Raw genomic sequence first — 51,266 nt, 5'->3', positions numbered from 1 at the left:
CTTCACTGACACCTTCACTGCCACCTTCACTGACACCCTTGCTGCCGCCTTCCCTGCCACCCTGGTTGCTCCCTTCACTGCCACCCGAGCTGTCACCGTCCTGCAGAAGGCCTGACTCCTCAGGAGATGATGGGTGCGAACACTCAGTAGATGAGGCTACAGCGGAGGAAGAGATTGATATTAGAAGTCGATGTTCAGCAATTGAATTTAATGAAGGAAAGGGAAGTAATCAGAAATATTTGCTGAGGAAAGGGACGCTGTGGTGAGAACAAAGGGAAAGTGAAGGAGGAGCATTGTGGTGACTTTGGTGCTCAGACTACTGCTGTCTTCCAGAGACACAGTTTGAGGATGTGTGCATTGTCCTCCCACTGCTCCCACACTGCTGCTGGCTGAGACCACACATACCAGACAAGTACTGGCCAGTAGTGCTCAACCATGTTCACAAACATGGCCCTGAGCTAATGAGACCTAACTGTAGAAATGCTGAGGGTTACTAAGCAGAGGTGACCAAAGTTCTCAGCATGGAGCCATCCAAGGTCTCATCAGGCTGCTGTTCAGCCACGCTAGTTGCTCCATGCTCCAGGCCTGGAACAGGAAACACCAGATGCCGAGACATGCAAACCAGATTTAGGAATGGTTTGATGATGTTCGGGCAGCGCTGCCTCTCTTCTAATGAACCTCTAGATAGTCTGTGCAGTCTGGCATATTCATCCAGAGACTCCCTCCACGGATTGTGGAGCCCCTGAACCTGCACGTGGTTATTGAGAAGACAATAAGCATCTAGAAGCTCTGTATTCATGCAGATATTTTGTGTGCCATAGCCTATGCCACCCTAAAGAAACAAAAAATTCCTCCAGATTCCCTCACACCAAACCATTTTAGCGCCTCTATGAGTCATGAGGAGGATTACACCTACCTGCTGCATATCCACATAGCCCTGCCACTTGAGCACATGGAGTAACTTGATAGCTGGAATTAAATTTGCTGTACAAACAAGCAAATTATGTCAAATTAAATGTTATTTTCAGATTGTGGAAGTTAATGTACTTTACTATATGATAACACCCATCTACATTACCCTTTGTCATTGCTCCATTTCTCATCTTCCAGCTGTCTTCTGTCCTAGTCTCTCTCAGTAGCTCTTCCTATCCTAGAAATACTACATTTTTCTTTTATGAGCTCTGAGAGGCTGCATACTCTGGGAGTCTGGCAGTGAGAACTCCAGGAGCATGCAAAGGATAGTTTCCCCACTCCACTTCTGCAGAAGTTCTTGGGAAGTTCTTGATCAGCCCTTAATGAAGTTGCAGAGTTGCTCTCAGCTCTGGGAACCCCATCAGACACATTGAAACCTTGCAGGGGCAAAACATGTTCAGTGCTGATATACACACCACCAGATTTCTAATGAACTCTCCTTTCTAGTTCTGCTGACCAAGGCATTATATGAAGTCATGGCTTAGTTTGTTCCATCAGAATGCATTTTTTAACATAAATTTCTGAAAAAACAGATATGGTTAAGTAACATTCTTTTCCTTCCCTAAAGACTCTCATGTTTTTATTAGATGACAGGAAAAGCCAGAGAACAGGAAGCATGATCCCTCTATTAATATACTTGCTTTGCTCAGAACCCAGTTGTTAAGCAAGTTATTCCAGAGGTTGGTTCTCAGAGCCATGATCTAAATATATTTGTTTCTGGCTCTATTAAGATCTTGACTAACCAGAATGGGGAATGTGAGCACTCTCACTGGTATCTAGCAAAGCACCTTTAAGTATGATTAAGTATTTTAACCATGTGCTTGGCTATATTGCTGATTAGGGATGCATCTACTCAGACGTGTAAATACTTTTCTTACCTGGCACTGGAGATATTGTTAACATTCCAGTTAATATTGATTTGCTGGCCTTCCCTGGCACTGCCTCAAATAATTATAGCAATTTTTACTGCAAAGAGTGTAAGTGATTTAAAGGCTTATTTAGATCCTAGGTCATCTTCAGATGTCTTTCAACAAATTTAGCAGAAGGGGATTCAGCAGTCGGGCACATCAGGTCTCTTACAAGCTCTGCTTGCTCCCACCATCTTTGCAATGGATGTGGTGGAACAGGCTGTATGCCATCCCCTCCGTGCCCATGCTCCATCCAGCTTGCTTAAACCCACCCTCAGCAGAAACAGTCGCTGCATGCCTGGGCTATGAGTTAAAGCACCATTTTCTCCATCCAATTTTTTGGGGGGACATCCCTCCAGCAGAGGCAAACAACAAGGTGACCATGTTTGCCTGCTGTGTGAATGTGTTGGTGCTCCATGTGCTCGTGGAGGAGGAATCTCAAGCAGTGGCAGTTGTCAGGAAGAAGCCTTCCTCTGACACACCAGGAGGATGTGTGTGGTGTTAGTGCTTGGAGTCTGCACACAAGTACTTGTACACTGGCTTGAACTTTCTCCTCTTGACACATCTAAAAGCTACATAATTGAATTGTACTGTTGGGACGTTGTACCAAAGTTTGACCTAATATAATTTAAATGTTACAGATTTGCCAATTACATCGTTTGATATTGGCTGGTTCAGTTATAAGGCCCATAATGTTCTTATTATTCTGCATTTAAAATGCATTATTCACGATTTGTTGAAATTTAAAAGGACTAACTAGCCAGTAGATGGCGCCAATAAATCCTGTTGTGAGGCAGAATAGCAAAGTGTAATTCTTGTCTTTTTCTCAAAAGCATTTTGGAAATGAAAAAACTAGACAAAACAACATTATTGACATGATTTATACTTTTTAGTTTACAATAATAGCTTATGAACATAATTTTTGTCTAAAGTCAAAACTCTACTGTGTAATTGAACACATAAAGTCAGGAGGAAGAACACAAAGATGTCTTACAGTAATTTCCCAGTTATTTAGAAAATCCAGTCATTGATGAGTTAGTGCCTTCTGAGTACTTCTTCAGTCTCATGCAGCTGGGTCAGCTTAAACCTTCTTTATAACATTTTTTTCCATAAAGCCTTTAAACTGTAATTCACCCACCTCAGCTCACTACAGCAATGAAGACCAGAGAAGGAATTATATCGAGAAAGCCAGAATGTTGGTGCATTGCCGTGTATTAACTGCATTACTGGGTACTTGGAACCCATGTCTTGTTCCTCCCTGAACGAAGCATGTTATTTAGGCTTTAGTCCTTCAAAATATTACAGCTATGTGGGCTGTGGCACCCACACACAAGAAGATGTTTGTTTCTTTGATGTAAGAAAGATCTCAAGAAAGATCTCATCTTTCATTTGTCTGTAAATGACAACACCGTGCCTTCACAGCATTGCTTTAATAAAACAGTGATTATGCTAATAGCATTTCTTTCCAAACAGGTTACCTCACCTAGCCTTGGATATTAAGCATGATGCAAACTAAACAGGAAGTATGCTTGTAAAGAGCAAACTGTCCTAACAGTTTAAGGCCAAGGACACTTCATTCCTTGAGGAGTTCAGCAGCTGCCTTCACTCCTGATAGATCTGCAGCCTGTCTGGGTGGGTGACAGTAACAGTAGCAGCAACAGTGAGCATTTTTCTTCACAGAGCCCCTCTTATCTCATTGTTTCTGTGGCTGGAGTGGTACTCCCTTTAGACAATGTCACACCGGCTGGGGAAAAAGAAGTCTGTGTTTCAGAGCATGAGTTATTTCCTATGGAAAAGACTGATACAAACCAAGTGATCTGTTAAGAGGGGACAGGCAAGGTACAGGTGATTCTGACAGCAAAGCAGAAAATCCTGGCAAAATGAGGTATAGTGCAGCTTTGGTTTTACTCCCTTCAAAACATCGACCCATTAACTTGAGTTGAACTGTCCCTTTCTATACAATGTGCAATTATCAAAGCAGGAGTGACACCACATACATTTCAAATGCCATTCTGTAAATTGGTAGTTCAAGGTATTTATTGGAACGTGAGGATGCTAGCGATACAAGAATACAATAGCTTTGGAAGTTCAGAGGCAACTACTACAAGGTGATTCATGTCAGCCTGTTAAAGGCAGACTAATGAGCATCCACAGCAGTGTTCCAGGACATTGGTAATTATATCCATCCCATAACCAGCTAATGCATCATCTCGCCTCCTCATAATAACAATCCTGTGCTGCAGGGATTTCCCAGATTCTGATGAAGTACATACCAGAGTACCTGGTACAAAAAAACCCATATCTACCTGTAAGTACACCCTCTCAACACAACCTCTGAGTGGGATTTCTGGAGGCAAAATGTGAAGGAAGAAGTTCAGACAAGAAACACAAATTTTTCATTATTATTCACAATTTCTTTAGGAGCATTTCTTTTCAATCCTGTGGAATAAAGTTATTGTTAATGTGTAAAAAATTAATTAGAAAGTGTCATGACCACTGTATGTGTTATCTTTACAAATAGAACAGCAAGTAATTTTCTGTGTTTTTTTGGTTACTGTTTATGATAACAAAAACTTATTTTAATAGTGGTTTTAGTGGTCAGAAAGAATGCTTTTCCTAAGCCTGTTTGCAGGTGCTCCTGAACTACTATAAATAGAAGCATCCTGCAGATTACTAAGTATGTTTTCAGCTGAGACATTCAGTTTTGCCTGAGATCAATGCACAATACAAAAATGAGTCACACTTTAGATCTTGTAGTAAGTATAACCACATAAGAACTAATTTCTCAGGTTAATAAAACCTGCTACACTCCAGGACTTGTGTCAGCATTACTGTTTTAAATTTGGATTTGCAAAATAGGGTTCTGGAACCAGTTATACCATGTCCTGGGAGATACTGCTGACCTCTTTTAAGACTTCCAAATTATATAAACCTCATTTTCTTAGTCTCCTTGCATGTTTTTTTATCCTTGATGTTTAAGTTCATCCATCGTATAACCAGTGAATGTCTGGAAACTAAGCCTTTTCATCCAAGCATTTGTAGTCAGATTATGAAGACAACTGTGTGAAAGCATATCAAATACAAATTATAGCAGAAAATAAAATTGCAGAATTATAGAATGGTTTGAGTTGTGAGTGGATCTTAAAGATCATCTTGTTTCAATTTCCCTGCCATGGTATTGAAATAGACCAGATTGCTAGAGCTCCATCCAACCTGGCCTTGAACACTTGAGGTCATGGGAAACTTCTCAGCCTTCCTTGCCAACAGCTTGATCATCATCATTATCTTTGTCCTTAGAGGACCCAAACTGCCCTTGAATGAGAGATGTCCATGTCTCCTCCCATGATGTGATGCCATTGTCCTGCACAGTTCAGAGCCTCCCAGTAGCTAAGGACAATGACTTAGCGATGGATAACTGTTCATTGCTGTATTTAGCTGTTTTTCAAGTCTGACTCAGGGCTTTAATTTTAGCCCTGCACTGCAATAAGTTGCATTTCTACCTGTGCTGGGCCATATGGGCACAAAAGACCACAGTGAATCACCCTGTGCTACCAATTGTCACCTCATGCACTGATGATCCTTTGCTCAAACTTTCAGACAGTTTAAGAACCGTCCAAAAGGTTCAATTTGAATCATGATATGCTGGAAGTACACGTTGTCCTGGGACATTGTTTTTCATGGTTTCATGGTTTTTAGGGGTAAGTTTGGAGCTACGTTCTATGTCTGGTCTAATTTCAGAGTGGTATCATTCTGTAGAACTGATATTTTCACAGTGAAAAGTGATGATAGGCAAAACAACCCCAGCGTAGTAGCAGAGGCCGTAGGTCTGCTCAGCAGCTAGGTAGAGAGGCTGATCATGGTCAGGAGGCACTCCAGACCTAACGATTCTGACAGCACTTAAGGGAATAGGACAACCAATCCATGTAAAGAAGACATGACATCCAGAGATGGCAACTCTGTTTAGAGAGGTCAGAAAGAGAAAGAAATGCCATACCAAAGGTATTGTAATATACCTCTTGGGACCCTTTCTAAATGTCAGACCAAAATTGATAGACAGGTAAAAAATCAGTTTAACTCGCCCAATTCAATTTCTGATGGAAATGCAATTGGAATAATGTTACTAGAATTTGACAGTCTGGCCCTCGGATTCATAAATCCTTTATAAATTCAATTGTCCTGTCTCTTCTTTGTGCATCAGATGTCACAACAGCTAGCATAAGTACTTCAAAACTTCATTCTTCACCACTCAAGAGTTATTTTCTCTTGAACAAAGGGACTGAAACTAAATAACAGACAAAGATGACATTTTTTTTTCTAATTCTCCTCTTGGCACTTGCATTATACCAACACATGTTTCATTATATTTTGCACCAAATTAATTCAACTTCCTTGGAAAAACTCAGATAAAACTGTTTAAGCAAGTGTTGCAGAGTAATTTATTCTAAAAACAGATACTAACAATTTTAATAGAAGTTAATAACAACTTCTGTTATCATATCCAAATTTTTAATGTATTCATTGATTTACGCAGCTATAACTACAACAAGATTTTATCCCATGGACTGATATTCCCATAATTTCATAATTTGCATGTTTTCCTTCTTCCATTCTCCTCTCTGTGCCTTTCTGGCAAGATATACGTGTTTCTGCATCTCTGCCAATTGCATTGTGTCTTTTCCTCAGCCACTAGCAAATACAAGGGTTTTACACTCCTGGGAGTAAAGTGAATAATTTAGCTAAGCTTTTGTTTGAGCTCAGCAAGAACTGTGTGAGTTAAACTGTTGAATGCCAGGAATGAGTTCTCAAATTTCTACCAATTTGGAAGAATCTAAATTTGCTTTATATTCAGGAGCTCTAGCTGGCTCAGTTGAAGTGCTGGCTTTAACCTATTTCTGAATTTGAAATAATAAGAAGGGAAGAAATAAATAAAAAGAGAAGAAAATCAAACCTGCATTACTAGAGCTTTCTACTTTAATATTAATTTGTGGTAAAGAAACATGGTTTCTTCTAGGTTGTGGAGTATTGTAGGAGAACAGCAGCAGCATAATCCACGTTGAATGAATGAAGCCAGAGGCTCTCTAATGAACACAGAAAAGTAATTTTTTTGGTATAGAAAATGCTTGTAAAATATCGTCCAAAATTATAGAAAAGTTATTTTTGTGTTATATAAAATTATATAAGCAAAACTGTAGGAAAAACTACAAACCCATGATTTGAGCCCACAATTAAGTCACTTTATATCACAATGCCAATATAAAGTGTATAGGTGTGCAAGTCATACTCACTTTAAAGTTTTTACGTTAACAAAGTAGGCAATGTAGTATGCTATGGCCTTAGTAGTAGTGAAAATCAGTGTCTCTTGAATCAAAACTTACCTTTGCTAAATGCAAACAAAATGGTCAATTAATGGAAGGAGAAAGTTGTCATGTAGACCTACACCCACTGAGTTTTAAAGTATTTTAGATATAAGGAAGAAAATCATAGAGTAGAAAACATTTATACTAAATTGCACTGGTGTAAGCAAAGCTTAAACTTGTCTGTCATGTGAAGACAGAAATCATTATTTCTTTTGATCTCAAAGATATCTCAAATACCCAGCAGAGGTGCAAGGTACTATTACTTTTCTAAGAGTGCAACAAGCTGACCAAGAGCACTGTCAATATATATTTTATTATATTACACATGTCCAAAAAGTGGTCACCTGGACTTGCTCAAGCAAATCTCCAATGTAAGAAATATATCTGAGTGGCACTGACTGTTCAAGTGTGTGGGATAAACCCCACATGAATTTGAAGTGAAACAGTCCAAAGAACTGAGCATACATACATGAGGATATCCTGAGCTAATAAGAGAAGATCATAAATTTGCAACTGAAGCTCTCCTGGACCAGCACATTTTATTGTGCTGGTTTTATTGCAGAGGGAACTGGTGGTTTTGTTCCTGTGTGTTCACCAGGGTTAGGGTTAGGGTTATATGCACATGTGCCATGTGTGCAGCACAGATGGTCTGGGACTAGGATCCAGGAGCCTTAGTAGCAGTGAAAATCAGTGTCTCTTGAATCAAAACTTAGCTTTGCTAAATGCAACCAAAATGGTCAATTAGTGGAAGGAGAAAGATGTCCCTGTAGACCTAGGGATTTGGCAGCATAAATTCACCCTGTGATAAAAATGCATTTGTAACATGAAATACCAGCAAGAGTTTATTAGACAGAAATAAAAAATATCTGTATGGTGAAGGCATAAGAAACTATTTCTCACCATGGATGCAAGTAATTTATACATTGTAAAAAAAGACAGCATGCAGACAGATGAGCAGCAGTGATGACAGCAATTTTCGGGCTGGGAACAAAAAAATATGTATGCCAGTAAATGTTCTGTTGTATTTGTTAATTATTCCTCTAAATTGTCAAAAGATATCAGGCACAGACCAGGAACATAAAATCCTTATCAGATATGAAATCCCAATTAGAGCAGGAATGGATATGGAATGGCCTCCACAACGATTTTAAACATACTAATTAGTCTGAAAGATGATTTTGAATCAGAAATGTGAATATCATTTGCATAGGACACCATCCATGTACATTAATATTGAACTCACTACATCCCAGCAGTTCCCAGAGGTGATGATACTGATTGGGGGGAGTTGTGGCTGTTCAGTGAGTTAATGAGAATTAACTTTGCCCCTATGCTTAGCAATTGTGGTCAGGAGCTTTAGTTTTGCCAAGCCCATGTCTGAATTGGTAAAATTATGCTTTCAGTAATAGAATAATGTGTCTAATAATGTGCTGCAAAAAATATGTCATATTAATAGTCTGAATAAAGGGGGAAAATTTTCTAGGAGGGAACTAATTTGAGGCCAAGGGAGATGGTACTGCACTGCAGAAGGGCTGGTTTAGGGACATGGATGAGCTACAACACCCAACGTTTTAGGTTCAAATCAGTCCTTGAGTCAGGCAAACAGAACATTAAGCCATTCACTAAGTGTGACCTGGAAAGTTCTACCTGCCTTGCATGAACAAGCCCAATGTTTAATTTCCTGGTAAAACCAGATACAGACAAACATTAATAATTTCATGCCTTTTGTATCTGACAGCTCTTCATAGCTGATAAAGAATAGGCTGTTGCTTAGCTATGGTGCCTTTTCTTAAGCTGCTTTTTGAGTGTGAGCAAACTGTTTTTTCTATCCATGCAGTAATACCCCAGACATGCTTCCCTGTATCCAAACATGTGGGTGTTTTGCAGAGGTTAATGGAAATTAAATTAAAGCTGAATGTACTGATTATAATGCAAGAGTGTGCAAGCACAGCTAATTAATACAACTGGCAGCATGGCTCAGTCTTGCCCTGACACCACTCTCTCTCTTTCTCCCTCAATCCCATTTTTTCCCTAAGCAGGGACCCACAGCAACCTAAAACTACTTCTTTTATACAATCTTGAATGGATAGATCCCACTTTGCACTTAAATGATATTCAATCCTCCACAAAGAAGTGAAAAGCTATTATATTCTCCCATTTTTATTCTTGCCTATGAACATCCTAGTTCTACCATTAGGATTACAGCATTTCCTAGATTTTAGTGTTTGCTGAGTTTTTCTGTGCAAGGAGCTATTGCAAATAAACTTGGATTTATCTTGATTAATTGACATGTCAACAAATGTAATTTCTGGTGCACCAGCTCACTTTTTATCTTTTATTAATGACCCAGCTTGGACATTAGTTTACCAAAGGGGAGAAGAATGGCTTTTAACTATGGATAATATGCATGGGCTGCCTGAAAAAAAAATTGAAAATCAACTGAAGGATTTGAAAACTGAAGGGTGGTGACAGGACTGAATGAGAACTTTCCTCCCTGCATCTTAGAGTACATCTTAGTTCTTGTTAGCACCTTTTCCGCATGCTTCACTGAGCCAGCCTGGACAGGAGGCACATGAGAAGGCTCTGGTGCAATGAGGGATACTTGGCCTGAGGACAGTGAAAGTTTAGTTTTGAAACTCTGCAGTTTATTGAGTTCTTCAAAATATTTGCCTCACTATGAAATGAAGAGTATTGTAGACACACTGTGTTCACATTACTGTAGTTCATGTAGCACTTACTAAGCATTAATTTTAGAAATGCCATTTCAGCACATATTCCCCAGAGGCATGAGGGAACAGAGTCCATTAAATTTAAGCTTTGGGGGCTTCACTTGCAACAAGACAAACACATCCCCCCAGCCACTTCTTGCACCAACAAAGGCTCCATTTGCAAGGTACTGTCTGATCCCAGATTTTGAAGCATCCTGTTTGTAGGGTTCCCATGGGCTGTTAAATGCCTGACTGCTGGACTATGGCTTCCTTGTGTCCCTAAATCCTTTTTCTTTTTTGGCACATCTTAAAGCCATTCGTTTGATACTATTCTTCCTTTTCCACAGGAAACAAACCAGTTGTGTGTCAGCATCCTGGCCAGGAATCAAAGAGAGCAAGCTACTTGTCAGGCAACACCCAGGGCACAGACAATTAGGATGGGGATGATATTTCAGCAAGAGCCTTTCTGGTAGTAAGGAAAAACATAATGAAAATTTCATGCAATTTTGGAAAAAATAAGAAGTGTCATCTGTAAAAGTTATGAGTTTATTTCTATTGGCAGAGGTCAAACAACACTACAGCTACATTTCCATCCTGTGCTTTCCAGTTCAGGCAGGAATAAGAGCTTTTATTTTTACCTATGTATTCTAGCTGCCTCATAGTTGCCTCATGGCATCTTATTAGAGAAAGTGTCTCAGATTCCCAGTGTCTTCCATTTTAGCATGACAGCAACCACAAGCTCTCCCATTTACAATTACAGAGGTACAACTGTATTTTGACCTCATAATCCCTCTTTGGCAAATGCACCGATTTCTTATGGAAATATGTGTTTTTTACCTTCTTTCATATGACCAAACAATCCATGAGCCACAACCTGAGGACATCAAGTACAGAAATATTCTGATTCCATGAATAGCAGATGTGGGAACCATTCATTATACCTTTGCACTTTTTGATCTCAGCTTTAGGCCACAAACACAGAAGTGTGAAATACATAGAGTAATAGACAGACACTTTAAAATTTTTCTTTATTTTAATTTTAGAATTTAAGGTCAATCTTCAGTAATTTGCAGAGAGTACAAAAATGTTCCCGTTAGTCTAGTTTGAATTTAGATGTATTTGTAAATAAAACTAAGCCTGCTTATTCAAATACAATTTCTGTGCACAAATTGTATAGCTCATTCTTTTCATAAGGCATGTAAAACAGATTTCAGTTCAAACATTAAAATATTTTACACTTGGATATCAGAATTACAAACAGAAATTAAATGTTCTCAAAAAAGTGTGCCTGAACTGCAGAAGTACATGCTAAAGACATTACAATATACACATGCAGAGACATGCACAAATAAATATCTATGTATATGAACATACTAGGAAGATAAAAAATACCTGTGTCCTGGTTTTATGAAATCTCAGTCATTTAACTAACAAGAATGCATGTTTAATGCTGTACTCATATATTGCTTACGCAATAGTTTCCTATTTATGTCAGTACAAAATCATTTCAGTCACACAGTAAAATTGTGTGTCTTCCAGTCAATGTCCTACAGTGATGCTGAAATGATGAAATACATTAAGGAATCATAAGGGAGAAGATGAAGGAATAGTGCAAGGTAAAGCTGTACTGAGTCTTTGAGAAGATTAATTTTCCTCATGATGAATTAGTAACTGTAAATCCTCTCTCTCCTTTAGACAATATCCTCTTTCTTTTGATTGTTTCCATTTCTCACATAGCAGAAGAAGATATATCAAGACATATAGGAAAACCCCATGGATATATTGGGTTGGAATTTTGGAAACGTGACAAAGTTTCTTTCTGTTTAAAACCTGAACTTAGATAAATCATAAGAACTCACCATCTGTTGGCAAATCATTCTAACAGAAGGTGTGTTATTTCAGTGTACCTGTAGAAATCTTCATGTGCAGCCAAGGAACAGCAAACAAATTATGTGGCAATAATGTCTTTTTGGGGAAAATTACATTTCAAAAATCCTGGCACGTAAGACAGAGATGCCCACAGATCCTTTATCTGAAACTCCATGTCTTTTAACATAATTATTTTATGCCTTTGAGCCATTTATATTTAAAAGACGATGCTCTAAGGACAGACCCTGTAAATAAACTCCTTATTTCTAAGAAGGCCGTCTGGAGTGAAAATGTCCAGATGATTCTTTGGGCTTGCTTCTTCCACTAAAACCAGCAAGGGAATCTGTTATGAGGACTTTAAATTGTCTAAAGTGGTATAGACTAGATTCTGTCGCCCTAATTATACAGAGTGGTATATTATTTTATAAACAAATTGATTGTTTCTGCTGGTGGTTATCTCTAGTAGAAGGAAAATAAACATGAATATATCCCAATATCTGTGTAGAGCGCAAGATCCACATCTCCACAAGATGCTCTTAGTTTTATTAAGGTCATTGGAAGTTTGCACATCAAACACTAAGAAACCACCTGGGACATTTCCAGTTACTGCCTAATGAATTAGAACAGTAATGTATTAGATTTATATTAGGTGTGTAAAATTGCTTGTTACTAAACATGGCTTTTACCACAGAAGTTGGATCCAATCTTTGAATGTCATAAAGTTAAATTTCAGGATATAAGCAGGTTTCAGGGATCTTGGAGTAGCTCAGGAACATTGTCATGAGCAGTCCAGGGCAGGCAGCATCCACCACTCTGCAGCTGCCACCCTGATGGGGGATGTGGTCAGCACGAGCAAGGTCAGTGCTGTTGCCCAGATAATTGTGTACCAAGGTCATCTCCTGCAAACCATCCAGTCACATCTCATATTCAGAACACAAAACTCAGGAGCTGCTTCCCTGATGGCTGCTGGCATGAGCCAGGGCTGCTTAATGTGCCATGAGCTCATAGGCTTCCTTCTGTGGTGGGACCCAAGCCATCTGACACATCTGGTCAGCACATCATCACTAAATAATTTCTTAGCTAATAAATAATCTCACTGCCAGTAGTCTTTGTTCTTGCATCTGCTCACTCTGATGTGGTTTCCACCCAAGGCCACAGCCTCTGGAACAGCTTCTTACACAACAAACCTTCCCTTACTCCTTCCTTCAAAATCCTGTTTAGCCTTAAACACATCAGGATCATCATTCACTTTCTGTAGCTTTCTTGTATCATACAAGTTTATACTGCTCTGTCTCTGACAGTAAATCCTTTTAGAATATGCTATGGTATGCAAAGTTCTGGCTCTAAATCTGGATTCCAGTTTGCCTTTCTGTTGGAGTAATTAATAAACAATTCCTATTGCATAGACTTCTTGTACAACAAGTAACTCACACACCTAAACAGCAAGCTATTAAAATTATCCTAACACAGAATAAAGCAGGGTTCAGTTCACAGTCCTATTTATACTTGTTTTCCTGTTTTGAGTAGTTCTTTTAAATGGCCCTTTGAGGATATTAATATACATCCCTATATATATGTCTGATAGGGGAGGCAAATAAATTTACCTCTTTTATCTTCATAAACATGCAAACTCACAGAGAATATAAAATATTACTTCCATATTAAGAAGTAATATGTTGAATTAATTCCTAGACTTTACTATACTAAATATTTATATTCCTTTTAGATATATATTTATTATAATCATGGAGTAATGTGGTACAGGATGCTCACAATGTATTAAATAAATTCATCACAGTGAATTAATTATATCGTATCAAAGGAAGATAATTTTTTTAACTGACATTAGAATATGGCTTTAAAAATTGTGGTTATTTTCATGTGATGTTAATGGTAGCTTTTTTCTAAGTCAGACTGGGCTTCAACATAATCTAAGGGTATTTATAAAACAACCAATTAGCCACAACTGTACTTACCAGTTAAGACTAGGACCTTCAAGCAAGGCTGTTCAATAAGAAAGTTACTACTTTTGAGGCCAAAATTGCGTCAACATGAACAATAAATTAAATCTAAGTATTAAGAGTTTAATATATTAAAACATTAATGTATAACTTAACTATATATAACCTATACATATAGTTGAAAAGAGATTTAGTGGAAGACTAGACTTCAGTCTCACTCTCTTGAGATGTCTGGGTTTGTGTTTTAAAGAACGTGAGTGCTTTAAATTAACTCTGTGGGTTTGAATGTCCACATTCAAAATCCCTTTATGACTAAAAATGCAGATTCATTTGTTCATTTCCTGGTTTTAATTGTGATGAACTGTACCCCTTATCATCCAGCTTCATCTTAATAGCAATAGGGAACAGGACAGACACAAGGCATAACATAGAAGGCAGTGAAAAACAAATGTCATGAATTTCTGTGTATGTCTGTGTAGTGTCACTGCTTTAGAAAAATGATTCTGAAGATCCTGCAGTGCTTGCAGCTGGTTTCCACAAGACCTGCTTCTGGAGGCACTCAGTAGCAGCTGCCTGCTGAATTCAACCTGGAACAGCTAGAGACCTTCGTGTCTTCAGTGACTGACATTTAAAGTGCAGTGAAGCTTTGTTAAGTCCATCTTCACCTGCAGTGTTCTTCATTAATTGGCACAATTCTTTGTTTTTCTTCTGTCACTTTGTCTGATGCCTTTTGTAACATTGATGGTGACTTCTTGTGCGGGCATTTTCTGTGTGTCCCATTTACTCTGTGAGAGTTTTAAACAGTACAGTGAGTTCCATGATGACAACAGGAAGAGGCAGTGATGACTAACCCCTAATTTACAAAACAGTTCTACTTAATAAACAGAATGTCTCCATCATCCTTCACACAGCACTGTGATGCAGAGCAGCTTGCTCATTCAGCATGGGCACAAGTTTTTATACCTGCTACAAAGGCAGTGGATGTCAGTAGGCTTTGGATCAGCCTTCTTGCCTATAATTATCATCATTGCATGTGTGTACTATAAAAGCATGGCAAATAAATCTGGTTTCAGCCCACAAGTGAAAATTAGAGGTTCCTTTTGATGTCACTGTGAATAGTGCATCAATAGGCTGAGATAGAATTTTCTGTACTTGATTTTGTGTTTCTGATGTGAAAATACAGTGTTAAAGTAATGCTTCTGCCTGCATACAAGACTCAGGCACAATACATTCCTTTCAGAGCTTCATCATTTTTTTTAATAGTCAAAAAAGTCAGTCTGTCTGAGGCATGCAAGTGTGTCCCTAATTTAAATTTATACTTTTCCATCTCCCAGACTGTCTGCTTGTTGCCATAAGCAACGCACTATAAAGCACAGGAAACTGGATAGGTCTAACAAAGTGTACCCAGAGCTGGGCTGATAGAGACACACAGCTGAGTTAGGTGGGTTTGATTATTGCATTGCCAGTGTTCCATGAGACTATTTGTCAGTGTAATGAATACCAGGTAAATTAGGCATTATTTACATGGTAAGAGTGCCAGGTAAAATAATGTCTGATAAAGTTCAGACACTGACATAAGCGGAAGGTTCATATACATCACAGAGTAACACCTGGACTTAATTCGCTGCTGTGTATTATTTCACATTTCTGCAGCCTGAATACACCAGCTCCTTTGCTACCTGTTCCCCCAGTGCTACTGTTCATGCAAAGACTATAATGAAAATCAAACCAGATTACTGTCAGTCAGGGACATAATCTGGATACCTCCTTTTTCAGTGAGGTGCCTGACCAACCTGATACCTTCACTGGTATTAGCACTCTGTAATTAGTATTAGTAATAATTACTAATATTACTATAATTAGTTTATTTATTAGTATATATTAGTAATATTACTATAATTAGTAATAATTTCTTTATTACTGTCTTCATCATCATCATCATTATCTTTTACTTCTAAACTGTTTTGACACTACTGTCATGAGAAGATAATAAAGTTTCCTAGATACAGCCAGTGTCAAACCTTTTCCCTTTCAACAGCACAAGTTGTACCCTGTATCAAGGGATAAGGCAGAGAGAAAGTGAGAAACAGAGAGGTGACATGATTTATCCCCTGCTAGCCCACAGGCCAATGGCACAACCCAAGTGTTCCAAGAGCACCATGTGCTGCATTGCACTGTATTCTACAGCATGTCGAGATAAAAGAAAAACTGTAGTCAATGTGAATGTTCGGGTAAATAAAATGGGTACATTTTGAGCTGCAGGGCATAGTCACCTTTTCAACTCTAGACATCTAAACTTAAAGTTAATAGGTTTGCATTATATGCTCATTTTACAGTTTCCTAAACAGTGGAAAAAAAGAGATGAAGAACAGCAGACCAGAGGAGGAGCCTAAATTAGATAGTACACTTTCTCTCTAGGCATATCTATTTCTTTTTTGACTATAAGACATGCAGACAACTTCCTTTCTTAGGCACCTGCATCAGATGTATGTAAATACATCTGTCATGTAGATGATGGAGAATGATGTAAATACTTTAGTTATCATCAGAAATTTTCTTCCCACTAAGCTGCAACAGCACAGACAAATGTTACTGAATGTATCTAGAAAATGCAGGAAGATCTCTTCAATGTCATGGGACCTCAGGGCAGGAACCCACACTTCAATGAGCAGTACCATTACAGTCAACACTCACATCATTAATATGTTGTGGGAATTTGCCCATACTTCCTACTAACTGCAATACAGGAGTAATTTTCCATACAATAATAAAATTAGACAATTTTCTCAAACAGTAGGACAGGTACACACTGTAATTATCAGTTGTGACCAAGTCCTTTTCAAATTGAAGTAATAATTGTGTAGTTCTGTTCGACCATATCCAACCTCACCAATTAAAATTTCTCTGTGGGCTAGTGGCTATGACAAGCATTTGGGCTTTTCATTTACAGAAATCCCATGGCTCTAGATGTCTTGCTACTGTGGAATGTGTCCCTATCCATCTTGAGGTGCAGTTTCTCATTAGAAGATACAGCAGTATCTTTTATGTCACCTGGGAATATCTTTGTACTATAGCAACACAAAAGATGATAATACAATGGAAGTATAAAATAAATAGACTGATGTGTTGTGTGTTAGCAAATGCAAGGTGAAGTTCAATCCAAATTCCCTTTTTAATTTGCTCAGACCCCTTGGTGTAAGGATGTGACTCCCAAGATGGGACAACTTCTTATGGGTGGGTATAGCAGGTCTGTCAGGCACTTTTGGTGGAAAAATGTCAAAAGACAAAGCTCAGTGAGAAGGAGGCCCCCATTGGCAGTAATTCAGCAGAAACAAACTGTGCATGCCTAAGGAACAGGGACACCAGGGGAGCTTGTTTCATGTCTGAGAGAGGCAAGGAACAAAGGATGGAATGTATGTATGCTAACAAAGTAAAACCTGTACAATCTTTACATGTATATAGGCACTCAAACTCCATTTAAGTGTGAAATTATGTCAACTGAACATTTTTGTCCCCAGAGTCAGAGGAGACTCTACCTTTGTGTCCTGGGATGGTAACAGGCTGTACTCTCTCTTCCCCCACGGGGATACCTGTCAGGTAAGCTTTATTCCACAGTAATACTATTGCTTATGAATTCAGTTTGTGGACCTTACTCTGTCCAACAGGCAAGAAATTGCACTTTTATGAATGTGGAGTCTCACTGAATTTGCCCAGTGCAATGCATGCTAGTTTGGCTTCAGGGATTGCGCCGCTACATCTGCAGACAACACAGAAAGAAGAGTGGGGGTAGGGTCTCCCTTTCCTAATTTTTTACATGACAGAATTGGTGAAGTCAGCAGAATTGTCATGGATAGACAGTTACAGAAGTGTGAATGTGCTCCTTCCCAGGCAGGCAAGGAACAGCCCAAAAATTCTGGAAAGAAAAAGCAATTATTTGTGCAGTATTAGAGGCTCACTAATCTTACATGCAAAAGGCAATCAAAGAATCCTTCTTCCCTCAAATAGATCATATATAGAATATGCTGCTTTGAAATCAGAAAATGGATTATTAAAGTCATCACTGGCTTTTGAGAGGGAAATAAAAGAAAGACTTGAAACCCAAAAACAAGCATATAACTGAGAAAGACCATTTTAAAATTCTACTCACTCCAGCAGAGCATGGGGAAAGATAATTGTTGGAGAAATTAGGTAGGAAAAAACATAGAAGAGTGGAAAAAAATCAGAGAGAGGAAATAGAGGGCAGGAAAACAACTGAATTGCTACTATCTTTGGAACTGAGCAGCTGCACAGTTACAGAAAGAAAAGGAGATAAGGCAAAAACTGGAAGAAAAGGTAAAAATTATACTTAAGAGGTCTGCAAATCCAGCCAGCATTGTACAGATAAGAAAACCAGCTGTATCCCTTGGAGAATGGTGAAAAAGCCAAGGGGACTGTGGCCCCTCACCGTTGTCTCCAGGAGGTGAATACAAATACTACGCCTTTAACTACTACTGTGCCAAATTTTGTGGAACTGGTAATGCAAATTCAGGGAGCATCCTATTCATGGAGGGCAAAACTAGATGCAAAAGATGCTATTTATGATTCCACTCTGGGAACTCCGCAAGGCTCAATTCATGCTCACCCTGAAGGGAGTGCAGTGTACCTTTGACAGATTCCCACTGAGATATAAATATTCAGCCATGACTACACATTCTGTGTTTGCCAAACTTTTACAGTCTCACTCAATCCAGATGTCAAATTAGATGATATTGGAGTTAGAGGAGACTCCCCTGAAAGAGTAGGACAAGCAGCAACAAGAACATGGCAAGCACTTCTCAAAGTAGAAATTGAGATTCCCCGAGTAATGCCAAGGACCACGTAAAGGACTTCATTTGCTGCATCTGTAGATAACAAGGAACTTTCCCTTCCCCAAATTTTTACCTAACACCTTCTCATATGAGAAAGCAAGGAAGCAGTAAACCAGCCATAGATTTTGGCTTTCTTTAGTCTGCAGCAGCTCAGCAGCTGCTATGCAAACAGGGCAGCAGGTGGAAACCTGTAGGAGGCAGGTAGGTGGGTAGGCAGCTGTGGCAGGAGGAGAGGTCTTTGGTATAGCCCCTAGGCCTTGTTCTTACAATATATACAATGTACAAAACACATAAGTGAGGGGGAAAAGGGGGGAGGATCTGATCCAAAGCCTACTGAAGTTATTGAAATGACAGCCGTTGATTTTTTTTCAAGCTTTGTGACCAGCTTTGAATGAGCCAGGGTTTATGCAGTGTACATATGTTAAGCAGAATGACAATTAAGAGAAAACATGTTCCTTTTCAGATAATTAACCTAAATAATTTAACAGTACATACCACAGATGGACTGAGTTGGAAATAAATGAGTGTAGGGGCTTTTTCTCTGTAGCAAGTGTGTGTGTTACTCTAACTGACAAGTAGAACATCCATTCTGTGGCCATTCAGGCATGAAGCATTGCCAGAGGAGCTCAGCTCAGTCATGCCATGGCTGTAGTGCAGCCTCCTACCATTTTCTCATATCTCAAGACATTAAATACAGTTTCACTACAAATAGAAAGGCTTTCACAAGAGTAACTGAGTTGAAGCTGGTTGCTGGGCATTAGGAAACATAATTCCACTCATACCTCTGTGGTCCTGAAGCCATTCTGTCTCTGTGTTGTAGTTCCCATGCCATGGGCTATGGGGTTTGCACACTGAGAGCCACAGTTGTTCCTCTTCTCAGCATTCAGCATTCCAGCTGTGGCTGATGCTGTAGATACACCTGTGTGAGTCAATTTCCCATCCTCCAGAAGACCTAGGAACACATGGAATTGGGCAATTAATACTGAGGAGCAATTTGCAGCTGGCTGTGGCATCCCTCTATTTTGCCACATTTTGTGATTGTGTCAGTGACGCTAGGTGTGGTGCAGCACCACAGTGAGAGCAGCCTACCTCCCTGTGGCATCTTCATCCTCACATTTGACATCATTTGGCCTTTTCCCTGTGCTCCACTGCTCTGTGAAACATCGGCTCAGAAAACTTGGAAGAACAGTCAGTGAATACAGCAATTCAGATTTTTGTCACCTGCAGGTCTCCACTGACTTCTCTACACACACATCTCCTTGCATGACTGAGAGTTGAACTTAAAACCCAGAGAAGGCCCCCTTAAATCTATTCCAGTTCTGGGAAATGAAGGGGTTAGCTGTGGGCATCACAGATGAGACCAATATGGGTTGAAAGGTTGCTCTATGCATGGCCTTGCCTTGAGTATTTTTTCATTTGAAGTTGAGAAATTTAGAAAAAATTTATTTCATGTTGTTTTGTCTATCAGCAATCAAATGAGTAATTTGCTTTCTGCTCTAGATGTGTGGATACACATGCATCGTACAATATGATATTGGACAGCATAAAGGAATTTTCCTGTCTTACTGCATTAACAAAAATCAGTTGTCATTTATGGTGAGTGCAGAGCACTCAACATCTGGTTGCAACACTGGGTCTGAAAATCAAATACAAGAAGTAAGTGGGATGCATGACTGTTGCTCTCAATTTAGTTTTTGTCAAAGCTTGTTTATGTTAGGAGAGAAACAAAGAAGGCAAATTTACTAACTGGTAATGCAGGTATAAAACCTAGAAAAATTAAGGAGTCACAGACACTAAATGAGAAAAAAGTATGTGGAAAACCAATGACAAACCAATGCTACATGAAGTGACATTGTGTCATCAAAACCTTCTGCATTAATTAGGTAGGAATTCAAGCGCTGTGTTAAAGATATTAAAAAGGAAGCAAAGTCCTGATTTTTTTTAAAAAATCTGTAAGAAAAGATTATTTTCCAGCAGAAATCAACATTTGTCGGTACTAGCTAGCAAAAGCAATGCCTGAATTCAATAAAGTTTCACCCAACTATTCAAAGCCTTGGTCTTGAAAATATATAAAATTCTGTGAAGATAAAAGGTCCTTAAGATCTCTTCTGACTCCAGCCATTCTATGAATTTTGTGAGTTAAGAAGTCTGAATACAAACTAGTCACTGCATTTCCCTGAGCAGTCAGAAGATGGAGGCAGAGTGTTCCAAAAACACTTTAACTTGTAGTGGTGGTAACTAATAATGCTGTCATCTAGTGTTTGATAGAAAAAAATTGAGCTGAAACTTGAAAATATTATATTATAATTTTTTTTAAAATACTTGTCTTTGGAAACTGCCTTTTCTGCCAGATATAAAAACTGATGTTGTTCTCATGTCTAAATTTAGATGCAACTTCAGTAAGGCAGCAGTAAACATCACCTCTCCTGCATGTCCCAAAATTCCCCTCCTACCTATGCTTTAGGTCTTGCCTCTTCCTGTCACTCCACAGGACCAGAGGCCAAAAATTACTTGGTGCAGAGCAGTAAGTGGCACAGCCAGATATTGCAGACAAAAACAGTTGTCAGGAGGGAGACAGAGAGGCAATGAGCCAGTGAGTCAGAGCTCAGCCAGGAATCCACTGCTTCACCTTGCAGTGGAGCTCTGACAACAAGCTCGAGCACAGCTTCCAACAGGCAAACTGCACTAGGAATTACATACTAATTCCATTAATTGAGTCTTTGACATTTCAAACATCCAAATTATGAGTTTTTCCTTCTGTGGAGTCATCCTATGAAATTACTTTCCACCATGTGTCTCTTTGGCCATCTGGCCTCTGACTAAATTGTCTGGTGAAACAGCTGTCTGCTAAAAAGCCATTTTGTTATTAAGTGCAATTGTTCATTTATCAGATTATGTTGCATCTTTTAGTCTTGCATAGAAAAATGTTTTATACATGACTCCATTTCCAGAGGCTGATGGAAAATCTCAATCCTGAAAATGGTACATCTGATTCATTTTTTGTCTCTTAGTTTGCAGCCTGAGCATACTTGCTGCATCCTGCATTGCAGGAGTGTGACTCTTTTTGCAATACTTGTCAAATATAAACCAGTTATCAATACTTGCACTTCCACTATCACTACTATATTCTCAGATGAGTGACCTAGTGGTCACCAATACTAGGCAAAAAGATTTTTTATTTTATCCTGTAATATGTTTGCTATTCTGAAGTTAAGAAACTATTTTAGAATTTGTTTTCATTAGCAAATAGATGATTTAGATAGTGGACAACAGTTTAATGGCTTCAGTGACTTGCTCTCTATGTATGAACACCAAGAAGAAATTACAGTGAGAGTACATAAGCAGTGGTGTTAAGAGCACGAGATCTGTTGGCAATCCATAAAGCAGCACCAATTTTATAGACTAGATACATAACACAAAATGATGACTGCAAAACAGAGATGATGTTAAAAAAGGATTAGGATCACATGGCTGGTTTCAAAACAGCAAATATTTTTGCATTGCTATTTAGGATTTGCCACAGTACACAAAAACAAAGAGTTAACTCACTTATGTACTTATCTGGAATTTACAAGCCTGCAGGGTGGCAATACAGAGGGTCTTGCCTCAGTGGGGTTTAAAACAAGCAAACTGTTGAGATATTTATGCCATCCTCACAGCAGGGGTTGGTAAGTAATCTCCTTGGTCTTTCATGGTAGAGCTTCAGTTTACATCAGTGTTGTTAAATCACTGCAGGCATTTAAATGAACAGGTTCAGTAATGCTGTTTTCATTCTCATTTTCTCTTTCATGGCGCACCTGCCAAAAGTCTGTGGGCCTCTTTAGGGCAGGGGGAACAGCAGATCTCATCGCAATGCTCTGTCAAATACACATATTTTACTTTCAAATGAACTGGCAAGGCTGCAATATTCTCAAGGCTCCATTCCCAAAACCTGGGCTTCTGGGTGATTATTAAATGCCCACAAATGTGATGGTGAACGTTCCCTCAGGAATGGCTGCTTGGGATTTGGAGGGAGGGATGGCAAGTGGCAGGTATTTCACTGCTTGTAATCAGGTTTATTTGTGAGGAACACACACGAGTTCTCGGTCAGTGGCCACAGGGAGAACCCCCCGCAGCAGCCCCACTGCTCACAAACCAAAGTCTGCCTTTCCAGCACAAGGTGTGCCTGAAAGAGTTTGTCCTCCCATGGCAATGTTTACCACCACCTTCCTCTCTGCTTGCACAGGCACACTGAGTCTTGCCGTTCTTACCAGGCCAATAGAAATCCTTTAGGCTGGAGTTTTTTTCAGCAGCATTGGGGAAAAAAAGGGTTATTTTAAACTGAAATCAATCCTAACTTTATTCTTCCCCTAATGATGGAAGCAGTCAGACTGGCACAACTTGGGAGGTAGCACAGGAATCAGAACTGAAAGCAGCTTAGGTTGGTGTGCTCTCCAATAAACCAAAATAAGCATGATAATTCTTAAATTTTGAATGAGCTTTCACAAATTGTCAGCATCATCCAATTTCGTAGTTTAGGAGATAGATATTTAAAATTGCAATCTGAAAAATTGCTCACAGTCTTGCAAGTGTATGTTCATTCAAAATGCTTGAATCATGTAGCTCTAAGCCTCTCCCCTGCACATTTACATGGGGAGGGAGCTGTCAAAGAAAGCTTTGAAAGGAATCATTTTAGTAAATAGCATGCTCATCACAGAGAAGTCAGTGAAAATGTAAAACACAGAATGAAAATTTAAGACATTAGACCCATTTTTTTCTGGTTTCTTTTATTATAAAAACAACACTAATAATAACAAAACCAAGAGCAAACGTTGCATGTATGCTGCTCTAGTTCTTCATACAGACTGATTACATCTAAGAATTCAAATTATTCTTAATGACAGTATCTCATCCAGAGGAGAAGAAATGTTTGCATACTCTTAACACTTTCAAACCAGATTTTTGTATGAAGATTTTTGCATCACCTTTTTATAAAGATGATGTGAAAAGGGGGGAAATCACATAATTAATTAAGTTTGTGAAAGTAAAATTGGTCTAAAAAGCAAAGTATGTCATGGATTGACATCTGGCACAGAGAGACAGAAAAGAGATTTAAGGGGAACAATTTTGTAGTCCTTAAACATCAAGACCACAGGAAACTTCTCAAACCACAGATAACACATAGGTAGGGCTGCCTGGATGTCCTGCACAGACTTCATCAAAAGAGTAAATCTGAGTAAGGTTCAAGATGACCTGAAAATGTCTGTGACTGAGAAAATCAGTTATGCTGCAGTAGCTAATGCTGTCAAGAAGTTTGGGCAGGATATGAAGCCTCATAGTAAGGAGACAAAGTTAATCTTAGCCAAAAGAATCAACTATTTGTGGATAAAATTATTCCATGTATGTTTGCTACAAAATTCTCTCACTTTATTTTGCAGTTACAGGTAGTGATCAATACAGACATGAATTCTGACCCAAATACACTCTAGATGTGTCCCAGTAACCATGAGAGCCTGTGCTGTCACATGTTCTGTCATGGAATAACAAGCATGCATTTGTTTAAAGCAGGTAGCTGTTGATTAGCTAGATTTATACCTTTGAAAGTGACTATGAGCAAACCAGTAGGGTTCAATTTTCTAGTTCAGCAACATCCTTTTTTATTTATCAGGGCTGTTATCTCATGCATAACGCATAAGATGCTGGTTTAGAAAATGCCTGCCTAAAAAGATGCTGCACTGTGAAGATGGACTCTGAGAAAGCTCACAGTGAAGAAAAATGAAAAATGTTATCACCACATACAGGTGCTTCCACAGGAAATATGTGTTTGCAATCGTCACTGAATTTCTTGCCTTTAATGCTACAGAGCGATAATAAGTACAGAAAGCACAGAAGCATCTGTTTTCTCTACCAATTTTCCTGGTTTGAAACTATCTATTTTTGGAAAAGCCACACATCTGCAGGCCTGAGGGCTCGTGCCCACTTCTGCTGCAAAAACAAGTCATAGCAAGGATCCAATTAAAAATGGAGCGGAGGCTGTGACAAAAGTCAGGTTTAAGTCATTTCCTCCAAAGCAGTAGCCTCAGGGATGAGCCAGATGCTCAGGAAATATGCAATAGCTCTTTTACCTAACAAGAAACAATTCAGAAACTTTCAGGCATAGCAGAGAGTGGGTTTGTGAGCTAGGATGAAGGATCCAGATTTACAGGGGGATGACCTGCTGCAGCAGGAAAATATTATCAGAAGCAATGTTTGTATCAGTAAATAGAATAATGCAATAAATTAGTTTCCCAGACATTCAGAGAATCCAGGATGATTTCTCTGAACTCTAATGTAATATGAATTTTAGACAGCGAAGCAAAATACAGCAAACACATTTGCACTTTCCACACATTTTGGAGGTCTCTCCAAAGCTGTCTCCAGGCAGGCAGGGCTGAGCCATGCCCAGGCACACTGCTGGCGAGGGGAGGCAGCCAGGAGCTCTGTGCCTTCCTCCATACTTCCAGGAGGATGCTTGTTTGAAGTGAGCTCATCCTAAAGCACAAACAAACTCTCAAGCTGCAAACCTTCATATCACTTGCATGTATTTCACAAGCACATGCAGATGCTAAACCTTTGCATATCGGTATATTTCAATTTCAAATTGTCATACAGAATCACAATATAACTGTCTGGTAAACAAATTTAACAGTGTTGCAGCCATGTCTGGGAAATAAAGGTGAATATAAAATTTATATTTATTTTGAATAGGAAAAGCATGCTGCAACATTCTTTAATGAATGTGTGATCATTTCAAAGCTCCAGACAAAGGGTTCTATATGGCAAATAGACTCCAGAAGATGAATTAAAGGGAATTGGCCTGATCATCAAGGGAAGATACAAAAGGTAAACTTGAGAGAATTGTAATCATGGTGCTAGGCAAGGACTTAATGTCAGAAAGACAACAGAGTTTAATGCATGAAGGTACACATTTTGGTAACTGGAACAAGATAGAAAAAACAAATTTTCATTGTATTTTGGAATAAGCACCAGCAAAATTTCAGAAGACCTTGACAGCTGAGTACGTCTTTTGCCTGGGAAAATAATGACACAGAGTGGATTAAGCAACTAAACAGTGCCATATGATGTGCCAGAATCAGATCACTCCTGCCTCCAAACTGAAAAACTAACACAGAAATAGCAGAGTTTTGAAGTGCTTTTCATAGTACTGGATTTCAGAAGGATAGAGAGTGGGGGTATTTGCTTTTCCATGTGCAAATATACTGGCTATGCTTCAGTAAAGCCCATGAAAAATACATGTTAAAAATTGTACACTCCAAGCACAATACATTTTATCATAGGTCCAAATTATGGCAAATCAGTCTGTTTTCCAAAAGCGCTAGCTTTTGGCTCAGTTCCTGTCCAAACCCATCCTTAAAATGCCAAGGAAGAATTTCTTCTTACAGGACAGCACTGTGTGAGATGGAAAACAAACAGCAGGCTGCTGGCCCTCTCAGTCATGCTTCCCACAGTGTTCACAGGCTCCTTCCCCCTCCTTTACCTGGGCTTTCCTTCTCCTTTGGGATGTGGTAATAAAACATCTCCTATTATGATCTAGACTAATTTCTAACATAGACATGGAAAACATTACTATCATTGATATTACTTAGCTAATCACACATGGAATTTTAGGATGAGAAAAATGCATCATTTCAATTAATCACACTGAGGAGCACCAAAAATATTTAGTCAGACTAAATATAAATCCTCATGAAAAGCATTTAAAGGTACATGAAACATGAGCTGAAACAGTTCTTCAGTTCTGTTTACCAAGGTTAAACAGCTGGGCTTGAAGATAAATGTTCCAAGAGTACACTGCACATTTATTTTAAAAAGTAGTGATTAACTACTGGAATAATTTACAAAGGCTTAGGCAAAATATCAGCCACTGGAAAGCTGTAAATTCAGTCTCAATGTCCCAAAGTATGCTCCTTGTGGGAATTAACTCAGGAAAGTCCAGTGGGCTGTATGGCCAGGTGGCATTCCCAGCCTTACAGACCATGAATACACAGAAAGATACTGCTGACTTAACTGGTTCATGGTGTGACTATGATCATAAAGTGCTTTGGCTTTAAGGTATCTGCGTGCATGTGGCAAAGTCATCACTCACATTTAGTGTTCACCTCAGAATGAAAGCAGTAACTACCTTAAAACTTCATGCCATCAGCCCATCAACCATCTTCTAGATAAATCCATTGCATTTTTTCCATCTTTTCCACACACAGTGTAAACACTCAGAAAGCACTCAGGCATCAGCATTGTGCAAATGTCAGATATTCATGCTTTTAGTACTGCAAGTACTTCAAACAATTCTGATGGCCCACTTGGGAAATGCCAGCAGTTTACAAAAAAGAAAATTGCAGCATGAGGACAATATGCAGACAAAATGTACAGAGACAGAAACACAACGATATACACTGGTAGGAAACTGGTAAAAAAACCTGCAATCAAAATATTTCAGTCAGTAAAGAAAGAGCTGCTTATTTTTCTCTTCAAGCTTAAATCTCCCATCTCCCAGGAGGAACGAGGCTCAACATTGCTTCGTTTTAATCAGCTGCTTAAAATGTTAGGCTCAGTTAAGCAAACAGCAATGCAGAGGGGCTCAGTGAATTTAGGAAAAGATGAAGAGGTAAAGTCCTGCCTCACAGCCTCCAGTTGCCCATGTGAATTGGCAAAACACCAGTCCTTCCTCTACCTCTTTGACTTACTTTTAACCTGTATTTTTCCTAAACAGAACAGAAAAGGCATTGTGACAGTCTAGGGAAGCAGACTGGTACTTTATTTTCTAATGTATTCATCAGAAGATAAAATTGCTTTATTGCATTATTTCTTTGTGCAGAGCAAAGGACCAAGCCACTTGTTTCATGTGAGACAAGTGCTGAAAAATGTGTGTACTCACCACACAGCCAGAGAGATCTGGTCCTGTACTCCAGAACAGAGGCTGCTTGGTGCAGGTCAGAGAGAAAGCCTTACAATAAACTGCTGGTTTGATCATTCAATTTCTGAGTCCTAACTGTTACAGATTCGAATAAGGATAAAACCCAACTTTCAATCCCGGATTTCTTTTAACTGCAATCTGTTTTAAACTGCAGGAACATCTGAGGGGGAAAATAAGTTGGAACTAGCAATATCATTTCTGTTTCCAGGAAGAGATATATTTCTAGAACTGACTACAGTTTAAAAAAGAACAGATTTCAGTAACTTCCATGATGAATTACTGCAATATGTGCTTAATGTGGAAATTTTGGAAATTGTAATTGATGAACAACAAGGTAAACTTCTGCTTTGAGATTGGCAGGAATCTTCACTTAAAACCCATTCAATTTTTAACTGTTTGCTGTGAATTTTACATTCCTAAACTGGAAAATGCAGATTTGGAACTGTCTGGAAAGTGTAAATACATTCCCAAGGAAAAGAAAAAAAAAATTTTTGAAATGTCCTGAATCAGGATATAAAGGCTGGGATGGGGGAAAGAGTGCTATTTCCACAAGAAGAATAATTTTGCAAAGCAATTTCCTTCTTAGCATCTTGTAGGCAGGATCTGCCACTGACAAAACCACCACTCAGGTTTCCTGCTCAAACTCTTTCAGACACTCTCCCTCTCTCACCATCCCTCCTCCCCACCACCTGCTGCGGAGACAGCGTAAAACCTCTTCCTTTAGTTAATGACAGACCTTTGGCTCTCATTAACTAAGGATATTTTTGCCTTTAAAGATTTCAATGCTGCAAAAAAGAGATTTTTTTCCCCACAGGGAAATAATTTGGAAAGATGGTTCCAATTCATCTCTCCTGTAAATCAGCTCTATTGATGCTCAACAGATTTTCTGCTTTCTGGTACTGTGACAGCTGGGAAAGCTTTCATGTAATTCAGATATACGAAATTTTTAGTAAATTTACTTTATCAGTTGGTAATTTATTATACTGGGGTAAACTGTGGATGATCAATCCTAGCAGGTCTGCTTTACACTGTAAGAAGGGTTTGCCAAGACTGTTGGCCACTAACTGGACACTGATCAAAGCCTGAGAGGTTTTGTGGAAAGATTATCACAGTTTGGGTTGGCTGGTGTTACAACTTTTGCAGTGTTCTGAGAAAATCCCAGAGGCAGACAGTGCAATGAAGAGGCTGCTGGGGAAGGAGGAAGCATTTGTAGAACCCTGGCAGCTCCTGCCCTCCCTTCCTCAGGGGTGCCTGAGACATGAGGACCAGCCAGGAGGCTTCATGCAGTGTCTGAACCTCCTACTCTCAAACAAGATTGAACTTTTTCCAGCAATTGGGTTTGATACATCTCACAGAACAGCAGACTGAAGGGTCATAATAGAAGAAAATTTCTCATCTCTCAATTATCTTTGACACTTAAGTTCTGCTATCTATGGATGCATTTTTTAATGGCAGTGAATATTAAAAAAACTATTAATTTAAAAATACTTCCAGAGGTGGTAGGATAGATTGCTAGCATGATCTGATGAGCCAAATAAGTATCAGTGCCATTTTTTAACTGAAATGTGAAATTAAACCAGTATTGCACTATCAAATGACAACAAAGGTGAAAATGTATGGAATAGAAGAGCTACCAGCTAGGTTGAGCTGAAAAATATGGTCATTACAAAAAGTTGTATTTATTATCTGAGTCTGATTTCAATGTTCTCTTGTGGTGCAATAAATACTGATTTAGGCCAATACTGTAATCCTTGATCAGCTTCTGTGCTGAGCAAACCCCAAGTCTGTGATGTACTGGGTTTTCATGGCCTGGTTTTTGGTAGCAGGGGGACACAGAGGTGGCTTCTGTGAGAAGCTGCTGGAAGCTTCACCACATCTGGCAGAGCCAACCCCTGATGGCTCTGAAGATGGACTTGCTGCTGACCAAGGCTGGGCCAATTAGAAATGGTGTGAACATCTCTGTGATAACAGATTTAAGAAGAAACTACAAACAAAGGTTATAGCATAGTGGTAATTTTCTTGTCAGAGAAAAGCAGAGTGGGAATATGTGAGAGAACAACTCTGCAGACCAAGGTCAGAGGAGAAGAAGGGAAAGGAGGTGCCCCAGGCACCGAAGTTGAGATTCCTGTGCAGACCATGGTGAGGCAGCCGAGTCCCTGCAGCCCATGGAGGACCCCAGGGATGCTGAGATCCACCTGCACCTTTGGAGGAGACCCACGCTGGAGCTGTGGATGCCTGGAGCAGGCTGTGACCCTGTGGGAGGCCCGTGGAGACAGGGCCATGGTGCCAGGCTGGAGCAGCCTGTCCTTGGAGGACTGCACCCCGTGGAAGAGCAACCCACACTGCAGCAGTTTGGGGAGGATTGTATGCCTGTGGGAAGGACTCACATTGCAGCAGTTCACAGAGAGCTGTTTCTTATGAGATGGACTCACATTGGAGAAGTTCATGGAGAACTGTCTCCTGTGAGAGGGACCCCATGGTCCAGCAGGAGAAGGACTCCTCTCCCTGAGCAGCTGGAGAAGCCGTGGGTGATGAACTGACCATAGCCCCCGTTCCTTGCCTCCTTGAGCGGGAGGAGGTAAGGAATGGGAAGGAGGGAGGGGTGGGGAGAAAGTGTTTTTAAAGGCTTATTTTACTACTCATTATCCTGCTCTGATTTTTTTACTGCAGTAAATTCTCTTGATATCACTGAGACTGTTTTTCCAGTGACAGTATTTAATGTATGATTTCTCTCCCAGTCCTTATCTCAACCCATGAGCTCTTCATTAAATTTTCTTTCCTCTGTCCAGCTGTGGAGAGGAGTGAGTGAATGCTTTGGTGGGTGCCTGACATCCGGCCCAGGTCAACCCACAACCTATTGAATGGGAAATGGCAAAGGTACTGCTCTGACATACAGTCACTTCTCTCTCCAGCTGCTTTTCTGCAGGTTCTTCCCCCTCATACTTCTTAAATAAGTTATCCCAAAAGTGCCATCAGTATTGCTGATGAGATAAGCCTTGGCCAGTGGTGGGTCCATCTTGGAATTGCCTGGCCCCATGGGATGTGGGGAAAGCTTCTAGCAGCTTCTCAAGAAACCAACTCTGTACCCTGCTCCCGCTACAAAACACTGCCATGCAAACACAATACATTATTACACCCAAGGTCTGGGCTGAGATGGAAAGAGAATTACTGCAATATGTGTACAGTCCAGGAAGAGCTGCATTTATTCACTTTTACTGTGATTCTGAACTGTAATAAGGCTATCTCCTGAAAATATCACAGCAGAATGACTGTAACAGCTGTTTATCAAACATACAGATTTTGAAACAGCCGATTAATAAAAGAACATACGGGCACAAGAGCACAAAGAGATCCTGATATACCCACGTAATGCACTGATCCCTCTTCACCTCTTGACCTAAACCAGATGGTTCATTAAATATTTTTCTGCAGTCCAAATCACAAAAAACACACTGCTCTACCGGGTTCTTAATTCACAACCTGATGCTTGCATATTTATTTCCGTGGAGTTCCTGACTTGGCATAACCTGGAGCGGGAGGGCGCGGTGACGGCAGCGCGGTCCAGCACCAGTCCCGGTTGTCACGGCAACTGATGCTCGCACATCCCGGCCCTGGCTGCTCGCACATCCCGGCCCTGGCTGCTCGCACATCCCGGCCCTGGCTGCTCGCACATCTCAGATCTGGCTGCTCGCACATCCCGGCTCTGGTTGCTCACACATCCCGGGCCCTGGCTGCTCGCACATCCCAGCTCTGGCTGCTCGCACATCCCGGGCCCTGGCTGCTCACACATCCCGGGCCCTGGCTGCTCGCACATCTCAGATCTGGCTGCTCGCACATCCCGGCCCTGGCTGCTCACACATCCCGGGCCCTGGCTGCTCGCACATCCCGGGCCCTGGCTGCTCGCACATCCCGGCCCTGGCTGCTCGCACATCCCGGCTCTGGCTGCTCGCACATCCCGGCCTGCCTGGGGCTGCTGCCGTGCTCTGCCGCAAACCATGCCAGTTGTGGCTGCCCAGAACTGCCCTGTGCAAGGCTACCTCTGAAACTGCATCCTGCGTGCTGAGTCTTCACCAAAGCCTAGCTGCACACCGTGAGCCTGGTCCATAGAACGTCCCGGAGCTGTGAGCGACCAGGAAACAGTGGAGCAGCAGCATGAGCCAGGCGTTCATCCCCAGAGAGCAGAACAAGCATCACTCATGCACAAGCATATTAGGGCAATTATGCAAGATAAACTGTTAGCCAGCCAGGCTGCCAGACAGTGATAAAATTTCTCCTGTATTCCTCTGATTTTCTCTATTTATTTTACAAAGGACTTGATTGCCCTCCCATTTCATAGCCATTTTCCAAATGTCTTCACTGATCCTAAATTGCAGGTTTACTCCTGGCAGACCACTTACTGCAGTTATGTTTGCTGATGCCATGAGCGAGTTTTCCTTCTGAGTACATCACATGAGTCTGTGTCAAATATGGATAATGTTTTCTTTAATATGCTTCAGGGGAAAAAATGACTTCACTAAGGAAAAAGTGTAAAGTTCAAAGAATAAAAAGCACATTTTTTTTAGCTGATACTGTGGGTCACACAGTGATAAAAGTCAACAAATATTTTACTAGTTGAGGAACTGAACAAGTCAGTCCAATCAATATTCAGCTTTTCCATTCTGATACAAAAGAATTATTTTTAATTTGGTTGAAACATCATTTTAAAATTAATTACTTCTATTTGCATTTCAGTAACAATCCCTATTAAAGACTGGGGTCTTACTGTGCTGGTTGCTGTGGGAAAGCAGTAAGGAGAGATCCTGTCCTAAGGCACTTTCAGCCCATGGGGTAAATTGATTATAAAGTCTCTCTGACCACAAGGCAATGTGTCATATCCACTCTGAGGCACTTTCAGGTATAATAAAGAAAAAATAATTGAATGCAGCAACTGACTTGTGAAAATAGAAAGTAGAAATAAGATGGCTTTAAACCGCCTTTAAAACAAACAAAAATAATTTTTGTTAGTGTTGATATTGAATGTGTTTATAGAGTACTTTTAGAGTCCTGGTTTCTGCTACTAAATAGTACATCTTAAATTTCTAGAATATACATATACATATGCATATGCATATACATATACATATCAGCAAGTTATCCCAATATAACATAACAGGTTGTGCAAATATATTCCAAAATACTTGACAGTTTTGTGTGCTTTTTGTGAATTCAACCTTTTCCCCATGGTTTGCGTGTAACCCGTGGTGCCTGCCCTGGGGACTCATCTGTACCCACAGATTATTACTTCCTCTGAAAGTCATTACTTTGCTAACACTTCCACTTAGCTGAATCAGACCCTCTAAAGAGAAAGCAATTTGTGCAAGGAGCTGCAAGGATCAAGGAACAGTTACTAAGCAGAAATGTAGTCTATTATTTCCCCCAGCTGTGCAGTAGCTCAGTCCTGTGAAAAGTTCTTTGCTCACATAGCAATAGATGTTCCAAGAAATTGCTTTATTGTGAGGGCTCACTGTGATTCTTTCCCTTTTTCTCCCCCACAGAAGCCACTCACCCTATGAACAGTACGTGCACTTATCTTCCAGAAAACCCCTTTCAATTCCAGCACCTGCAGTACTTCATGTTATTTGTTACTTTTCTATCCCTCTTCATCCACGTCTGTTTGCCCTGTTCCTCACTGCCAAAGCCTCAGCAGTGTACTGCAACACTATTAAGTTACATAATATACATTACTGTATAAGTTGCAACCACCTATATTTGTGTCTGTTGGTGACTTCCCATAACCTAAGTCACTTCTCATGAGCCTAAGATCTCTCTTATTTTAGGTATGTTATAGCAACTAGTACTGTCCTATATGTAAAAGCCAGGGAAATTACAATACACTTTATAAAAATGGATGAAAAAAATCAAGTAGGGAAATTAACAAATAGTCTAAGAAGGGATCAATAGAAATTGGAAAAACAGAAAAGCAAATGAGAAAATTTTAAAACCTCAATATTTGCCTTTTAATTTAATAATATTTAAGCTTTCAAAAATATTTGATAAAGCTACAAGTATTTGGCTACAGAAATATGTACAGTTCCAATGAGAGCAGGCACAGAAAGCTAGATGTACTGGCTGAAGAAAGAAAAGCATATGATGAAATTTGGGGTGGTGTGAAATTACTAGGATTAATATATGGCAGCTATTAACCCTTTCCTCATTGATACACTCTCTGATTCTGTATATATGGTATTCTTTCATCCATGAGTGATTTACTCCTCTTTACATTTTGATGTCCAGTTCTGTTGTTTTTTTTCTACGACTGAGACATGTTGACGATCACGACCAGCTCTTACTGTTTTGTCTTTTCCCAAAATATTTCTTTCATCCTATCTCTATGTCTCGCTCTTCACAGGTTTTCAGCAACTTACTCCAAATGAAAAATGACAAAAAACTTCATCCTCTTTTCCCATCCTTGTTTGGCTGGTGCCCCCTTCCCTGGCTGCCTCCTCCCTTTCTGTGTCCCAGTTACAATGCCTTCCTACCTTGACCTGTGGCAATGTCATCTCCCACTTCCCCATCTCTCCCATCCTGCTCTTGTCCCCTACTTTGCTCTTCCTTTTTGTCCCTCACTCTTAGGTAGTTCTCAGTTCTCACAATAAAAGCATGTTTTCCTCTTCATGTCTTAAACCCATACTTGACCTCATTTGCCCCTCCAGTTGCTCCTTCCTCTCCCTTTCATCCATAAATTCACTCACAGAGCTGTTTCTAGTCCCTGGAGTACCTCTGCTCATCCCTACTCCTTCCCTGCCCCAAACCTTACCCTACAACAGCTCTCCATGAAGTACTTTATGACTTTTGAGGCACTAACTGGGAGCAGTGTGTGTTCCTCAGGTTCCTAAAACTGCTGCCACCACAGCTCTGTTGAAGAGTGAATCTTGCCCTAAGCGAAGTCCTATTCATCATTTTTCCTCCTACTCTGTCCTTTCCTCACTGCTTTCCTTCTGATTTCTTGTAAGACTTTTCATGCCCTCATCAGTCTCTATTGGTCTCAGGTGGTGTTCTCCTTATTTCTGGTATTCTCATCTCTAAACAACGTAAATTATCACATGTTTCTAGGAAGAATATTTACTGATGTAGCTCTTTATTACCTCCTATTTGGAGTCAGATCTTGGACTGTCTAGCTTCTGTTTATGAACTTTAGGAACCAGCTCAAAGTAAACATGGCTAAGATAATGCTAAGTCTGGGTAAAAAGGTAATAATGCTCTGTTTAGCTTTCACTGCTGGAGACAACACTGTTACCTGTCATTTGAACTTACTTATCAGCATCATCCTGAATTTCTTTAAATTCCTTATCTAATCTTCTTTAATATAATATTTCATAGGCACATTCACCTTCAATTTCTCATGATTTCCCATGTGGCTGCCACAGAGTCTTTCTCAAGCCTTTAGGAGTACAACACAGACCCTTTGTGACTTCTCCCTGCCTGTCATGTTTTGGTCAGCAGGGAGTTGTGGTCCTTATTCCAGCTGGCCTGTGACGCCCACCTTTGTGAATCCTCACCCTGGACTTCCTTTCAGGTGCTTTTTTACTTTCTACAAAAGTCTTTAAAGCCACATATTTTCATCTGAACCTGCCTATAGGCATTTACTGCTTTATATGGAAATTATAATCTATTCTGGGCAGCAGCCATTTATACTATATCTATCACAATGAATCTCTGGACCTGAGCTGAGATTTCTAGATACTGCTGCAATACACATTAATTCTTGTATCATTTTAAACTGCACATCAGATCAGAGCCCCTCAATTCCTTTCCCATATCTGCAACTTCTGTACTATCTCAGGTACACAACTAGGGATGTAGCATACTGACAAGAACTGGGAAATTCAAACTTGCAGGTCTGCTCTTGTGCAGCCCATCCTCTCTGGTCAACCTTCTATATATCAGAAGGCATCAGAGGTAGTGGGGAAGAAAGCTGCCTCTTCCCTAATTTCAATTTATTTCCTAAGTTACTCGTCTTGCAAAAGGATAAGACGTATTCAACAGCAAGAGCCTCAAGGACCGAGTTCTCTTCCCTCCTGGTAACACTGTTCCACAGTTGACAGAGTCTATATGCTCCCGCTCGTAGCCAAGCACCTCCGTGAGCTGATTGATCTCTGGAGCCCGAGCCAGCTCTGGGAGCCCCGAGCCCGGAGCGCGGCGGGGCCGCTCCCGACTCTGCCCTGTCCCGGAGCCGCTCCTGGCGCTGCCCTGTCCCGGGACCGCTACTAGCGCTGCCCGGTCCCGACTCTGCCCGCTCCCGGCTCTGCTCCCGACTCTGCCCGGTCCCGGGGCCGCTCCCGGGGCCGCTCCCGGCGGTGCTGGCCGGGCAGGGCAGGCGCTCCCAGCGCTCCGAGCAGCCACGGCTTCAGCGCAGCCTTGGGCACCTGCATTTCTTAGAGGGGCCGGAGGGGCGGAATACGTTCTCCTGACAGGAGGAAAAGGGGTGGATGGGCGCACATCCTCCGGACACATACACCGTGCGTGTGTAGGTGCACATACAGTGTGTGTAGGGGCACACACAGCGTGTGTAAGTGCTCCTACAACGTGTGTAGCGGTATATACAGCGTGCGTAGATGCACATACACCGTGTGTACGGGCACATACACCGTGGGCATCTACACACACAGTCAGTGTGCAGTGCACACACCCCGTGTGTAGAGGCACACACCCCGTGTGTAGGTGCACACACCCCGTGTGTAGGTGCACACACACCGTGCGCAGGTGCACACACACTGTATATAGAGGCACACACGCCGTGCCGCAGCCGCTCCGCTCCCCTCCCCGGTGCCCGCCCGCCTCTCCCGCACTCACCGGGGCGCGGGCCGCCCTGCTCCCGGCCGGGGCCCTCGGCGCTGCCCTCCTGCGGCGGGCTCTCGGAGTCCGTGTTGGTCAGCCAGGTGGACTCGGTCTCCCGCGTCCAGCTCTCGTAGTAGCGGGGCTCGATGGCGTCGGCCCGGCTGCCCCCGCAGCCCATGGTGCCGCCCCGCTCACGGCTGCTGCCGCCCGGGCTCCATGGCCCCGCCGGGCTCGGCCGCCCCCCCGGCCCCGCTCACGCCCTCACCCCGGCCCCGCTCACGCCCTCACCCCGGCCCCGCTCGCCCGGCTCTCCCCGGCTCCGCTCGCCCTTCTGCCCCTTCTCCCCGGCTTTATTATCTCTGCTGCCCCCCCATCCCGGCTCCCGGCTGTCCCCTCCCCTTCTCCTCCCGCAACCCTCTTCCCTCTCCTCCCTCTTCTCTCCGCTCTCCCATCCCACCGCCTCCCGGCTCGTCCCCGATCCTTGCCCACCCGCGGCTGTCTCCAGAAGCGGGGATTGCTGCCTCTGCCAGGCCGAGCCCCTCCGGCTGCCCGCGGCCGGGGGCAGACTCACCGCGCCGGGCACAGCTCGCTCCTCCCGGGCTGGCATCGGCACGGACAGGATTTACATGTGCATGCCGCCGTGCCACAGCTAGCACCGCACCGCAGCGCCCAGCTCGTGTGCTGTGACTGGGTCCTGTGCTCTGTTTCACCAAGCCATCTGTCCCTTCCCCGTTTTAGCCGGCAGAGCCTCGCACCCACTGCGGCGTTGCAGTTTGTTTCTGTATAATTGGGAACTGAAGGTGCAATACCGGCTGCTCAACTCCAGAGATACTTCCACTCTTTCCTCTTGAATACTCACTTTGGGAAATAACCACGAACATAAGACTCCTGCAAAACAGACTGTAATTTAAAATTTTGCTTGGGTAACCTAAGTGACAGACAGAGATGCTGCACTGAGTCGTGTTGATGCTGGTTGCAGTTTGTACTGCAAGAGACGCTTCACGAGGTCCCTGCAGAGTTGGAGCCAACCCCATGAACAGTAGGCACTGAGGGATCATGTCCTGAGGGGGAGATTTTATCCCATTTAAGTGTTTCTCTCCTGGAAGAATTTTGCAGTAGAGCAGCAGGAATGACTCTTTCCCTTATGAGAACCTACAGAGCAATACAGAAGTCATGTTCCACACTTCATGCCATGACACAGCATGGCTGTTGGCTAAAAAGGATTCATCCATTGAAATCCAAATTCAAGCTGCCCAGTGTTATGGGAGCTGTGAGTAGGAACACAAAGTCTCTGGGGTAAAGCTCCTGTCCCTTACGAGGATCCCATGGGCCTTAGCTTTGGACCCCCCGGTAGGTCCCATGTTCTTGTTCTGAAGGGATTCAGATCAGAGCCTGCTGTCCAGGCCACCAAATCACCCACTGTGCTTCCCCAAGCAGGTGACCACTGAGGGGTTTCTATGCAGCTTCCCAGCCAAACACTGACTCACAGCAATCCTTCTGACTGAGGTCTGCTGAGATCCCTTACCCATGTGGATGCTGCCAACAGCTCTTGTCCCTTTGCTTGTGCTACCAAGGTCCCAGGGTGAGTGGGGCAGTGATGTGAGCTACATTTTCCATCACTGTCCTAGATTTGGTAGATTAAAAATACTTTACTTTTATAAAAAGAGAGTTTCAAAAGTGATTAAGTGATTATACTTCAATCAAACTGCTCCCCAGCAAAAAATCCCCAGAGCAATGGGATATAATGGTGTCTGAAGCCAATAAAGAAGCCTGACACCCATCACCCTTCCCAGGAGTTGTGGGCCCTAGGTGAACGTAGGGTATGGCCCAGGAAAAACTGCCAGACATCCCTGAGTCTTCAAATGAAAACATGAACAACACATCAGTGTCTCACACTGTGATTGTGCAAAACTTCCTAGACCAAGAGCTCTAAATGAAGAACACACAGAAGCAGAACTTAGGGAAGCTTGTGTCATTTTAACTTAGAAATTTACGGGGGTCTGGCAGGCTGCTGTTTGCTGACATGTATGCTCTCACATCACTTTGATTTCAGTCCTAGCTGTACTTGCAGGAACTTTGTCTTCCAACACTTATTTTTCCTAGCACAGTTTTCAAACCCTTGAAAAAGCAACAGCAAGAGAGCAATGAAAGGCTTCTCTTTCTTTCCTGCTATTACTACCACCACTAGAGAGGAATTGGACCATAAATGTGAAGTGGGGTCTTAAAGCATTATATTGAAACATGTTCATTGTGCTTGCACTAGTATTTCACATAATCTTTCAAATTTCCACTTTTGGTGGAACATTGAGAAAACTACTGCAGAAAAAAAAATAATGTGACTATTACAGATTTCATATTTAAGCTTCTGGTGTCATTTTGATTTTGAATTTAAAAACATACTTTCAAATACAATTTTTTGTATGACTAAAATAAAATGTTTATTAGCTCTAGTAAGTAAATTATTTAGTTTTATTTTCATCAGCTCCTAGTGGAACTGAGAACTACATTTTGAAACCGGAAATTTTTTTCCCACAAGTAAAGGAAGTTTTATTCTTTGGTGTGTTTGAAATAAATTTAACAGACTAGGAGAAAAAAAGAAGCTTGCATTGTTCTGTTAAAAGAGCCAAATACAATTGTGGGTACTCTTTTATCATGGTTCATTCTGAATTATTGAAAATTACTACTCACTGCCTAGTGTGCAGGGCAAAATGTTGATGGATCTGCACCATTCTGATTCCCTCCTGAGCTAAAGAGCAAACTCTGAGGCACAGAGGCACAGCCATTGTGTAGAGTGTGTGTGCTGTAGCTATAAAACACCACAGCCTGTGGCAGGGAAGTGCATGTTGGCTGGCATGAAACAGGTGATGGCATCTTTAATACTGGAAGATAAGGGTATTCATACAAGGGTATGAATTCCGTAATATTAGTTTTGCATTGAGAATCATGCTGGGGGAAAAAAAGTGGGGAAAAAAGGCAGGGAAAAAAATCTGCCTCCAGAAGCAGAAAATACCCAGGATCAGATGGATCCTTGGCCTGACTCCATCTCTTCCAGTCCCATATGGGATCTACTCAGCCTGTGAAGCTGAGAGGAGAGCAATTGATGCAGGACAGGAAGAGGTTGATGGCAATGTGCAAGTGAAGAATTAAAATCTGCAGAACTCTTGAGGGGAAAAACTTTACAACTTGTTTTTCTTCCTTTACTTCAGCACCTGAGGTGGTGTAGCCTAGCAGGAGAGGGATTAAAAATGCAATTTTTTGGATCAAGTTTAATTTGTCATGCTGCTACCCTCACACTGGGAGATGATTAAGGCATTAAAATCTGACCTCTCTTCATTAATTGCTAAAAAAGGGTAGTCTCCCACAGATCCTATTAGTGGAGCTTGGACTGTGTGTTGGCTGCTCTGGTTTTGTGCTGCCTGGTGCACACTGCAGTCATGCTTTCATCCTCATGCTGTCAGTGATGTCTGCTCTGTGTATGTTGATTTCAAAATATGCTACTTGAAATAATGTGAGTAGGAAGTAAAAGGACAGGATGGGCAGGGGATGAACAAGGGAAGGAGGATATCAGGGAATTTACATTTACCTCTAAAATAAGCTTAAAATAATGAAAATAAACTCTTCCTCATAAAATTCCTACATAATTGTTGTAGCACCCATTATTAATTTTCCCTTTGGTGATACTGGGTCAATTAATTATTTTCTATCCTAATGACCATTTCAGTGTTAGGTGCAGAAGAAGCAATAGGAGGTTCAGGAGATGTCCCACCTCTCTTCATTTTTTTTGTGCAGCATCTCTGCTTGTTTTATTAGATGGTGTTAAGTTCGGTTTCAGACCCCAGCTTTTCTCCCAAATCTGTTTTCTTCACCCCAGAAAATAGCAGATCAGTTTACTGACCTACCGAGGATCCCTGTGGTTCAAGAACATCATTAGAGGGGAGAGAAGAATTTGAATTTAAAAGTTTTTCTTTCTAGCAATGTATTCTGTGTATCTGAGGAGAAATAGAATTATTTAGCTGTGTTATACCCATTTTTTGCTGACCTGAACTTGTCAGGGCCCAGTTTTCTTCCCTTGTGAATAGTGAGTGTTTCTCAGTGAACAAACTGTAAGCTTTGCATAAGTGGGAAGTTCAGGGTCATTATAATCATATTCACTTTCCCAGCAAGCAGTAAAAGCCCCAATACATGGCAGGCATAAACTGTCCTCATGGTATCTTACTGATATTTATGACTGAAAATCGGGGCAGATGTGCATCTTTGTACAATGTGCATAGTGCCTTTTCTGTGTGCTGTGTGAACAGAGATCTTCAAAATCAGTATGTGGAGAGACAAAACCTTAGGTTTGCGTCATCTGACTTCTGACACATTGGAAGTTCAAACATTCCAAAGTTGCATGAGGATATTTGGTTCATTTGTGAATTGAGCAGTGCCCTTTGGTGCTCTTGGAATGCAGAGTTACCCCACTTGCAGTCAAGGATAGAAAGTAGATCACAACCACTGCACAGAAGCAGTGACTGGGTGATGGTGGATCCTGGCTTTTCAGGAAAGTGGGATGCTTGGGGGATAGCATGCTTGCCAGTGGCTAGGTGTATTTGTCCTCATGGAAAGTACCTTCCATTTTCCTGTGACTTCATAGGGATCATAAGAAAAAGAGGTATGAAAAAGGTCATAATAAAGGAGTTTTGGCTGCATTACTTTGTCACATTGAGAGCTGCTGGTTGTTCTGAACAGCCATTCCCTTCACCAGACTGTTTGGAGGGTGCAGTAACCACCCATGGAAACACATCCTACAAAGTATTGCTAGGCTGTGACAGCCCAGCTGAGATCTCTTTCTTAAAAAAGGTGTAAGATCTTCCTCCAGTCCCTTTGGGTGTCCCAGGCTTGTTCAAATAAACTGGCTAGCTTATTTCCTGGGAAATTATTTTCTGGGAAAAAGAATTGTCAGCTGTGCACCAGGCCTCATTTAAGAGTGTTTAAATAACTATCTATTAAGGCCCTGAATAAAGAACATCAAGTGCAATCTCCAGCAAGGATATTAAATGTAAGTAAGAAAGGATAATGCAGAGAGAAGCTCAAAATACCTGGGTGGTACTCCCCAGCAGAAAGAGCCATTGAGTTTGTCCCTACAAGGGTTCAAATCAGTCTCTGCTGCCTTGCAGAAGCCAACACTGGCACCAACCATAATGTCCCTGGAAAACTGAGACAGTGAACAGAGTTGTAGCACAGAGCAGTGATGGATTTATTCTCATTTACCCAAGTCTCTGCAGAGCTCCTCCACATAAAATGTTTACCTTGTACTCTGTTCCAAGACTACACTTTGTTCCTAATTAAGAAGGTAAATCATAAAACCTAGTTATGAAATCAGTATTTTATGTAACTAAGTATCATACTGGGTAAACATTTATCACTTCAGTTGCTCCTGGCAGACTGAGCCTGAAATTATATGGCCCTAATACCCAAGTCTTAATTAAAATATCTTTGACTTTTTTCCTTTGGATGTTATTCTTCTCTCTGGGGATATTACAAAATTAAGCAGGTACCGCCAGATTTTAATTGTTTATAGGTAATTCATTTATTTTGATATAGACTAGATGTTCTGTCAGCCTAAAGCAACAGTGCAGGAAAATCTAAATACAATTTAAAAGGAAGTAGTCAGACATTCCATTAGTTCTGTTCTACATTATGAAAGCTGAGGATTTTCTAATTCTACATATACAGAGTCAACTCAGTCAACTATAAACCTGAAAAATACAGTATTTTGCTGTCTTCTTTTCTTAGGCTATTTTTTTCCTCTCTTCCCTACAGTGCCAAGAGGATGGGAAAAAGAAGATGGAAACTGGCAGGACTTAATTACATTTGTGTTATCAGCGTGTAAGAGCCCAATTAAGAGCAAGCATGCTGAATTTTAAAGCATATTTTGTCATCTAAAAAACAAAAGGCTTTAAAAAAGGAGAAAAAAAATCATCTCCATTCAGTAAGTACTTGTGAATATTCTAAGCTTCAGCACCAACCTTTTGTACATGTGTCTTCCTTTGAGTACCAGTGCTTCTGCTGAGCTTATTTGAAAGTGCCATTGAAAATTTACCTCAGTACAATTATCCTAAATTCAGCCTCATTCTTTATGAATGCTAATTCTGAAAGGTCCTGTCCTCCTGTTCATGTCTGTCTTTTTTTATTCTGTCTAAACTCCGTGGAGCCTAGAGCATCATCTTCCTAAGATGCCTCCAAAGTGCTGACTCCTGGGTTGGATGTGGCCAGTCCAGGGGAAACCAGAACAGCTGTGCACCACACGTGCCCACTGCCAATGCCTTTTAGCACAGAGATGTGAAATGCAACTGTAAATATTTTGAGGTTTCACCCCTTTCAGGTTGGTACACAGCGTATGACTCACCGGCTGCTGCACAGAGCCTGCGTTTGCTGTTGCAGAAAGCAGATGATACAGTTATTATGCAAAATCACTTCCACCCACCCTCGTGACTCACCAGCACGTCACCAAACAGGATTTACATCAGTTTCAGAATATATCTCCATTACCGTTCCCATCTCAGCAGATTGCTTGTTTCTTCCTTCCACTCCTTCTCTGAATGACGACAACACAGCCGTGTTTTCTCTCGGAAGCAGAGCAGGGCCGGAGGCTGCTCCTGCCAGGTTGGGCTCAGTTTGCCAGAAGCCTTCCGCTTACAGATGTGCTCCAGGGCTGCCTCTCCATCGAATGACCAAGCCCTTTTCCTATGATAGAGGTTTCTCTCTTCAGCTAAGATTTTTCTTGCTCTAGTAAGATCAGTTCCATTACTTTGTATCTTAAAGAGTTGATTCACCTGAGAAATAACATGAAGTAGCACTGATCTCAGCTTGCTGTGATGTGAGTCTGTAAATGATGTCTGTAAATAGCAACAACTCAAGGGCTGCTGACTGAAGGCATTCATTTACCTCAGTTTAAAATTGTTACACCTTTTAACTCCATAGTAAAACAAATTGCAGAGGGAAGTCTGTTGATTCAAGAAATGAAAATGAAGATAATCTTCTTTAACAAAAGTTACTCTCCTGTGGTAAGACGCTAACTACCTCAGTCTTGTGGAAGCACCTGGTGATAATAGTAAATAATTAAATGCATTCATGTTTCTTTGAGGAATTCTGTTAAATGATGAATTTCATGGTTCTCTGATCTAGCATACGTCATGTCTAAATGTGAGTGGATGACATAAAAGTGTCTTTGAATATTTGGGCTTAAATTAAATTGAGATTTGATGGATTTGCAAGTCTGAACATGCCTGAAAATTTGGAAATTTAGCTCCCTGCATCATTTAGAAACCTGCAGAAAGGGAATATTTCAGCCTTTATGTTGCTGGCAAAATAAATGCACACATTGTAAGGGATACCATGCCAGCACACCAACTAGGGCATCCATATAAAAACTAGGATATGTATAAAAGCAAAGAGGTCTATCATGAAGATCTATCCTGAGAAGTATCCCAGCTGCTTTTGAGGAGGCATGGGCTGACTCAGGCTGAGAGCATTCTCTGAGTTTTTGATTCACCCAGCTGCTCTTTTCAGAAGGTGCTGCAGACCAAAACACTGCTGGAGGGTATAATCTCTGTGTCCATTAGGTCTATCCATTACATCCTTTCAGTGTCCAGGTGTTCATTCAGTGTCACTCTGCCCCTGCTGTGGCTGCGTTGTGCCACACTGTGCAAGCAGAGCAGCCTGAGTCAGCTGGTCCCAGAGGAGAGACCAGCAGCTGGGAGGGCACCAAGTGTTTGCTCTCTGCACATCTGATGGTTGAGACAAAGCCATGAGCCTGAACCTGCTGTGTCTGGCCACAGGATCACTGATACAGTCCCAGTGCACTCAGTGCTTGGCTGGGTTCACACTTGGCAGCACCTTTGTTTTATGTTCTGTGTGCAATTCACAGCAAGGATAGGAAAAAACCCAACAAATAGCTTCAGGAAGGTGAAAAGCACAGCAAAAAAAAAATTAAAATTAAAAAAAAAAAAAAAAAAAAGGAAAGCAGCTTAACAGAACAGTGATTTTCAGAGAGCTCCAGGTAAGAACTGCAGCTTGAGGAGGTTGGAGGTATCAGAGTGTGGAAATGAAGCCCTGGGGATTCAGTTAGAGATGAAGATGTGTAACCCTATCTGTGGCCCACTACAGCCCATGGGGATCTAAGGAGCAGAGGTGCAGAGACTTTCTGCTGCTCAGACAGAGGGGACTCAGGTAGATAAGCAAAGCACTTTGAGACCCAGGTAGGGTCCAGATGGATGTGGGCATCCCACTGGCCCCATGTCTTCCCTGTGATTCTACCCTTGAGGACCTCAAAGGTCTTTTCCAACCTAAACAATTCAGTGACTCTACCAGCAGATCTCAGCTGCCTTACAGTGTTTGAAATGGCTCTGGACAGCCCTGCTCACACAGCACTGACTGCTGCTCCTCAGGCTGTCTATGCTGAGAGCTGACAGCCAGCTTACATACAGACAACACCACTTTTGCTCTCTAGAGCTGAATTTCACACTTTGGTTAAGCTGCCTTCTGTTTGCTAACCCTGGCTCCTCACAGCCTGGTTCATTTGCTGTGTTATGCAAAAAGGTTGGCTAATTCAAAACTTATTGCTTTGAGATACTGTCTTCTGCCATTAGCTGCTTAAGACAAGGTGTTAGTAATTACACAAAAAATTAGTTCTAGAAAGAAGCTGATCCACTTCCAGAGGTTGTTGTGAAATTCACAACTACCTTCTGAAACCTGAATTTCATTGTTGTGGAGGACCCCCTCATGGGTTTGTTGGTTTTGGTTTGGGCTTTTTTGGTAGTTGTTAGTTTGTTTGTGGGGTTTTGGTTTTTTGTGGGTTTGATTTATAGGGTTTTTTTTTGGTTGGTTTTTTTTTAATTAGAAAATTGTTCATGAGGAATAATGCATCCGCATAGTTATTTTGAACAAAAATTTATTTTGTATTATTATTCTGGTTTGATTATTACATTCCTTAGGGTCAACTGTGTGAGAGCAAATGAGAGATACAGAGGCCTGAATTAGGAGCCTGAACTGTCCTCCAGCAAAGCAGAACAGGAAAATTAGCTTTGATTTAGCCTTTGAGTGCAATCCAAGTCTGACAGAAACAAGTGGCAAGAGATCATTAACTGAAATGGGGATGGTATGCAACCTGCTCATTTTAGCTCCAAGTTTTGAAGCTCTGAAGTTTGAAGTGCTTGAATGAAAAATGTACTTTTTTATTACAACAGCTTTTTTCACAGAAACAAAAGAAAATCCTTTTCTATCTAAGCAATATCTTTTAATAAGGCCAGCTTTAGATTTATTAAATATTTACTATTAAATTTTTAGATTTACTAAATATTTAATATTAAATATTTAATAAATACAAAACTCATTTTTAATAATTAGATGTGGGGGTTTTTTTAAGAATGTAAAGTTAGTTTTACCTAATTATTCTCTTAATAGATTTTCCATTAGAAAATTTCCTAAAATAATTTGAAACCCTTACTTTATAGTACTAACCACAGTAATTTTTAGAAAAATACCAAGATGCAGGAACCATAATCCATTCTGGTATCAGCTAAGCTAAATCTTCCTAAATAGTTTAATTATGAATTTTCCACAGAGTTTTGTCCCACTCAAAAACATCCAGAGTATTGGGTTTGAAACTGTTATTTAAATTATTAATGACTGCCCCAGCAGTCACAGTGATGAACATGGGGGCAGTAAATGCCCACTTAGCCTCTGCAAAAAAGATGCCCAAACCCACAAAGTGTGTTGGTGTTTCCAGATGGCTTTAGTGCTGTCCCCTCAGAGACACAATTTCAAAAGGTTTGGTTCTTTCATCCACCCTCATACATCTACAGTGCCATTGGACCCTCTCATATCTTCAGAGGAGGAAAAAGTCCTTTGCAAAAGAGCCAGCCAAAGCTCTCCCTGCCAGAACTGGGCAAAAATGTTTTTCTAAACCACAGCATTCCCACAAGGTGAGAAGCCCAGGTGAAAACCAGAGGGAAATTGGATTAAAAGCATCTCTAGCTGGTATCAAAGATCCTCCCAGATATGCACTTACAAGCATTTTTCTAAATTCTTGTGAAAATTTAGCTACGACAGGTGTGTCACACATTTTTAGAAACTAACCATTTTGGACAGTTGAAGAGAATAATTCATATTACACCAGTTTGGTATTTGGGAAGAACCTTACTATTTCCATTTCATTCTGATGAAGTAAAATTCATATAAGCTTTATTCTTGAAAGTTATGTACCCCAGTTAAAAATGTCACTGATTTACCCTTTAGCACAAAATTGTTCATCATTAATAATTTCAGATTTTGTTGCCACCAGGAACTAAAATCTGATGTTTTACAGTTTCTCTGTAAGTGCAGACACACAGACCCTTACAATACTCTGCTGACATGATAGATTCATTGGCCTAGAGCCAGGATCCATCAGCACAGCAATGTGTCAGAATTAATCCTTTTCAGATGTGGAAATACACTCAGCAAGTGCTACTATGGCATGTTAAGGCACAGCCTGCCATTTCTCACCAGGCTGTGTGCAGGTGACTGCAGTGGCAGAGTAACTGCATCCCACTTGTTCAACACCATTTTAAATGGAAAATTATCTGCTGGGGTAAGAAAGAAGCCAAAAACGCTTATTAGTTTAGAGCAAATGACAGTAAGAAATTCCTACAGCCTGGAGCTCTGCATTGCAGACATGCCTCTCTGTGCACAGATTACTCATTTAAAAAAAAAGGGAATTTAAATTTGGCCTTAGTGTCTCTAAGGGTGCTGAGCACTTCTAAGCCACCTGAATTCCCAGTGCACCAGTGACAGGCCAACAAAGTCCCCGTGGTGCCATGGTGGCACTCACACCTCTCCACAACAGTCCCAGAAGCAGTACAGCGTGTCATTCGGGGTGAACTCTCTCTGGCTGCATCTGCTGTGCATTTCCTGTTGCATCCATCTAAGCTCATGATGCTTGTTTTCATGGTTTTTTTCTGACACCTATTTAACCTTGAATCAAGTTGAAAGAACACTGACACAGGTAACTCTGATCCATGGTTTCACAAGGGGTAACTGGAATTTTTATGGATAGTTTGACTCCAACAGCTGGTGAAAACTGTGTCTTTTCATCTTGATTACTTGCTGTACCATTAGTAGCTGAAAATCCATATGTAATTTAATATTTCCAGACCCTTAATCAATGGAGCATGATGAGTAGATCGGCCAAATAATCAGCCTGTCCTTTGCTTCACAATACTTTGGGGCACTGATGATTGCCACAGCATGATGGACCTGAAAGCACACGCTCCAGAGCCTGGTCCAGGCTGGATAGGCCCTAATGAGCAGGTTGCAATCTCTTTAAAAACACACAATACATTCAACAAACATATTTTGAAATATAACCAATTCTGAAACAGTATTATCCAAGAAAGTAGTTTTAGTAATGACTACAAGCTTTCACAAGGGTGAACGTGGCAAGTTAAGCTGTTGTTTAGCTATGGGAGATAAAGACAAAAATGCATCTGAATTTAGAGCAACCAAGTGGGGACTGCAGGTACTAAATACTTCTAAGAAAACCAGGATGTTGAGAAGAGAGTAAAAATATCCCTTAGCAACATGAAAACATTCAAAACTGCTGCTTCTGGTAGCGTGGCAGTTTATAAATACAAGAGGAACAAGGGAAGAGAGGAGTAGAAAAGTCCAAAGAAGTGGGAAAAAGGGGAAAATGGGGAAGTTGGAGTTGCAGAAGGATAGAGAGTTGAGATTCAGTAAGGAACATGCAATGACCTGTGACACAGTAATGTAACCAAGGTGATGTGACAGAGCAGAACAGCAAGCAGGGCTGAGGGAGGCTCTGCTCCTGGCTGCTCTGCTGTGGGAAAGCAGGGCCCTACCAAGTGAGACTGTCCCACGTAACCCAGAGTGACACTTCCTATGGTTGCTTTCTCCATCATGTTTACAGGTGAAGTTTGGTTGAAAACAGCTTTTCTGTTTTCTCTTAGCCAAAGGAGGTAACCAGGACATGGGGACACAGGTGGGGTTCAGCTGGACCAGCTGCAGATCTGCTTTGGACTGATTGCTCACACAAGGTAGAGAATGGCAAAACAAACACCTGCAAGATAAAATAACTGTGTCATGATTCCCACATGTGCCCAGAGACCAGGAATTCCTGGAGAGTCTGAAAGGAAAAGGCAACCTTCTGCCAGGCTCTACTGGAAGTTATTAAAGCCCTACATTTTCAGTATTTGATTTTAAAATCTATGTTTGTTGTGGAAAAAAAAAAACTTAGTGGCTCAGGAACTACAGGAATATTTTCACACATCAAAAAACTCACAAATCTATTTTAAAATAGAAAAAGACTAAAAGGCCTGCATTAAAGTTGTACAGCCTTCAGCTGCAGGATCACTCCTGCTGCCATGGGTGTAGACCAAGACTGTATATTGCCATGGTACAGAAGATTGGAAGACTTTTACTTTGATGGAAAATACATGTGATCCCTCAAATGCCTTCATTTAATATTTGGTAAAATAAACAGTACTAGCAAACAGTGTAGTCAAATAATCTACTTTTAAAATATTTAAATCTCATAGTGTACCTTAAATTAGACATGTACCATTTTAAGTAGTAATTCTGAATCCACCAGAATTCTCTTCCACCACTGGGACATGCCAATTGCTTCAGGCTCTTCACTTCATGGTGTGCTTGGCACTACATGAATCTTTAGGGAGTGTGGGGAAGCAAAACATAGTAATTATGGATAATATTAAAAACTTCCTTGGTACTATGAGACCAGAAGGACCAAACACTTCAGTTCAAACTCAAAGCATTCAGCAAAGGCTTCATGAGAGCTTTACCCCGGCAGTTACTCGAGAGCAGCTCGAGGTCGCTCTCTAGAGGTGAAAAACCTAGCGTTCATTTCTGCAGGTGATGCAAACTAAGCCATTTGTCACGGAGATGTAACAGCACGCACCCAGAGTCAGACAGGAGAGATCCTTGATGAGCTACAGAGGACTGAAACTAAACTCACATTTTCTACATTTTCAGAAAAGTGATGGTGAGGCCAAAACTGAGCCATCAGTCCTATGATGGTGTGCACACTCACACAGCTCTTTGTAGCTCTTTAGTATGAAAGTGTCATCTGTTCAAAGCTGTCTCTCCACCACCTCTTTTTGCCTAATGCAGTTTCCCCTGTAGTTTTCTCGGTGGCTCTGTCCAATGCAGGACTGTCCAAAAGTGTCCACACAGCCACAGCTTTCCAGGTCCCACTACCACTATCTCACTGAGTGTCTCAGGGAAATACAGCATTGCAACAACCTACAGTAGTTTCACGAATACAAGCCGCACGGAGTATAAGCCGCACTTCCGGTGCCTCGACAATGTTGCTGTCTTTGTCAATAGATAAGCCGCACCCCGAATATTAGCCGCACTTTCGTTCGTAGCGAGAATCCGTGCGCAGCTTTCACAAATTGGCCAATTAGTAACAGGATCGCGGCATAGCGGGCTTTACTGGCTCGGGGCGGGGCCAGGAAGGCTCGGCCCGCTCATGGTTGCCGACGGGGCCAGCCGGGTGGTGCTGCAGCCGCCGCCGGGCTCACTGGCCCCCCTCTCCCGTCAGCACCACCTCGCTGCCGTGTTTGCTCGTCCTGCCGGCGGGCCAGCCGCCGCCACCGCTGCCAGGCACGCCGGCCGCCCCGCCGCTGAGTTTACTCGCCCTGCCAGCGGGCCAGCCGCTGCCGCCACTGTGAGGCACACCGGCCGCCCCGCGCCGTGTTTGCTCGCCCGGCCGGCAGGGCTGCCGCCGCTGCCAGGCTCGCCGGCCACCCCCTCCCATCTGCACCGCCGCCGCGTTTCCTCGCCCTGGCCGGCACTGCAGGCCCCCGCACCGCCGGGCTCCCCCACGCTGCTGGCCCCGATTCTGCTGGGCTTCCCCCGCTGCCAGGCAGCCCCACCCGCCGGCCTTCCTGCTTCTGCCATGCTCCCCTGCACTGCTAGCCCCAGTTCTCCCGGGCTCCCCCACCCTGCTGGCTCAGGCTCTGCCGCCCGCCCCCCACACTGCTGGCCCCGCCTCTGCCAGGCTTTCCCACCTCTGCTGGGGCCGGCCGGGCTCCAGCTTGGCTTGGGGCTGCCGCGGGCTCTCACTTCCGTGTTGGCAGCTTTTAGAATTTTGTTCATGTATTAGCCGCCCTCGAATATTAGCTGCACTTCCGGGTTTCCACCAAACTTTTGGTCAAATTGGTGCAGCTTGTATTCGTGAAATTACTGTACTTACAGACTCCAAAGAACCTCGGGGAAACCACATTATACCCTGTGAAGTTTCAGGAGTACCAATATTACATTTGCACTTCCCCAGAGCCTACAAAATGTGAGCTTCTTGGTGAAACACAAACCCCAGACCTCTGCAAGAGGAAGTCCATCCGTGATTCTTGCCGTTAATGCCACAGTACAGAGAGCGACGGAGTTCATTAGTTTAGACTGAAGCAATGTGAAATGATCCCAGGCAGGGATCTATCCCCATGAAGTGAAGTGTGATACCATTTCCTTCTGACTCATCTCACCAATTGCGGTCTTAAAGATATTTAAGTCAATATAAGATAAACTACACACTGCCTGGAAACAAATACAAAGCTGCTGGCAAATATTAGAGTCTTTCACTCTAAGAATCCAGTCCTGGTAGGGTGGAAGACAAACACTGCAATTGTTGACATAAGTGATGGAGCACAATTCAAACATCCCTTCTGCAGTGGGAATTCTGCCAGAAAACCACAACTAAAGTACAAAGATATCTGGGAAGAAGTTACTTTCTAAACACTTCTCAGAAACCAGACACTGCCTAAACTATATCTAATAGTTCAGCAGATCATTGAAAGATAAATGTATCTGAAAGCTTTC

The 51,266-nt window shown here is 41.6% G+C and overlaps 1 protein-coding gene across 1 annotated transcript; it reads right to left on the bottom strand.

Moving 5' to 3' along the window:
• Window positions 1-10,477: 10,477 nt before the first annotated feature.
• On the bottom strand, window positions 10,478-36,614 carry BAALC (BAALC binder of MAP3K1 and KLF4). The gene is made up of 3 exons (XM_033063098.1): window positions 36,408-36,614; window positions 19,405-19,574; window positions 10,478-14,560 (listed from the first exon to the last, which is right to left on the bottom strand). The coding sequence occupies exons 1-3, from the start codon at window positions 36,568-36,570 to the stop codon at window positions 14,456-14,458; spliced, it is 438 nt and encodes a 145-aa protein (XP_032918989.1). The 5' UTR covers window positions 36,571-36,614; the 3' UTR covers window positions 10,478-14,455.
• Window positions 36,615-51,266: the final 14,652 nt, after the last annotated feature.

The sequence above is a fragment of the Catharus ustulatus genome, chromosome 1 (genome assembly GCF_009819885.2).
Source record: "Catharus ustulatus isolate bCatUst1 chromosome 1, bCatUst1.pri.v2, whole genome shotgun sequence".
NCBI classification, from domain to species: Eukaryota; Metazoa; Chordata; class Aves; order Passeriformes; family Turdidae; genus Catharus; species Catharus ustulatus.
The sequence above is the reverse complement of the archived record's forward strand: the minus strand, read 5'-3'. Positions and strand labels throughout refer to the sequence as shown.

Bases quoted from the DNA above. Each gene is read 5' to 3' on its own strand.
- BAALC (XM_033063098.1), bottom strand. From the start codon at position 36,570: ATGGGCTGCGGGGGCAGCCGGGCCGACGCCATCGAGCCCCGCTACTAC. The intron at 19,575-36,407 runs GTGAGTGCGGGA...ATGTGTTCCTAG, and splicing joins GCAGGGCGGCCCGCGCCCCG to GTCTTCTGGAGGATGGGAAA. The intron at 14,561-19,404 runs GTATGAGTGGAA...AAACTCTCACAG, and splicing joins ATGGCTTCAGGACCACAGAG to AGTAAATGGGACACACAGAA.